At 37.2% G+C, this 72,089-nt stretch overlaps 1 pseudogene; it reads left to right on the top strand.

The window, feature by feature from the left end:
* The first annotated feature begins 26,469 nt into the window (after positions 1–26,469).
* On the top strand, positions 26,470–66,294 carry LOC122734133 (annotated as a pseudogene).
* The last annotated feature ends 5,795 nt before the right edge of the window (positions 66,295–72,089 follow it).

The raw sequence follows: 72,089 nt of genomic DNA, 5'->3' as shown, positions 1-72,089 counted from the left end.
AAGTCTATCACAGTTGATCAACACATAATGTTGATGATACTGTGTACAATGTTCTCCTGGTTCTGCTCATCTCACTCATCATCAGTTCATGCAAGTCCTTCCAGGTTTCTCTGAAATCTGCCTGCTCATCATTTCTTACACCACAATAGAATTCCACTCCATTCATATACCACAACTTGTGTAGCCATTCCCCAATTGATGGGCATCCCCTCAATTTCCAATTCCTTGCCACCACAAAAAGACCAACTATAGGGACAGCTAGGTGGCACAGTGGATAGAGCACTGTTCCTGGATTCAGGAGGACCAGAGTTCAAATCTGGCCTCAGATACTTGACACTTACTAGCTTGTGTGACTCTGGGCAAGTCACTTAACCCCCATTGCCTCAACGAAAAAATTTTAAAAGATCAGCTATAAATATTTTTGTACATGTGGGTCCTTTCCCCTTTTTTATGATCTCTTTGGGGAAAAGACCCAAAAGTGGTATTGCTGGGTCGAAGGGTATGTACCGCTTTATAGCCCTTTGGGCATAATTCCAAATTGCTCTCCAGAATGGTTGGATCAGTTCACAGCTCCAACAACAATGCATTAGTGTTCCAATTTTCCCACAGCTTCTCCAACATTTATTATTTTCCTTTTTTGTCATATTAGCCAATCTGATAGGTGTCAGGTGGTACCTCAGAGTTGTTTTAATTTGCATCTCTCTAATCAGTAGTGATTTAGAGCATTTTTTCCATATGGCAATAGATAGCTTTGATTTCTTCATCATAAAACTGCCTGTTCATATCCTTTGACCATTTCTCATTTGGGGAATGACTTGGATTCTTCTAAATTTGATTTAGTTCCTGATATATTTTAGAGCTGAGGCCTTTATCAGAAGTACTGACTATAAAAATTGTTTCCCAGCTTTCTGCCTCCCTTCTAGTTTTGGATACATTGCTTCTGTTTGTACAAAAACTTTTAAATTTAATGTTATCAAAATCATCCATTTTGCATTTCACAATGTTATCTATCTCTTGTTTTGTCATAAACTGTTCTCCTTTCCAAATATCTGAAAGGTAAACTGTTCCTTCCTCTCCTAATTTACCTATGGTATCACCTAGTTGTTTTTATAATTATAACTGAAATATGTCCTTTTGACAAATAGAAAGTGAGCCTGGACAAAACCAGCCTCTCTCTGGAAATGGGTCTTTTTCTAATGGCACATGTAGGGAGGCACTCCAATATTTGCTCATTGAGGCTAGTTACAAATGGAGATATATCCTTCCACTTCCTTACAAAAGGAAGAGTGAAATGAATCCCTGCCTTTTTGAAATGGATGTCCTACAGGCATATTAAACTCCCCATGTTCACAAGAAGGAATCATCTTTCCCTTCAACCACATGCCTCTTCTGAACTTCTCTATTATTGTCAGGGATACCATAACACTTCAGGCCTCCAAAGCATTTTCTAATATGTGACCTACCATCTTATCTTTCTTGGAACCAAGGCTGAACCTCATTTTTTAATCACCATTGATTTTTTGTCTCTTTACATTTCCAGTTCAGTTTGATAATATATCTACCTTATATTTTCCTCTTGTATTTTTTTTGTCTTTTCACTTTGTTTTAATACTTAATAATTTTAAACCATTGCTTTCTCTGTATCCTTCACCTTGAACATATCTTTGGGATAATCATCTCCCTTCTCAGGGTCCCAGTATATTCAAATTTATTTATTTATTTAAAGTTTTGAATTCCAAATTCTAAAACTCTCTCATTCCTTCCCTCCCTACCCTTCCCAAGTCTGTAAGCATTCAGTATAGGTTATGCATATGCAATTACATAAAACAGTACCCTATTGGTCATTTTACATAAAAAGACTCAGGTAATAAAAAAAAAGAAAGCAAAAAATAGCATGCTTCACTCTGTGTTCAATCAATATCAGTTCTTTCTCTGGAGGTGTCTAGTATGGTTCATCATTAGTCCTTTGGGATTTTCTTGGATCTTTGTATTGCTGAGAGTAGTTAAGTCATTGGCAATTGCTCGTAGAACAATAATGCTGTCATCATGCATAATGTTCTGGTTCACTTCACTATACATCAGTTCATATGAGTCTTTATAGGTTTTTCTGAAATCATATTGCTTGTAATCTCTTAAAGCACAATAATATTTCAATACAATCATATACCACAGTTTGCTCAGCCATTCCTCAATTGATGTACATTCCTTCAATTTCCATTTCTTAGCCACCACAGAGTTGATATAAATATTTTGTTGTACAATTTTTTTCCTTTTGTCTTTTTCAGTTATTTTTGTTAACTGTTCCCCAATTGAGGGTAACATGATATTTATTTTACTTTACTCTTCTTTCACCCTATCCCTCCTCAAAAGGGATTTACTTCTGACTGCCCCCTTCCCCAATCTGCCCTCCCTTCTTTTACCACTCCCTCCTTATCCCCTTCCTCTCCTATTTTTCTAACTATTTAAAAAGAATCCATTTTTACCGTGCTTTCTAGAAGATTTAATAGAAATGAGTATGGGATTTTTTAAAAAGTCTTCTAATAGTCTAATCATAAAATCATATGTCTCTTGTATTTATATTTTAACATAATGTATTATATTAATAGAGTTTCTTATGTTGAATCAATCCTATATTACAAGAATAATCCCAATCTGGTCATAGGGTGTAATATTCTTAAATATGTTGCTGTACCCTACTTCCTAATATTTTATGTAAAAATTTTACATAAATATTCCTAAGGCTTATTTATTTATACTTTTTCTTTCTCTGTGTTTTCTCTCTCTGGTTTAAGTAAGAATACCATATTTATATCATAGAAAGAAATTTGAAAGATACCTACTTTTGTCATTATTGCATACTGCTTATATGATACTGAAATGCCTGGAATGTCCTTATTTTTACCTCTAAGCTTCCTTGGCTTTCTCTAAGTAAGAGGTAAAATCCTGCCTTCTGCAGCTTCCCCAATTCCCATCTAATTAATGCTTCTCCTCTAAGTTTTTCCTTCTATTTTGTATGTATCATTTAAGTACCTCTTTGTTTACATGCTATCATATCCATTTGATTTTAAGCTTTTTGAACATAATGACTTTCTATATGTTTACGAGTTTTGGAGAGTGAGAATTATTCTAAGGAGTATCAGTAAAGATAACTAAGCAATTACCCTACTCAAACTTACTTTATTCCTCAGATGTAAACTTTGGAAGGGAGACCATCATGAAAATATGACCCTGTTTCCCAGGTTCCTTTTCCTTAAAGTATTGGTATGGAAGATTAAAGCATATCCTAACCCAGAATCAACAGGTTTAGTGACATCTGCTTGAACTTGCTTTTGGAAACTTCTGGGCACTGAATTCCAAATGAGAGACATTTTTCCTGTATCTTCACACTGGGCATGAGGAAGTGCCACTAGCAGGGTTGAGCCAGCTCTGACTTTAACACACTGGCTCTGCTATTCTTCTGGGATTCTGGTCGGATGCAGTGGTGGCCCTGTGGAACTCAGAAATAATGGGTCACTGGCTATTGTGACCCTACCATGTTCTCTGAACTCTTTTAGAAGAGGAAGAGAAAGGAGATACAGAAGTCTGTAGCCCCTAGATAGAGTCAAAGGAGTATGTATGCATATTGGCTATTTTCCTTCCATTTATGATCCTTCTCCTCTTAATTGGCCAATGCCTACTTGTATGGTGTGAGTAAAGGTGGTGTGCATCAAGATTTTTGGAGCAAACATTACTAATAAGAGACTACAAAATAAACCCAGAAATCAATAGCATTTCTATTTAACAATTTTATACCTAAATAAATAATTGAAATTGGAGAAGCTTCTAGAACAACAAGGGACATAATGAAAAAGTACAGGGATGAAGGAGGAATCAGAAACAAGGGAATTCAATAACCTATTTTTTTACCCAGTGTTTAATAAATACAAACATATGAATAGCTTTGGAAAGAACTCCCTATTTAATAAAAACTGCTAGGAAAAGTAGAAAGGAACCAGAGAGAAAATAGACTTAGATCAACCATTTCTGTCATCTTCAACAATAAGTTCTAAATAGATATGTGACCTATATAATGAAGATCATACAATAAAAATTACAAGAAGGAAAGATTATATACCTTTCACAGATATGGGTAGGTAGTCTTAACCAAACAAGGAACAGAGGCAATTATAAATGAAAAATAAACAACTTTGGTTACATGAAATTGAAATGCTTCTGTACATACAAAATCAGTGCACCTCAGATAAGAAGGGAAGTGATCACATGGGGAAAAATTCCTTACATCAAATTTCTCAGGGGGTTGGGTTTAAGATATGCAACTAACAGATAGATATAAATATGAATATATATATACACATATACATATATGTATTTGAAAATCCCAACAAGGTTACTAATGAGAATTCCCACTAACACATAAATACTTATAATAGCAAAACCAAATCTTTCCCTATCAATTTTGTAATGGCTAAAGAAATTGTGGGACATGAAGGTCATATTGAATATTGATATGTAGACACAATGACCTTGATTAATACAGAAAAACATGGAAATATTTACAATATAAACTGAAGTCTGAAGTAAGCAAAACAAAGAACATACAGAAAGTGACTCCAATAATGTAAATGGAAAGAACAACCACAAAACAATCAAAAGGGAGTGTTGAAAAATTATATCATCTTGGCATTGTTCCACAGAAGAGATACAAGAAGACACTTCCCCCTTCCTTTTTTGCAGATGTGACAGTCCCATTATTGTGGTACAGTGTATATATTATCAGATATTTTGGAAGTATTGATTCATATTGGGGAGTTTTCTTCCTTTTTATTTTAAAAAGTATTGCTATATGGGATGTCTTCCATGGAGAGGGAAAAAGAAGAGATATTGAGAGAAATTTTGCTCATAAAAAGATATCCGTGGGGCAGCTAGGTGGCACAGTGGATAGAGCACTGGCCCTGGAATCAGGGGGACCTGAGTTCAAATCCGGACTGTGTGACCCTAGGCAAGTCACTTAACCCCAATTGCCTCACCAAAATAAATTTTAAAAAAAAGATATCCGTACAATTAGACTTTGAAAAATGTTATGCCCTGTTCAGATAATGGATTTGTAAAACTCCCTGCAGCTCAAAACTCTTAAACAAAGTGACCAAGTAGCCTCAACCTGCCAGCAGCAAGAATTACAGTGATTGCAGACCTGGGCAAAATTATAAAATTATTGTGACAGTTGAATTGAATAGGAGAATATTACAAAATGACATGTAAAAAACTCACTTTTTTAAAAAGGAAAAAGAAGGAATTAGAATACCATAGTTGAAAGAGTGATGCATGTGGATGTGAGGTCTAAGGAAACATGAGTTCAAATCCCTTCTCTGACACTAATCAGCTTGGGAATCAGGGGTATGTCACTGGACTTTTCTGAGCCTCAGTTTACTTAGCTTTAAAATAGAGATAATAATACATCCCAGGGAGGTTGGGAGAGTCAAGTGAGTTATGCATGAGTAGGCCAGACTTGAAGATGTTAGCCCAATCCTCACTCACACTAGGGTAGTACAGGTCCCACTGGGCATATGCTTATATCTCCCCTTCAGACAATCTTAAGGGCTTGGGGCACTGTCATGACTCATGAGCTACCACCAATGCTTTTCCCACAAGAACATAAGCTGATGTCATTTAGTCTACCTGACCTGCTTAATGTTCAGAAATGTGTATTTAATGCAGTGGTAGAGTTGAAACAAAAGGAACTCCAATCCCCAGAGTCATTTTCTAATACACATAGAGTCCAGGAGAAAGTGGGCTCAAGAGTAGAAAACACAGATGGGAAAAAGTTAACACCTAGTTCCTTGAAGTCCTTTTGCTGGAGTCCTCAAGATATTCCCCTTTTTTAGGGTGTAGCTTTCCTGCTGGGCTCCTTGTAAAGCCTTACCTCTGCTTGTCCTCATTGTGTGAAGTCTGCCCTCAGCTCCTGATGCAGACACTCACTGCTGCCTGCTGGGACACTGCTAGGACATTGTTGAAAAGTCCATATCCTCTTGTCCTATCTAGTTCACAATGTCCTACTTTGCTAAGTGGAGGAGGGAGAGGAAAGGAGAGGAGAGTGAGAGGATATACTTCCTACCCCCTCCCCAAGTGATTCCTTCTGAAGGACTTGGCTGCAGGCTTCCACCAATGAACTGCTAGAAATTGAAATTCCCTCATTCCAAATTGGCTCTGGATTTCTAAGACCTGCCAGGGACTTAGTCACATTCCTCAACCAATCTGCATTGACCTCCTGTCACACTTAATAAAATGCCAGAGATGATGCCTGAGTATGATTCACATCTAGTTCACACTTCTGGATTTCTCATTCAATTTACATGGGTTCTTAGCTGATGGAGGTAAGACCATGGTAGGAATGGTCTGTAGAGGGGAGGGAGATGGATTGATTGACAACTCACAGCCATTGTTACACATAGAGGATGTTTTACTAGCATTAAGGTACAAAGTGTTATTAACTGGTATCCTAGAGTTGTAAGAATTGAGAACTACTTGGCTCACAACAGCCTTGGAAGGAGGGGGGTGCACTTACCTTTAGCCCATTTTACAATTCAGACATTGGAGAGATGACGTGACTTCTGAGGTGTGCTGGTAAATGTCTATCAACTGGCTCTCTGGGGCTGGGGCGAGGGGAGGAATCCAACAAACATGTTTAAGTTTAAGTTTCTTTATTAACATTTTTGCACGACTTTTTTGAATCTATATAATCCAAAAAAACCCCAATAAGGGTATGACAGAATTTTCACATTTCTTCTTGAGTACTTAGGCCACAGAGAAGTATGTAAGGATATCAGGATGTACATCCTAAACTGATTTCTTCCCAGGAAAGATGGCAAGGTGATGGCCTAATTGTCTGCCTGGAGAGGAGGGAAGCATGGCTTGTAAAGGGACTGGCTAAATGTAGTGGGCTAGGTGAATTTGTGATTGCTCACCAAGGAGGCTGGGCATGGATTCCAAAACAGTGAGGAATAAGTCCCTTAAAGCTCCCTCTCTGGAGGTTAGAGGAGTGAATGCTGAGATGGGTGAAGTGAAGCACTTATTCATTGTGTGACTCAACTCTACCCCCATGGTCATCCCCCTAGTGACTCCCTTTCCAAGCAGTTCATTTCCTTTCTTTGGGCTTCTTTTCCTTCATGTCAACAATGGGCATCACAATGCTTATGCTTTCTCCTTTGGAATTAGTGAGAGTTCTTACAGGGGTCTTGTGAAGATCAAAGGGAGTATGTGAAAGGTTCTTTGTAATCCTTAAAGCACATGTGATCTGCAAAGTATTCCTTAACATTCGGAGATTATCATAGGAAATCCAAAATTTCAGGCATGTATTTGACCTAGAGACAGACTTATAGGCACCCGACTAGGAGGTGATCATTCAGTCTTTAATGAAATGATGAATTCCATGTTTGTTCTTTCTCCTGACACAATTCATTTAGCCACAGATAATTTGCATATCCTCTTTTACATCCTTTTCTGCAGTTAGCTCTTTTCCCTCCCCCTCTTCATACTTCCCTCCTTTCTGTCTCTCATCTATCTATCTGTCTATCTATCTATCTATCTATCTATCTATCTATCTATCTATCTATCCATAGACATCTCTATATCTCTACTTATATATCTATATATATCTATATCTCTCTATATATATATCTGCATCTGCATTTGTATATGTATATACACACATATATACACATGCACACACACACACATATATGTATGCATTATAAGAGTTTGGATATGTTTTTTTATCTCCTATTAGACTGTAATGCCTAAGGATTTAGGTCTGTGCTTAATTGGTTTCTCAGAGAAAAGGGGAAAAGAATGGCCCCCTCTTCTCTTGTCTGAGGGATTGTCAAAATGCCAGCCTAATAAGGAGCTATTATCAGAACAGTAACTCAGGATATAAGATTTCCATGGTAACAGACAAGTCACTATGACAACCAGAGGTAGGGCCCCACTGATTCAGCTTTCAACAACACAATTCTTCCTCAGCAGGGCCTCCCAGACTGAATGGGGTGGGGGTGGGGCTGCAGCTTAAAGCCCACATAGCTCATATTGGGATCTTATCTCCATTCAGAGACTTTGCCAGCATCTCCCTGTCCCCCATTCCCACAAGACAAATAAAAGAATAAGGATGTGGTAAAATATACCAAGAAGAGCACATTAATGCTTAAAGTGCTCCCTTGCCACTGCTCTCCCAACAGCCTCCTCATTCCCAGGAGGGAGGGTTATCTAATCTAACCTGTGGATTCTTGACTGAGGACTAGGCTGACTTCCTCCTTGCTGTAGAGACTTTGTCATGTCTCCCTTCAATTAACAGTAGACATAGCTTCTGCACAGTCACCTCAGAAAAAAGAAGGTGGGAGGTGAGCTTTGAAAACATGATAACTTCTGTCTGGAGACATTCCTAGGTTATAGAGCCCCAGGATTGCAGAGACTCTGCTCAGGTTATACTCTAGACCTTCCTCACTCTGAGCCTTCAATGGCCATAAAATATTGGAAATGTAATTCAAACAAGAAAAGAAGGAAAATGGTACTAAATAAGGGCCTGGGTACAAGACCAGGCTTTTTTGCCTCATTGTCCCAGTGATTGGGACAATGCTTGGTACATAATAGGAGTTAAACAAATGTCTAATAATTAATTGATTGATGTCCAAACCAGAGGTCTTTCCTTTGTGTCACAGCAAATGAGTGGAATTTGTGGGGTGAGAGGAGGAGAAACATAGCTTGTTATGGGATTAGCTAGAATGGGCTAAGTGAATTTGTGCTTACTCACCAAGGAGGGGGGACAGCTGAAGGTGATGGGGGTCAGGAATGATTCCCAACCTACAATGATTAAGGCCCCAGCAGCATGGTTTCTGGAGGTCAGGAGGGTGAGCGCTGAGACAGATGTGGAATGAAGGTTCAATCTAAGTCCTGTGGTCATCCTGACACCAACATTCTTTCGAGGCAGGATATCGCCCTTCTCTTGGCCTTTATTCCTTCATCTGGGCAATGAACATCATAATACTTGCACTCTTTATCTCATAATTAGGGTGATAATTGACACAGGAGGCATGATATGTATCAATGTGGCATATGAAAGGTTAATTATAATTATAATCCTCAAAGCACTTGCAATCTGCAGAACATTCTTTAGCATTCAGATATTCTCTTGGAAAATTCAAGATTTCAGAACCATGGACAGACACATGGTTTGGAGGTGATCAGTAGGTCCTGGAATGGAATGATGAAAAGAATAATTCTTCCTCCTGACTCAATTCTTGTAGCCACCACTGGTTTATATGTCTTCGTATACATATTGTTCTGCAGCAAGCATCTATATTAACTTCTCTCTCTCTCTCTCTCTCTCTCTCTCTCTCTCTCTCTCTCTCTCTCTGTCTGCTTTTGTCTGTCCATCTTTCTGTCTCTCTTTTTCTCTCTCCCTCCTCTCCTCCATTAGATTGTGAGATACTTGAGTAAATGGTTTGTTGATCAATAGATTAATGTTGAAATATATTGATTTTAACAGAGAAAAATAGGTGTATTTTTATGATTCTGTGCCTTTCAATAGACCCCAGGGGACTAGCCAGCTTGTAATCAAGGAGAAATAGATGTTCCATTTGCACCAGATGAGCCATTCTAACCCAGTAAAACCTGGGCTTCCCAGAAGAAAAACCAGCTCAGAATGAAAAAGTGAAGCAGGGATTGGGTTGGGAGTTTTGGGGATACTACTTCTCCATTCCTTTAAGATGATGACACCAGGTTTCTATGGTGGTTCTGATAGCCAGCAGCATTTCTGGGACCAAAGTGAAGGGACTTGTTTCTGCTGATGCCAGATATTAGGGGAAATAGAGGTAAGGTGGCTAGGAGGACATGGGGCTGGTCTCACCATGGTTTCTGTTCTGCTTCATGGCCAGATGCCCCAGCAGTGGGGCTGACAATATTCAGTTATGCAACCTCCTATCCTTATTCCTGGTGAAAAGTGATTCAGGCTTTCTTCAGTAGCTGCTATGATGGTCCAATGAACTTTTATTTTGCAAACCTTCTATATAAACTTCTTCATTTACAGTGCCCTCCCAGTGTCTGGTGGGGAGTGGGCAGAAGAGACACAATGTTCTCGAGGCCTCAGAAGGGTGCACCTTCCAGAAGGATCTAGCAAGTCCAAAAGGATTCCAGTGAAGCACCTGTGATGAACTGGGTGTCTTAAGTCTGAGCATTAGTCTATTCACTCTCTAAGAAGATCATAACCATGATCTTCACAATCATCATCCCCCTTCATGGTCTGCAGGGTAATGGCTTCTTTGATCAGAGCAACTTCTGAACACCACAGATAAATCTGTGATCTGAAGAGGTGGAGGTGAATACACACCACCCCCCAGATCAAATACAGATCCTGGGTATATTGGTGCATCTCAAGATTACAAAATGCCCTCTTAGTACCATTGACTTCTTTCCTTATAATAAGAATTTTCCTAGGGTAAAACACAAGACCTTTCTAAGATTTTAAAGAGGAGGCTGCTTGGGTGTTCCAGAAAGAGCACTAGATGAACAACCAGGAGATCTGGCTCTGCCACCCACTAGCTGTGTTACCTTTGACAGGTCTCTTCTCCTGTCTAGGTCTTCCACTCCTCATTTGTCAGATGAGAAGGTGATGTAGGTGTTTGATCTCCATGGAATTTTCCTGCTCTGACATACCAGGAATCTGATTAACCCACACTAGTGACTGTTTAACAGCTGGTACCCAAAAAATAGTATGCTTGACATACTTTAAAGTTTAATGTAAACTATTTTTAATTGTATGTTTAATTTATGGAATAAAACAAGCATTTCTATAATGTAGTACGATAAAAATATGATACATTAAACTGCAAATCTGCTTTGTGCAAATTACTTTCAAATTTATAATAAATTATCACATAAATTACTCTTTTCTTCCTTTCTGCCATTGCTCCTGTCCCAGAGATGGCAAACATTAGACACAAATAGATATGTGAATGTATAAATGTATGCATGTGTGTATGTATGTATATAGAATTATTCTATACATATGCCTATTTGTCAGTTCTTTCTCTGGATGCAGAGAGCATCTTCATTTGTCCTTTATATTTAATTTGTGTATTGATGAGTCAAAATAACTTATTCAGTCAAAGTTGTTCTTTTTTAATTGTAAAAATATTTTATTATTTTATAATTACATGTAAAGATAGTTTTAAGCATATGTTTTTATAAGATTTTTAGTTTCAAATTTTTCTCCCTCTCTCCCTTCAATATGATATAGGGTATATAAGTAGAATCACATTAAACACATTTCTGCATTAGTCATGTGAAGGAAGAATCAGAACAAAATGGAAAAATCCCCCAAAAGAAAAAAGCAACAAAATTGTAAACTATGGTTCAATCTGAATTTGGATTCAACAGTTCTTTTTTTCTGCATATGGAGAGCATTTTCCATCATGAGTCCTTTGGAATTGCCTTGGATCATTGTATTGCTGATAAGGGCTAAGTCTATCACAATTGATCATCATACAACATTGCTGTTACTGTGTACAGTGTTCTCCTGATTCTGCTCATTTCACTCAGCATCAGTCCACTTAAGTCTTTCTAGATTTTTCTGAAATCTTGCCTGCTCATCATTTCTTACAGCACAATAATATTCCATTACATTCATATACCCCAACTTGTTCAGCCCCTCCTCAATTAATGGACATTTCCTTGATGTCCAATGATTTGTCCCCACAAAATGAACTGCAATAAATATTTTTTGTACATTTGGGTCCTTTTCCTTTTTTTCTAATCTCTTTGGGATGCAGACCGAGAAATGGTATTGCTGGGTCAAAGGGTATGCACAGTTTTATAGCCCTTTGGGCATAATTCCAAATTGCTGTCCAGAATGGTTGGATCAGTCCACAGCTCCACCAACAATGCATTAGTGTTGCAATTTTTCCACAGCTTCTCCAACATTAAATATTTTCCTTTTTTCTCATATTAGCCAATCTGATCGGTGTGAGGTGGTAAATTAGAGCTGTTTTAATTTGCATTTCTCTAATCCATAGTGATTTGGAGCATTTTTTCATATGGCAAAAGATAGCTTTGATTTCTTCATCTGAAAACTACCTGTTCATATCTTCTGAGTCTTTCCCAATTGCGGACCGACTTGCATTCTTATAAATTTGATTCAGTTCCCTATTTATTTTAGAAATGAGTCCGTTATCAGAAAAACTGCCTGTAAAAATTGCTTCCCAGCTTTTTTCTTTCCTTCTGATTTTGGTTGTATTGTTTCTCTTGGTACAAAACCTTTTTAATTTAATGTAATCAAAATCATCCATTTTGCATTTTATTATATTCTCTCTCATTTTTAGTCATAAATTCTTCTCCTCCTCAGATATCTGAGAGGTAAACCATTCCTTTCTCTCCTAATTTACCTATGTTATCACCCTTTATGTCTAAATCACGTATGGATTTTGACCTTAGTTTGGAGTACAGTGTAAGATTTTAGTCTATGCCTAGGTTCTGCCATACTATCTTCCACTTTTCCCAACAGATTTTTTGTTAAATACTGAGTTCATACCAGAGAAAGTGAATTCTGTGGGTTTATCAAATAAGAGATTACTATAATCATTTACAAATGTGTCTCCTGTACCTAACCTATTCTATTGATCCACCACTCCATTTCTTATCCAGTACTAAATAGCTTTTGATGACTGCCACTTTAGATTTGGTACTTCTAGCCCACCTTCCTATGTATTTTTTTTCATTAATTCCCTTGGTGTTTTTGACCTTTTGTTCTTCCAAATTAATTTTGTTATTGTTTTTTTCTAGCTGTATAAAATATTTTAGGTATTCTGATTGATATGGCACTGAATAAGAATGTTAATTTAGGTAGAATTTTCATTTTTATTGTATTAGCTTGACCTATCCATGAGCAATTGCTATTGTTCCAATTATTTAGACCTGATTTTATTTGTGTGAAAATATTTTTGTAATCGTGTTCATAAAGTTTCTAGGTGTGTCTTATCAGGTAGACTCCCAAATATATTATATTATCTACAGTTGCTTTAAATGGAATTTCTCTTTCTATATCTTGCTGCTGGAATTTGTTGGTCATGTATAGAAATGCTGATGATTTATGTGGATTAATTTTATATCCTGCAACTTTGCTAAAGTTCTTAATTGTTTCAAGTAGGTTTTAGTTGATTTTCTAGGATTCTCTAAGTACACTATCAAATCTTCTGCAAAAAGTGGTAGTTTTGTTTCCTCTTTGCCTTTTCCAATTCCTATAATTATTTTTCTTCTCTTATTGACAAAGCTGACATTTCTAGTATAATATTAAATAATAGAGATGATAATGTACATCCCTGTTTCATCCCTGATCTTACTGAGAATGTCTCTAACTTACCCCCTTTACATATGATGTTTGGTGATGGTTTTGGATAGATACTGATTATTATTATAAGAAAAGCTCCATTTATTCCTATACTCTCTAGTGTTCTTTTTTTTTTTTTTTTAGTGAGGCAATTGGGGTTAAGTGACTTGCCCAAGGTCACACAGCTAGTAAGTGTTAAGTGTCTGAGGCCGGATTTGAACTCAGGTACTCCTGACTCCAGGGCCGGTGCTCTATCCACTGTGCCACTTAGCTGCCCCTCTAGTGTTCTTAATAGGAATGAGTGCTGTATTTTGTCAAAAGCCTTTTCTGCATCTATTGAGATAATCATATGATTCTGTCTAGTTTTGTTATCAATGTGGCTGATTATGTTGATACTTTTCCTAATGTTGAACCAGCCCTGCATTTCTGGTATAAATCCCACCTGGTCATAGTGTATTATCCTGGTGATCACTTGCTGTAATCTCCTTGCTAATATCTTATTTAAGATTTTAGCATCAATATTCATTAGGGAAATTGGTCTACAATTTTCTTTCTCTGTTTTGGTTCCGTATTTTGTCATAACAGGAATTTATGTCATAAAAGGAATTTGGTAGAACTCCTTCACCTAATTTTGGAAATAATTTGTATAGTATTCAAATTAATTGTTCTTTAAATAATTGGTAGACTTCACTTGTGAACCCATCTGGCCCTGGAGATTTTTTTCTTAGGGAATTCATTGATGGCTTCTTCAATTTCTTTTTCTAAAATGGACTTATTTAAGGATTTTATTTCATCTTCTGTTAATCTGGGTAGTTTATATTTTTGTAAATATTCATCCATTTCATTTAGATTGTCAAATTTATTGACAAACATTTGGGCAAATTAGCTCCTAATTATTGCTTTAATTTCCATTTCATTGGTGGTGAAATCACCACTTTCATTTTTGATATTGATAATTTGGTTTTCTTCTTCATTTTTTAAATCAAAATAACCAAAGGTTTATCTTTTTTATTTATTTTTTTCATAAATCCAGCTCTTAATTTTATTTATTAGTTTTATACTTTTCTTACTTTCATTTTTATTAATCTCTCCTTTGATTTTCAGAATTTCTAATCTAGTATTTAATTGGGGATTTCTATTTGTTTTTTTCTATCTTTTTTAGTTGCATGCCCAATTCATTGATGTCTTCTTTCTCTATTTTATTCATGAAAGCATTTAGAGATATAAAATTTCCCTTAATTACTGCTTTGGCTGCATCCCATACATTTTGGCATGTTGTCTCATTGTTTTCATTGTCTTGGATGAAGTTATTGATTGTTTCTATGATTTGTTGTTTGACCCACTCATTCTTTTTTTTGTTTTGTTTTGTTTTTTGGTTTTTTTAGTGAGGCAATTGGGGTTAAGTGACTTGCCCAGGGTCACACAGCTAGTAAGTGTTAAGTGTCTGAGGCCGGATTGGAACTCAGGTACTCCTGACTCCAGGGCCGGTGCTTTATCCACTGCGCCACCTAGCCACCCCCCACTCATTCTTTAGGATGAGATTATTTAGTTTCCAAGTAATTTTCAGTCTGTCTTTCCATGGCTCTTTATTAGATACAATTTTTATTGCATCATGATTGCATTTATTATTTCTGCCCTTCATCATTTTACTGTGAGGTTTTTGTGTCCTAATAAATAGTCAATTTTTGTGTATGTGCCATGTACATGTGTCAAGATAATGGAATGTGATAGATGAGATTTAGCAGATACTCAGGGGCCCACCTGGAGACTGGTTTAAACTGATTGAATTGGATAAGGTGACTGACTGCTGATTGGATTATTGGCTTACTTCCAGTTTACTAGATTGTAAGCACACCTAGCTGGTACTTAAGGGTACTTAAGAAAGTAATTGTTCTCAGAAGCTAAAAACTCTGAACTTTACATGGAGACCACCTTCAGGTCCAGTGAACCAATGAATTTGAATGACACTAGCCAATCAGCTTGAAGAACCTCCTATTTCTGGGAGGAGAACAAGAAGGAGGAAGCAGATGCCGGCGAGACAGCTCTTCCTCTTTGGCTTCAAAACATCAGCATGGTGGCAGGGAACTTCAGAAGTGGGAGCTTAGGAAGGCTAGGATTGCCAACTTATAGGAAATCTATTCTCAATCTTTCTCTTTCTTTTACTATTTTTCAATAAACCCTTAAAAAACCTAAACTTGTTTATCAGTGATTTTAGTCAGTTTACCCCCCAAAACTCGGGGGACAGATTAGAACCCACATTTAGAATTTTAAATTACACATACAGCTGAGACAATAGTATATTCTTTTCTATCCCCATTCATTTTCTCCAGAAGCCCATCATATTTAATTTTTCTAAAATTCTATTTACCTCTTTAACTTCTTTCTTAGTTATTTTGTGTTTAGATTCATCTAGTTCTGAATGGGGAAGGTTAAGATACTCTATTACTATAGTTTTGCTCTCTACTTCCTCTTGTAACTCATTTAACTTCTGTAAGAATTTGGATGCTATACAAGTTGCTACATATATGTTTAGTATTGATATTACTTCATTTTCTAGGGTACTTTTTAGCAACATATAGTTTCCTTCCTTATCTATTTTAATTGGATCTATTTTTTCTTTTGCTTTGTCTGTGGTAAGGATTGCTCCCCCTGCTTTTTTGACTTCAGCTAGAGAATAATTTATTCTGCTCCATCCTTTTACCTTTGCTCTGTGTGTCTTTACTCTGCTTCAAATGTGTTTCTTTTAAACAACATATTGTAGGATTCTGTTTTTTAATCCACTCTGCTATTTGATTTAGTTTTATGGGATATTTCATCCCATTCACAGTTATGATTGCTAACTGTATATTTTTCTCCATCCTATTTCCCCCTTTTTTGTACTTTTTTCTTCCTTAACCTCATTCCTCTTCACCAGCATTGTGCTTCTCACCACTGCCTCTCTCAATCTCTTTCCTTTTATCAGTCCCCCTCCCTTTTTCCCCTTTCTTCCCCTGCTTCTGCCTTCCCTTCTATCAGTGCCCTCATTTTGCCCTTATCCTTTTACTTCCCAAAATGGTAAGTTAAATTTCTTTATCCAAATGAGTATATATGTAATTCCCTCTTTCAAATAAGTCTGATGAGAGTAAGGTTGAAACAATGCTCACCCCCTCCCTTCTTTATCTCTACTGTAATAGGTTTTCGTGCGTCTTCATATAATGTAATTAACCCTATCCCACCTCCCCTTTCCTCTTCTCACTATACATTCCTTTTTTCCACCTCTTAATTTTCCTTATAACATCACATCAGAGTAAATTTACACATATACCCTCTATCTATATTCCTTCTATCTGCCTAAATAGAGATATAGTTCTCAAGATTTTTTTAGTATTATCTTCCTGTGTAGGGATGTAAACAGTTTAACCTTATTAAATATTTTTTTCCTGTTTACCTTTTTATACTTCTCTTTTGAATTTGAAGATCAAATTTTCTGTTCAGTTCTGGTCTTTTCATCAGGGAATTTTGAAAATCCCCTATTTCATTGAATTTTTCCCCCGAAAGATAATGATCAGTTTTGCTGGGTGGTTGTTTCTTGGTTGCAATACAAGCTCCTTTGCCTTCCGGCATATAATATTCTAAGATTTCTAATCCTTTAATGTTGAAGTAGACAGTTCCTGTGCAATCCTGACTGTGGCTACATGATATTTAAGTTGTTTTTATTCTTTTTTTCTGACTGACTGTTAATTCTTGAATTTGGCAACAAGATTCCTTAGAATTTTCCTCCTCTTTCAGGAAATGATCAGTGGATTCTTTCAATGATGGTTTTATCCTCTGATTCTACAATATAAGGGCAGTTTTCCTTCATAATTTCCTGGAATATGGTGTCTAGGTTATGTTTTTTTTTAATCATGGCTTTTAGTTATTCCAATAATTCTTAAATTATCTCTCCTGGATCTATTTTCCAAATCAGTTCTCTTTCTGATGAGGCATTTCACATTTTCTTCTATTTTTTTCATTTTTTTGATTCTGTTCAACTGATTCTTGGTGTCTCACAGAGTCATTAGCTTACATTTGCCCAATTCTAATTTTTGAGGCATTATTTTCCTCAATAAGATTTTGCACCTCCTTTTCCATTTGACCAATATTTTCCCATTTGGTCAGTTGTATTTTTAAGGAATTATTTTCTTCAGTCAATTTTTCTGCTTCCTTTTACAAGCTGACTCTTATTTTCATAATTTCCTTGTGTAACTCTCATTTGTTCTTATTTATTTTCCCATTTTTTCTTCTACCTTTCCCATTTGATTTTTACCATCGATTTTTGAGCTCTTCCAAGAAGGCTTTATGGTCTTGAGACCAATTCATCTTCCCCTTTGATTCTTCACATGTAGGAATTTTGACAGTGTTGTCCTCATCTGAGTTTGTGATTTGGTCTTCTCTGTCACCATCGAAGCCCTCCATGGTAATGGCCCTTTATGTTTCTTACTCATATTGTAGCCTTTTTTTTTTACTTTTAAAATTGAGGTCTGCTCCTGGGGCACAGGGGCCACTGTTGCAAGATTCTTGTTTTGTGGGATAGGCACCTGGTTGTTGGCTTTATGCTCTGAGGCCTCTGTGGCATATGTATTCCTCACCACCCTACCCTGTGCTTGCTCCCTGCACTGGGATGGCTTAGCCAAGTTGGGCCTATCCTGTGGGTGGTTCTCTAGCTGGCAGTTTGATGTCTCAGCTGGTGCTGGTGGGTCTCACAACTGTCCTGCTTTGTCACCAGCCTGCTGAGCTAGAACCAAGGGGCCTCACCTCCTTTTCTGTGTTGTAGCTTGGTGCCTCCTCCTGACTTGCCCAGACCCCCTCTGAGCTGCACTGTACTGTGCTGGGCTGTACTATGCTGTGCTGAGCTATGCTGTGCTCCCCTTTTACCCAAGTCAGACCAACCTTTCCTGAAGTCTTCTAAATTATCTCAAGTTGGAAGATTGTGTCTCTCTGTGGGTTCTGTGGTTTCACAATCCATTTAGAGACTTGATTTAATGTTGTTTTTGAGTGAAATTTGGGAGGGCTCAGGCATTTTTCCATCTCTTTCTTAAGTCTAGACAATCAACAAAACAATAAATCAAGCCCTGATTGCCAGTTTCTGTGGTGTAAATGCTAACACTAGAAATTTCACAATTAGCTCTCTCCAGCTGGTATGACCTGGCTCCAGCACATCCCTGCACTGATTGTAATAAGGCTTGCCAATGTTTCTAAAAGAAGACACCCAACTGAAAGATTTAAATAATATTTCCCCTTTTGGAACATTTACATTTTGTTTTCTTATGAATTTCACATTCAGAAAAAATAAAGAATATATATACAAAATAGAACAGAAAAAAAATTGGTATAGTTTTTCCTTATGTTAAAATTTATTCAAAGTCCTGTTCCAGAGTGGGTGTTTGGTTTGGTTTTGGTTTGGGGGAAAATATTTATGCAAAATCACTTATAGAAAGAAACCAATGAGATTGTATTGAAGGGTCTCCAAGATTTCCTCCATCTCTGAAATACTAAAATTCTAATCCTTGGCAACTCCTCCTCCCTCTATGCATTTCAGTCAAGGAAAGTTTACTTCATATGGTCTATGAAGGATTCCAGGTTCCCAGGATGGGGAGGACCTGTCTGACAGGAATGCTAGAGGATTTTGTTTGGGATCCTGAGAACCTGAGGAGGTGGCTAACCCGGAATGAGAGCAGGAGGGAACTTAGCAAAGGGGAAATTGCTTTCAGGGCCTGAGCCCTCATAGGCATCTAGTGGTGAAAGGGGAAGAGCCCTGATCTAGAATTTAAGGGACCTGGCTTCTACCTCATGGGCTGGGTGAGCTTGGACACATGAAGTTCCCATCTTCGACCTCCCTTTTCTCCTCTCTACAATGAAAAGGGATTGTCCTAGATGATTTCTGAGTCCTCTCCAGCAGTGGAGCCTGTGGTCTTCATTCCCAAGCTGGACTTTTCAAGTCAATTCAGCAAGCATTTACTAAGTCCCTACTGGGTGCTGACTGGACTAGGAATAATATAAGATGAAGATAGCAGAGTCTGGGATGTGGGAAGGTGGGGGAGTTAGTGGAAGTAACAGATACAAAAAAGGGAGAAAAGTATAAAATAACAAGAAAACAAGAAAAAAAACAAAAGTTCACAAGAGAGAATGGAAACAAATTGGATGATTTGTTCATTACTTCTTTAATATATATATTTAAACCGATATGCAAAAGAAGCTTCTCTTATCACATATGATGCTCTTTTTTCCTTTTGTGTGCTTGAGTTTGTTGATAATTGCTAAATTCATAATCAAAACATAAAACACTGAATTGTTTTTAATTCCCTGCCTTTAATGACTTCAGTCTACTGGGGGCTGGGAGTCACTTAACCCTCATTGCCCAATCAAAAAACAAAACAAATTAAATTAAAATACACAATAATAATCATTATTTTAAAAAAGAATATAGAGTATCAGGACTGGGAATGTGCTTGGATCATAGAATATCAGAGCTGGGAGGGCCCTTAGATCCCAGAACTTAGTGACAGAGATGGAAAGGAACTTGCAGAACTGGAGTTGGGAGGGTCATAGGTCATAGGATGGCAGAGCTGGGATGATCCTCAGGACATAGAAGGTCAAGCCTTGGAGGGCCCTTCAACCAGATACTGGAAGCACTAGAAAGGTCACAGCTTGTGAATGGGCAGAGCTCTGAGGGTCCTCAGAACCCTCAGTGTCAGAGCTGGGAAGAAATTTGGCCAAGTTTGCAGAGCTTGTGACAGGGAAAGCAGCTTCTCTCTGTGGAGGGAATGACCCTCCTGGAAGTGGGACTCAGACCAAGGAGCAAGATATACATTACCTGTGATCTATGATTCTTTGGAGCTAATTAATGCCACCCCCTCACCCCAGCATCTTGCCTGGGGCAGAGATGGATTGTGTTTGCTACAAATACAGTCTGTCTAATCCTCCCAGTGATTTTTAGTAATATATTAATTAATAAAGTAAAACTTAGCCCCCTGCCACAGTATAGCTGATTTCTGTTAGATGGTTTGGTTCAGTAAGTCCCTAAAGATTTAAATCATGCAGTGCATGCAGCAAGGGAAGCCTACCCAGGCCCATTGGCCAGAGAGCTACCACTGACTCGCTGGATTTTTGTCCCTGTGGTAAAAAGCAGGTTTGTTCAGTCACTGTGGAATGAGACATGGCTCTCGGCCTTTGCAGGAAGGAAGGTCCACATAAAGGTAGCTGGCCCAGCTTTGTTGACCAGCCTTTCAATATAACCTCACTAGAAGCTGAGCCAATCCCCAGTTGCCATGGTGACCAGTCTGTCTCCAAGGCTACTCACAAGCATGAGCTGCTGACCAGAATACCAATTCTTTGCAGGGCTTGTGTTATGATCTCTAAGCCAAGAGCAAAGGTGGGCTTCTTTCCCACTGTGCTCTGGACAGCCAGGTTGGCACAGATATGAATTACTTGGTGCTACAAAATAACAGGTGATATGTGTGTGTACACATAGATATTTCATAGACACATTTACACATATGGAGCAGAATGGGCAAAGCCAGGGCTAGAGGCAAAGAGAGAAGCTAACGTCAGAAGCCTATGTCTAAGAAAATATGTAAACCAACTGGGGATACAAGACTTGAGGAAGGAGAAGTAAGAAACATGCCAGTCATGATTCCAGTCACAAATTCAAGGGTCAAGTCCTATCTGGGTGCCAGTAAGTCTGGCCTCAGCCTAAATCCATTAAAGAACTCTTTTCTTTTCCAAGATAGTCACTGAACTGTTAATGGAATGCTATGTAAATCACAAGTGCCTTAATGATTACAAAGCACTTTTCAGAGGTCTCATTTAATCCTAACAAGGGCATTGTTAGACCTCAGTGAAGTAGAAAATGCAAGTATTATTTTCCATTTTCCAAATAAAATCGAGTCATAAAGAAGAATGTTCAAATGCCTCCTATGTGGTAGGTCCAGTGCTAAGCTCTGTTGTTTGTCCTGCATTATCCAAGAGGACCATGACATCAGGGTGATGTCATGACTTTCAGTGAGCAAGGGTTGTGCATGGTCACCAACCTTACTCTTTCCTCTGGAGTCATCAGGATGACTGGATCTGACCAAGATGTTTTTAAAAGCAATTGGGCTTAGGTGACTTGCCCAGGGTCACACAACTAATAAGTGTCTGAGGTCAGATTTGAACTCAGGTCTTCTGAACTTTAGGGCGAGGCCTCTATCCATGGCACCAACTAGCTGCCTCAGTAAGCTCTGAGAATACAAATAGAAGCCAAAAGACAAATAGTCCCTGACCTCCAGGAATTTATATTCCAAAGAGGAAACTCAACTTACAAAAAGGAGTAAAGTGGGGGATGTGAGCATGGGGACGGTCAGGGAGAAGGTGTATGGAGGCAGGGTCAAAAGTAAATCCTAAGAGCCCTTAGAGGAATGAAGGAGTGAAAATGGTTGGCTTGGACCTTTCCTTAAAATGGAAGCTCAGGCAGGAAGTGATCAATCAGAAGAAGGGACTGCAGAGTGGAGGGATGGTTCAGGGTGAGAAGGGTGCTGAATGATGGTGGAGAAAGAAGCTGAGAGAGTCAGCAGCAGGGCCTGGGGCTTTTAACCTCCCCTTTCTCTGTACCCTAGCTTCTTAAACTGAATGTGGTGGTCACTATTTTATATAACTCAGGGTGGTGTGAAATATTTCTCAGACAAAAAGGGGTCTTGAGCAAAAGTTTAAGAAGCCCTGCTCTATACAAAGAGGAAAGGAGACCATACAGACTCAAAAAAAACCCAACCATTTTTATTTGAAATTTTGAATTCTTAATTTTATCCCTACCTCCCTTCCGTCCCACCTCCCTGAGGCAGTTAGCAATGAGATTTAGGTCTATCTGCAATTTTGAATAAGAAGACTCAGAAGAAATAAATAGAAATTGACAAGGAAATGGACAATAGGATGCTTTGGTCTATATTCAATCAATATCAGTTCTTTTCCCTGGAGGATTAGTTTGCTCCATCATTAGTCCTTTAGAATTGTCTTGGATTATTGTATTGCTGAGAATAGCTAAATCATTCACAGTTTTGTATTATTTTTTATTGTTGTTACTGTATACAACATTCTCCTAATTCTGTTCATTTCACTATACATCATTTCACGTTAAGCCTTTCCAGGTTTTTCTGAAATCATCCTGCCTCTCGTTTCTGATAGCACAATACTATTCCATTACAATCACATGCTATACCTTGTTTAGCCATTCCCCCATTGATGGACATTCTCTTGATTTCCAATTCTTAACCACCACAAAAGGAGCTGCTATAAATATTTTTGTACAAATAGATTGTTTCAGAGGGCAGCTGGGTGGCGCAGTGGATAAAGCACTGGCCCCAGATTCAGGAAGACCTGAGTTCAAATATAGCCTCAGACACTTGACACTTACTAGCTGTGTGACCCTGGGCAAGTCACTTACCCTTATTGCCCCACAAAAAAAAAAATTGTTTCCCCATTTTTTTGATGTCTTTGGGATATAAACCTAACAGTAGTATTGCTAGATGAAAGGATATGCACAGTTTTATAGCATAGTTCCAAATTGCTCTCCAGAATGGTTAGATCAGTTCACAACTTCACTAACAGTCAATTAATGTCCCAGTTTTCCTACATCCCCTCCAACATCCAACATTTTCCTTTTTTGTTACATTGCTCATTCTGACAGGTATGAGACGATACCTCAGAGTTGTTTTAATTTGAATTTCTCTGATCAATTGCTATTTAGAACATTTTATCATATGACTATAGATAGCTTTGATTTCTTTGTCTAAAAATTGCCTGTTCTTATTCTTTGACTATCAATTGGGAAATGACTTTTATTTTTATAAGTTTTACTTAGTTCTCTATATATTTGAGAAATAAGGCCTTTATCCAAGATATGTGTTGCCAAAATTCTTTCCCAGTTTTCTGCTTTCCTTATAATTTTTTTGTACAAAAGCTTTTTAAATTTATATAATAAAAACTCTATATTTTACATTTTGTAATGCTCTCTATATCTTCTTTGGTCATAAATTCATCCTCTATCCATAAATCTGACAGATAAACTAATTTTATATTCTCTTAATTTCTTTTTGGTATCACCCTTTATGTGTAAATCACATACCCATTTTGACCTTATTTTAGCTTAGGGTATGAGATGTTGGTCTATACCTAGTTTTTGCCATACTGCTTTCCAGTTTTCCCAGCAGTTTTTTTGTCAAATAATGACATTTTGTTCTAAAAGTTTGGATCTTGAAGCAATGCAGCCAAAATTAGAAGGGAAGCAGAAAGCTGTGAAACAATTTTTGCAGCCATTGTTTCTGACAAAGGCCTCATTTCTAAAATATATAAGGGACTAAATAACATTTATAAGAATGCAAGTTATTCCCCAGTTGAGAAAGGGTCAAAGGATATGAAAAGGCAGTTTTCAGATGAAGAAATCAAAGCTATCTATTGCCATATGAAAAAGTTCTCTAAATCACTATTGATTAGAGAAATGCAAATTAAAACAACTCTGAGGTACCACCTGACACCTATCAGATTGGCTCATATGACAAAAAAGGAAAATAATAAATGTTAGAGAATCTGTGGAAAAATTGGAACACTAATGCATTTTTGGTGGAGCTGTGAACTGATCCAACCATTCTGAAGGGCAATTTGGAACTATGTCCAAAGGGCTATAAAATGTGCATACCCTTTGACCCAGCAATACCATTTTTAGGTCTGTATCCCAAGGAGATCATAAAAAAGGGAAAGGGGCTCACATGTACAAAAATATTTATAACAGCTCTTTTTGTGGTGGCAAAGAATTAAAAATTAAGGGGATGCCCATCGATTGGGGAATGGTTGAACAATTTGTGGTATGGGAATACTATTGTGCTATAAGAAATGATGAGTAGGATGCTTTCAGAAAAAGCTGGAAAGACACAAATTTATGGAAAGTGAAGTGAGCAGTACCAGCAGAACATTTTACTCAGAAACAGCAACATTTTGCAGTGATCAACTATGAGCGACTTACCTCTTCTTAGCAGTACAGTGATCCAAGAAAAATAGAGAAGACTCATGATGGAAAATTTTATCTATCTCCAGAGAAAGAAGTGCTGGAAAGAAAAAGAACTGTGGAATTTGAATACAGATTTTACCACACCATTTTTACTTTTTTTTTTTCTGTAGGTTTTCCCTTTTGTTCTGATTCTTTTTTTCACAATATGACTAATGTGGAAATATGTTTTACATGATTGTGCATATATAACCTATATAAAATTCCTTGCTGTCTTAGGGGGAGGGTAAGGGAGAGAGAAAATTTAGAACTCATAATTTCATAAAAATTACTGTCTTTACATTGAAAAAAGAAAATACTATTAAAGCAGTATTTATCTAATATTAAATAGAGTAGCTATTGCTATAATTATGTTTTTTCATATTAATGTGGCTTATTAGAGGTATAAATTTTCTTAATATTGAACCAGACCAGTGAAATGCTATTTTTCAATTTTCTTTCATTGTTTTCTTTTATCTGTCTTCTTATACAAAATGACTAATATGGAAATGTTTTGCATAATTGTACATGTATAACCTATATCTGATTGCTTACCACCTTAGGGAGGAGGGAAGGAAGGGAGGGACAAAGGAATACAATTTGTAATTCAAAACTTTAATCGAAAATGTTTATTAAAGTTAAAAAATAAAATAAATTTTAAAAAGAAATAAGAATAGGAGCATGACAGAAATGTCTGGTAAATTTATTGCACATATTCATCTCTAAGTTTTAAGGCTTAAATTTCTGGAAAAAATGAAATTTTGAAGTGAACTAGAAGTAATTTTATTACCAAAAATAAATAAATTAAAGTGTGACTTAAATTTAAAAAAATATTAAACCATACCAGCATTCCTAGTATAAACACAATCTGGCCACAGTAATATCTTTGTAATATGGGTCTGGTAGCTTATTTGCCCATATTTTATTCAGTATTTTTGTGTTGATATTTATCCAAGAGAATGGTCTATCATATTTCTTTGGCTTTTCTTGCCCTGGTTTTTGGTATTTAAAATTATTTTTTTTCTCATAGGAGTTTCCCTATTTTAAGAGACAATTTATGTAAAACAAGTTTTTTTTTAATTAAAGATTTGCTAGAATTTACTAGAAAATCCATCTGCTCCTTGTGTTACTTTTCTCTCTCCTGCAATCTTTGAAAGTTCATTTATGGTTTGAACAATTGCTTTTTTTGTTCTGTTAATCTGGGTACTTTATATTTGTGTAAATATTCATTCATATGTCAGTACTGTTGGCATCAAATTGGGCAGAAGAGTTTCTTCTATTACTTTCCTTTATTTCATCTGCCTCAGGTCTCTCCCCACTCCATTCTGCCACCAAAGTGATGATCCTAAAGCACAGATATGACTACAGCACCCCATATCTCCTTACGCCCTCCCCCACAGACTCCAGTGGCTCCCTATTACCTCCAGAATCAAACACAAAATCCTCTGTTTGGCATTGAAAGCCATTCCTAGTCTAACCCTCTCAGTCTTCTTACACCTTAGTCCCTGCCATATGGGTTTCAGTTCAGTGACACAGGCCTCCTGGCTGTTCCACCCCAAAGACACTCCGTCACTGCCTTTGGGCAGCTTCTCTGACTGCCCTCACTACCTGGAATGCTCTCCCTCCCCATCTCTGCTTCTTGACTCCCTACTAATGTCCCATCTTTCACAGGAAGCTTTCCGAACCCTTCTGAATTCTAATGCTTTCCCTCTGTTCATTATTTCCTATTTATTCTGTAGGTAGTTCGTTTGTACATTTTCGTTTGCTTATTATCTCCCCATTAGGTTGTGAACAAGGACTATCTTTTTTGCCTTTTTTTCTATTCCCAGTGCTTAGCACAGTACCTGGCACGTAGTAGGTACTTAATAAATGTTAATTGACTGAACGTCATCCCTTTTTCCATTAAGGAAAAAAAAAATCCTGGCAATTTGGTTGTCCTTTAAAAAGGAATAAAAAAAAAATAAAACAAAAAAAGGCAATCTTTAGCTGGGTTTTTTTTTTTTTTTTTGCACAAATTTTATTCATTTCTTTATTCCATTGGCTGAATTTAAGCCCCGTCTCCCAACATGACGTCACAAGTCTCCACCTTTCTGCGGTTTTCTGTTAGACTGGGGTGTAGCGCCTTGTGAGAAAGGGGCTGCCAGCAGCTGCCTCGCGCTCGCGTACCCCCGGACCGCCCGATCCCCCGTGCGAGCGAGTGCTCTGTGTGTGGGAGGTAAGTAAGACCCCCGGGGCGTCCCTGTTATTCCCTTCCTGTGTTCCCCCATACCCTTTGGGGCATGGAAGGATGAACACCACCACCCCCCCACCCCCCCACCCCCGCCCCAGACCTCTGCCCAGGGCCTTTGGGATTTTATCACAGATAGATCTGCCCTTGGAAGTCCCCAGGTCACTGTCTGTCCGTGAAGAGGGATGGAGGTCCTCCGGGAAGGCATGCGATGATTCCCCCCCCATTCCCCCCCACCTTAAGGGGCCCCTTCCCCCACCGCCGCTTTACTGCGTCCGCCCTCTCCCCCCCTTCCCCGCCCCCGCCCCTCTGCGGAAGGTGGGATGGCTGGGTGGCAGTGGGCAAAGCAGAGCCAATCTGCGAAATACGTCTTATTTTTATGCCTTTCCATTTTCATTCGTACCTTTCTTATCATTCTGGATTCAATAAACGCCTGATCAGATAAACATCTCCATACATATCATACAATAGAAAAAATGGATTGTCGGTGCACCTGTTGATCTCTCTATTCTATAGCTTAGATTTTATTTTTATATTTAGTAAATTCTATCTGTATTTTTTCAGAGCTGCCAATGTTTTTTTTTCTGTCCTTCTCTCTGTTCTGTTTATTTTTTTTAAGATGCCTTAGTGACCATCTTTTGTTTTATTTTTCCCTCCCCCCTCCCCTATCTCTGGTTTTACTATCTCCCACACCCCATCTTTTAGAGAGAGAGAGAGAGAGAGAGAGAGAGAGAGAGAGAGAGAGAGAGAGAGAGAAATAGTCTTTGTAACAAATATGCATGGTCAAGGAAAACAAATCCCCTACTATGGCTGTATCTGAAAATGTGTCGTATTCTGCATCTCAGCAGTCAAGATGTCGGTTTCATGCGTCATCGTCCTTCTTCTAGGATCTTTATTGGTCATTGCATTGATCAGCGTTCTGAAGCGTTTCTATGGGCAAACCCCACCCCCTTTAGGCTCGCCGAACTGGATGCAGAGCTAATCCAGCTTTATGAAACCAGCAATTTATGTACAATTCCTTATCTTAAATACTTAAAAATGGACAAAAGGATGGTTCTTATATAGGACATCTAACCGATTTAATTGAACTGGGAAGATTAATCTTCTTATTTCAAAGGTTTTTAAAAATATTTTTACAAGCATTTATTATCACTTTTTCCCACTGGCACCCTCTTTCCAACAACAACGACAAAACCCCTCACAATAATTACGTATATTCTAGCAAAACCAGTTCCCCTCCTGATCATGCCCAAATAGGCAGGTGTCATTCTGGATTTTCAATCCATCATCTCTCTGGTAGGAGGTGGGTAGCCTGATTCATACGCAGACCTCTGGACAGCATTATTTAGAGTTCTACAAGGATTTTTGGTTTTGGGGTTTTTTTTGGTTTTTGTTTGTTTTCTCTCTCTCTCTCTCTCTCTCTCTACAATGGTGTCTTTGTGTAAGTTGTTCTAGTTCTGCTCTCTTCAATCTGTACCAAATCTTAAGAGCTCTTCCCAGCTTCCTCTGAAACTGTCCATTTCTTATGGCACAATAAAATATTATACTGTGATTACATTCGTTTTTTGGCTACTTCAAAAAGCACTTCCTATAAATATTTTTCTATGGATGGGTCCTTTTCCTTTTCCTTTGCTCCCTATGTGGTATAAATTTAGTGCTTGTACAGTCGGGCTACAATTTAGAAACTCTATGGGCACAATTATAAATTGTTTCCCCGTATTTCTGTACTAATTTGCATCCCTACTAGCAATGCTTTCAGTGTGCTTATTTTCCTGCATCCTCTGCACTCTGCAGCATTTGTCATTTTGTTCATTAATAGTGAATAGACAGTTATTAAACACCTACTATATGCCAACCACTGTGCTAAGCTCTGGGGATACAAATACCAAAAAGAAAGACAGCCCCTGTGTCAAAAAGTTCGCAATCTAATGGAGGAAGATGATACACAAAAGAAAGCTGGGAAGTGCCTGTGTGTGTGATTTTGTTTTTCATCCTTGCCAGCCAGTCTGATGTGTAGGAGGTGGAACCTAAAAGTTGCTTTAATTTGCATTTCTCTAATTAGGAACCTGGAGGATTTTATCATATGGTTGTTGATTGCTGGGATTTCTTCTTTCCAAGATTTAACTAATTATTGGTGAATGGTTCTTAGTCTGATAAAATTCAATTAATGATATATATATATATATATTTATATATGCATACACATGTATACATGTTATATGAAGCCTTTAATAGAGAAATTTGCTGCAAAATTTCCCCATTAACCTGTTTCCCTTCTAATTTTAATGGCATTAGATTTGTTTCTGCAAAAGCGTTTTCAAATTTATACAGTCAAAACTGTTCATTTTATTTCCTGTGATCATATGTATAAGCTTCTTTGATCACAAACTCTTCACTTATCTATAAAAGTGAAAGGTATTTTTTTTGAAAGGTACTTTCCCCCTCTTGTTCCTCTAATTACTCCATAGCCTATAATGTGTGCTTTTGGCCATAGTGTATGACACCTTAGACTCTACGCATAGTAAGCAATGCTGCCATATGGACAGGGCTATATATATATATATATATATATATATATATATATATATTTTAGGCAATGGGGATTAAGTGACTTGCCCACGGTCACACAACTAGTAAGTATCAAGTGTCTGAGGCTGGATTTGAACTCAGGTACTCCTGAATTCAGGGCCGGTGCTTTAACCACTGCACCATCTAGCTGCCCCCCCCACAGGGCTATATTTTAATGAGACAAAATGCATATAATTATTGATAGCCAACAAAAAGAAGGTACTCCCTATTCAGTTACAGCATCAAAAATCTCAAGATTTCTGTAATGACAAAGTAGGACATTTACTTAGACCTCTGAAAGCCCTATGGGCTTCCATACCATAAATTCATCCCAGGATGAAATAATTATAGCATCATATTTGTACCTAGTGGTCAGGGCGAATCTAGGAATCTGGTAGAAATTAGATGAAGTAATTACTTCTATTGTGCCCTGTGTTTTTTGTTTGGTTTGGTTTTGGTTGTTGTTGTATAAGAATGATGTAATCAGGGCTGCTAGGTGGCGCAGTGGATAGAGCACCAGTCCTGGAGTCAAGAGGACCTGAGTTCAAATTCGGCCTCAGACACTTGACATTTACTAGCTGTGTGACCTTGGGCAAGTCTCTTAACCCCCATTGCATCACCAAATTGTTTTTTTTATTTAAAAAAAATGATATAATCAACAACAACAAAACAAACAAAAACCGAATGATATAATCCTGGAGCAGCTAGGTGGTGCAGTGAATTCAGGAATTCAAATACAGCCTCAGGTACTTGATCTGAGTTCAAATCTGGCCTCAGCCACTTGACATTTACTAGCTGTGCAAGTCACTTAACCCCCATTGCCCTGCAAAAAAAAAAAAATATATATATATATATATATATATATATATATATATATATATATATATATATATATATATATATAGTTCCTAAGAATACACTCAGTCTCTTGGATAGAACAGTTGAAAAGAATAGTAAAAGATAGTTGTACCTACTTCAAAAAGGCAGCCTGCCTGATAATTATTGGTAATATACAGAAATGCTGAAAATTTTTCTGGGTTCATTTTATATTGTGCTACATTACTGAAGTTCATTGTTTTGATGAGTTTTTAAAATTGATTTCTTAAATAAAAACCATCAAATCATCCACATAAAGTGATAGTTTGGATTTTTCTTTGCCAATGCTTATTTCTTCAAAATGTTTTTATTGTCTTATTTCTATGTCTTGAATTTGTAGTTAAATATTGAATAGCAATGGTTATAATGGATATCCTTGATTCACCCCGATCTTATTGGAAAGACTTCTAGCTAATCCTTAATTAAAGATATTGCTTGCTTTTTGTTTTAGATATAATTCTTTTTTTTTTTTGGAAGGCAATTGGGGTTAAGTGACTTGCCCAGGGTCACACAGCTAGTAAGTGTTAAGTGTCTGAGGCCGGATTTGAACTCAGGTACTCCTGACTCCAGGGCCGGTGCTCTATCCACTGCGCCACCTAGCTGCCCCTTTAGATATAATTCTTATCATTTGAAGGAAATCTATTATTCCTATGCTTTTTTAAAACAGAAATTGGTATTAAATTTTATCAAATTATTGGCATCTTTTGGAATAATCATATGATTTTGTCAGTTTTGGTATTAATATTGTCAATTATGTTTAAAGTTTTCCTTATGTAGAACTAGACCTTTATTCCTGGCATAAATGCAGCCTAATCGTAGTATATATTAATGTAGCCCCCTTGCTAATATTTTATTTAAAGTGGTCATCAATAATCATTATTAAAATTGGTCTTTAGTTTTCTGTCTCTTTTTGAATCATTGTATTTTGGTACTACGGCCATATTTGTGTTATAGAAGAGATTTTGTAAGATCCCATCTTTACCCCTCTTTATTTTCAAACAGTTTATGTAGTTTTGGAATTAATTATTGTTTAAATGTTTGGGAGAATTCAGGTGTTTTTCTGAATTAACATTTTTAACATTCACAATTAGCATTATTTTAACAATTTTAGCATTTATTTTTAAAATTTTGAATTCCAAATACTCTCCCTCCTTACTCATTGAGAATGGAAGGGTTGTCATATTTACTATACATAGCATTTTTTCATATTAGCCATATTGCAAAATAAAAAGAAAGAAAAATAAAGAAAATGAGAAAATATGCTTCAAACTATACTCAGAGTTGATTGGTTCTCTCTCTGAAAGTGATCAAGAGTGATTTAGGTAATTTTTTCATATGTCTCTTGCTAGCTTTGATTTCTTCTTCTGAATGCTATTTATTTATATCAGTTGGGGAATGATTTATATTTTTATAAATTTGTCTCATTTTCCATATGCAAAAGTCTGACAGGTAAATTTTTCTATGTTCCTCTAATTTGTCTAAATCCTTTACCCATTCTGATATTATCTTGTTATAAAGAATGAGATACTAGTCTCTGCCTAGTTTCTGCCAAACTGCTTTCCAGTTTTCCCAGCAATTTTTATCAGATACTGTTTTTTGCCCCCCCAAAGCTTAGATTGTTGGGTTTCTCAAACATTAGATTACTATGGTCATTTACTACTATGTATTGTGTATTTATTCTATTCTGCTGATCCATACTAGTTCCAGATTGTTTCGATGATTACTGCTTTGTATTTTTGAAATTTGACATTTATTCATTGTTTTCCTTGATATTCTTGACCTCTTGTTTTTCCACATGAATTTTTAAAATAATTTTTCTACCTGTATAAAATAATACTTTGGAAGTTGGATTGATATGTCACTGAATAAATTAATTTAGGCAGAATTGGCATTTTTATTATATTGGCTTAGCCTACCCTTGAGCAATTGATATAAATCCAGTTGTTTAGATCTTTATTTATTTGAAAACTGCTTTGTAATTGTCTCCATATAGTTCTTACATTTGTCCTGCAGATAGACTCCCAAATATTTTACACTGAATTGTTATTTTAAATGGAATTTAAAAACTTTAAGTCTCTTCCTACTAATTTTTTGCCAGTAAAATATAGAAATGTTGGTGATTTGTGTGGTTTTATTCTAAAACCTTGCTCAAGTTGTTCATTGTTTAAGTTAGCTTTTGAGTTGATTGATTCTCTAGAGTTCTCTAAGTCTACCATCATATTTTTTACAAAGAATGATATTTTCTCATTGCCTAAAGCTATTCTATTTCTTTTTTCTTGTCTTTTTGCTATAGATAGCATTTCTAATACAATATTGAATGACAGTAGTGATAATGGATATCTTTGCTTCAACCCTGATCTTACTGGGAAAGTTTCTAATTTTTAGAGATAATGCTTGCTCTAGCTTTTAGATTAAAAATTCATTTTAAGAGAGTATGCACTTATTTATATACTTATAAAAATTTTTTAATAAGAATGGGTATTTTATTTTGTCAAAGGCTTTTTCTGTACCTATTAATATAATCATGTTTTTATTGATTTGGTCAATTTTATATATTTACATATATATTTTCCCAATAATTAATCAGCTCTACATTCCTGTTATAAATAATACCATGCTAGTATATGATCTTTGTGACATATTGCTGTAATATCCTTGCTAATATTTTGTTTAAATTTTTTGCATCCAATATTCATTAGGGAAATTAGTCTATAATTTTCTTTCCCTAATTTTGCTCTCCCTGGTTTAGGCATCAAAATCATATTTATGTCATATAAAGAATTTGGTAGGACTCCTTTGTCTATTTTGTCAAATAGATAAATGTTTGGTAGAATTCATTTGTAAATTCATCTGGTAATGGAGATTTTTCGTAGGCAGCTAATTTGTTGCTTGTTCAATTTTGTTTTTCTAAGATAGGGTTTTTCAAGGATTGTATTTCCTAGTCTGTTAATCTGGGCAATTTATATTTTTTTGTAAATTTGTATCCACTTCACTTAGATGGACAGTTTGATTGGAATATAATTGGACAAAATATCTCCTAAAATTGATTTAATTTTATCTTCATTGTGATACATTTACCTTTTTCATTTTTGATTCTGGTAATTTGGTTTTCCTCTTTTATTTTTCATTGAATTAACCAAAGATTTGTTTTATTTTTTTTTATAAAATCAGCTTCTAGTTTTATTTATTAGTTTAAAATTTTAAAAAATCACTTTTATTAATTTCTCCTTTAATTTTTAAGGTTTTTTATTTTGGTGTTTAATTAGACATTGTTCATTTTTTTTCTAGTTGAATGCCCCATTCATTGATCTGCTCTTTCTCTTTTTTATTCATTTGAGTTTTCAGAGAGATAAAAATTCCCCTAAGCACTGCTTTGGCTGCATCTCACAAATTTTGGTGTGTTGTCTTATTGTTGTTATATCTTCCTCCCTTCTGCCCTCCCCCATTTTGAAAGGTATTTATTGGGCCAGACAAACCTTTACCCTTTACAGCATTTGGCTGCCAATTTCTTATCTCTTTCTTCAAAAATGGTGATAATGATGAAAAATAAAGAAAAGAAGGACAAAATAATGAGCATAACTGATAAATACATTGAAAACATTTGAAAATATGTTGAAACATTTGTAGACCATATTTAAGCATATTTAATACCACTTCTTTCAACACATTACTTTATAATTTTTCAATATATGCAATATATTGCACAATTTTTTAATATATATATCACAATGAAAACATTAGAAGAGAACAGATCATATCCCTCTCACTGGTATGGGTAGGGGAGGTATTTTGAACCAAACAAAGGCCAGAGGCAATAGCAAAAGATAAAACAAATACCTTAGATTCCATAAAAAGGGAAAGCTTCTGCATATACAAGATAATGTACTTTGGATAAGCAAGGAAGTGTCAATTAAGAGAAGAAAATGGAGGCAGCTAGGTGGCGCAGTGGATAGAGCACTGGCCCTGGATTCAGGAGGACCTGAGTTCAAATCCAACCTCAGACACTTGACACTTACTAGGTGTGTGACCCTGGGCAACTCACTTAGCCTGAATTGCCTCACCACCCCCCCTCAAAAAGTATCAAATTATTGTATCAAATTTAACTTTTGCATGTGTGGTTGCTCATTCCATTTACATTGTTTATATATATATATATATATATATATATATATATACACACACACATATACACACACACACACAATTTCCTTTCCTGGCTCTCTTTACCTGACTTGGCATCAGTTGGTATGAATCTTTTTATTCATGTTCATATTTTCTTATATTATGGTAGTATTTCATTATATACATACACCACAATTTGTGGGAATATACTTTCCCCCTAATTTTTTGCTAATTCTGCAAGAGATGTTAAAAATATCCTTTTTTCTGCATGGAATTATCTTCTTGTAAGTGGCCTCCTTGAGGAATAAACTCAGTAATGGGCTTTCTGGGTCAAAGAGTATGAGCATTTCTTGGTTTTGTTTTTATTTTTTTGGTGGGGCAATGAGGGTTAAGTGACTTTCCCAAGGTCATAAGCTAGTAACTGTTAAGTGTCTGAGGTTGGATTTGAACTCAGGTCTTCCTGAATCCAGGGCCAGTGCTTTATCCACTGCGCCACCTAGCTGCCCTGGCATTTCTTTGCATATTTCCAAATTCCTTTATAAAACTGTTATACCAATTCATAGCTCCACTAGCAATTCATTGGTGAACCTAACTTCCCACAAACCCTTCAAAACTAATTATTTCCATCTTTTGTCATTTTCCCAGTTTTCAAGGTCTGAGGTAGAACCTCAGAGTTGTTTTGATTTGTATTTCTCAATAGTGATTTGGAGCATTTTTTTTCATGTGGTTATAATTACTTTGCATTTCCTCTTTTGAGACTATTTTGTTCATATTCTTTTACTACTTATCTAAGGGTGAATCTCTTTTGTTCTTTTATGTATCTATTAATTGTTTATATATTTTAGATACTAACACCCTGTAAAAGCAATTTGATACAAAGATTTTTTTCCCTATTCAACCACTTGCTTGCTCATCAAACATGCATTCATTTTGTTTATGCAGAAGCTTTTCTGTTTTGTGTAATCTAAGGTATTTGTTTCATCTTTTGTAATTGCCTGTATCCCTTGTTTGGTTAAGAATACCTCTCCTGGGACAGCTATGTGGCACAGTGGATAGAGCACTGGCCCTGGAGTCAGGAGGACCTGAGTTCAAATACAGCCTCAGACACTTAACACTTACTAGCTGTGTAACTCTGGGCAAATCACTTAACCCCAATTGCCCCACCAAAAAAAAAAAAGAAAGAAAAAAGAATACCTCTCCTACCCATAACTGTGAGAGGAATATGAACTGTTTCTTTTCTAATATTTTCATTTTACAAGCTATAATATCAAACATGCCCTGCCACATTGGTAAGGCATGCATTTTGATAAAGGTTATGCATATGCAACCATATGAAACATATTTCCATATTAGTCATGTTGTGAAAGAAAACACAGACCAAAAAAAAACCCATCAAGAACCCAAGAAAAATAAAGATAGAAAAAAAATATGCTTTGAGCTGCATTCAGACTCCATCAGTTCTTTCTCTGGAGGTGGATGGCATTTTTCACCATAGGTTCTTCAGAATTGTCATTCACAGTTGATTGCTGCACGATATTGCTTTTACTGTGTATACTCTTCTGATTCTTCTCACTTCACTTTGCATCAGTTCATGTATGTCTTTTCAAGTTTTTCTGAAAGCATCCTGCTCATCACTTCTAACAGCACAATAGAATTTCATCTCCATTATGTGCCACAATTTGCTCATCCATTCCCCAATTGATGGGCATTCCCTCAGTTTCCAATTCTTTGCCACAAAAAGAGCTACTATAAATATTTTTTATGTGTAGGTCCTGTTCCTTTTTTTTTTTTTTTTTTTTGGTAAGGCAATTGGGGTTAAGTGACTTGCCCAGGGTCACACAGCTAGCAAGTGTCAAGTGTCTGAGGTCGGATTTGAACTCAGGTACTCCTGAATCCAGGGCCCGTGCTCTATCCACTGTGCCATCTAGTTGCCCCCCCCTTTTTTTAATCTCTGGAACAGACCTAGTAGTAGTATTGCTAGGTCAAAGGGTACACACATTTTTATAGCCCTTTGGGCATAGTTCCAGATTGCTCTCCAGAATATTTGAATCAGTTCCCATTTCCACCAACAGTACATTCATGTGTCCCAAATTTCCCACATCCCATCCAACATTGATCATGTTCCCTTTCTGTCATATTAGCCAATCTGATAGGTGGGAGGTGATACCTCAGGTTTGTTTTAATTTGCATTTCTTTAGCCAGTAGTGATTTAAAGAATTTTTTTTTCATATGACTAGAGATAGCTTTGATTTCTGCACCTAAAATCTGTCTAGTCATATCTTTTGACTAGTTTTCTATTGTGAAATGAGTCATATTATTATTAATTTGACTCAGTTCTTTCTATATTTGGAAGATGAAGACTTTATCAGAGAAATTTGATGTAAAAATTTTCCCCAGTTTTCTACATTCTTTCTAATCTTGGCCACATTGGTTTTGGTTGTGGCAAAACCTTTTAATCTGATGTAATAAAAATTATTCATTTTACGTCCCATAATGCTTTCTCTTACTTGGTAATAAATTCTGTTATCTATATATCTGAGGGGTAAACTATTCCATACTCACCTAATTTGTTTATGGTATCACCCTTTATGTCTAAATGCCCTAATAAATGGTCAGTTTTTTGTAGGTTTCATGTATTTCTTTTTTCTTTTTCTTTCTTTTTCTTTTAGTGAGGCAATTGGGGTTAAGTGACTTGCCCAGGGTCACACAGCTAGTAAGTGTTAAGTGTCTGAGGCCGGATTTGAACTCAGGTACTCCTGACTCCAGGGTCGGTGCTCTATCCACTGCGCCACCTAGCTGCCCAGTGTCATGTATTTCTAAGAAAAAAAGGTATATTCCTTTCATTTCTTATTCAGTTTTCACCAAATGTCTATCATATATAACTTTTCTAAAATTCTATTCATTTTCCATTCATCTTATTTTTTTTTGTTAGATTTATCTAGTTCTGAGAGGGGAAAGTGGATATTCCCCACTAATTTCATTTTATTGTCTCTTTCTTCCTGTTACATTTCCTTTAGAAAATTTGGATGCTATACTATTTAGTGCCTTTATGTTTAGTATTGATATTACTTCATTGTATATGGCACCTTTTCACAAGATGTTTCCTTGCTTATCTCTTTTTATTAGGTTTATTTTTTCTTTTGTTTTGTCTGAGATCATGATTGCTACTCCTGATTTTTTTTTTTAACTTTAGCTGAAGCATAATAGATCCTGCTCTAGCTTCTTACATTTAGACTGGGTGTGTCTCTCTGCTTCAGGTGTGTTTCTTTTAAACAATAGGATTCTGGTTTTTAATCCACTGTGCTATCTACTTCTATTTTATGGGTGAGTTCCACCCATTCACATTCAAGTGTATGATTATTATTTTTCTTTTTTTTTTTTTTAACAGGGCCATTTTCTTCTTTCTTTCTTTCTTTCTTTCTTTTTTTACAGGCAGGTTATGATTATTAATCATGTATTTCTTTCCATTATGTTTTTCTCTTCTTTATCCTTCTTTTACTCTCTCCTTTCACCCCATTCCCTTCAAAAGTGTTTTGGTTCTCACTACTTCCTCTCCCAATCTGCCCTCCTTTCTATCACACACAGCCTTCTCTTATCTCCCTCCTTTCCTCCTTCCCAGTAGAATAAGATAGATTTCTATACCAACTGAATGTTTAAGTTATTCCCTCTTTGAAACAATTCTGATCAAAGGAAGTTCAAGCATTTTCTGCCTCCCCCATATTCAACTTAATTGTAAAAGTTCTTTCACACATCTTATATATGAGATAATTTGCTTCAATCTACCTCTACCTTCCTCCTACTCCCAGGGCATCTCTCTTTCTCACCCCTTTATTTTTTTTAATACCATACCATCATAGTGACTTCATACTGTTCCCCTCTGTCTATGTATTTTCTTTCTGACTGCCCTAATTATAATATTCTTAAGAGTTACAAGTATTATCTTCCTTTGTAGGAATGTAAATATTTTAACCTTATTGAATCCCGAGTTTTATACTTGAAAGTCAAATTTTCTATTCAGTTCTAGTCTTTTCCTCAGCTTGCTTAAAAATCATTTATTTCATTAAATGTCCATTCCCCCCCCCCAAGGTATCATAATTAGTTTTTCCAAGTAGGTGATTCTTGGTTTTCATATTAGCTCCTTTGTCCTTTAGAATGTCACATGCGGAAGCTGCTAAATCTTGTATTACCCTGACTGTGGCTCCACAATATTTGAGTAGTTTCTTTCTGGCCACTTGCAGTATTTTTTCTTTGATCTGGAAGCTCTGGAATTGGGCTATAATATTCATGGGAGTTTTCATTTTGGAATCTCTTTCAGGAGGTATTTTACCTTCTGGTTCTGAGATAACAGAGCTTTCAGGTAGTCCAATAATTTTAAAATTATATCACTCAATCTATTTTCCAAGTCAATTTTATTTTTCCAAAGACATGTTTAATATTTTTCATTTTTTAAATTTCCTTTATTGTTCCTTAATATCTCATGCAATTATTAGGTTCCACTTGTCCAATTCTCATTTTTAAGTAATTATTTTCTTCATTGAGCTGTTGTACCTCCTTTTCCATTTGGCCAATACTACTTTCTAAGGAGCTGTTTTCTTTAGTGCTTTTTATGTGTATTTTTTTCCATTTCACCAATTTTGTTTTTTATAAAGTTCTTCTCTTTAGTATATTTTGGTGCCTCTTTTATCATTTGATCTAGTTCCTATTAGACAGTACCAGCCTTTTAGTCCCTTTGACCTAATCCTCTTGGAGAAGTTATATTCCCAGATTTGATGAGGACTCTAGAGTAGTGATAGATCACTTTCAAGAAATACGTAACAGTTACAAACCTACTTGAGAAGATTTAATGTTGTCTTTACTCCCCATGAGAGAGACAAATTGTCATGGAAGAAACAGTTTGGCTTATTTTGGTGTACAGTGTGAGAGTTTGTTCTATACTTAGGTTCTGTCAGGATATTTGCTTGCCAGTTTTCCCAGAAGTTTTTATCAAATATTAAATTCTTGCCCCGATACCTAGTATCTTTGGCATGGTCAAACACTAGGATATTGTACTCATTTCTTTTTGCATATTCTGTACATATTGTGTGCCTCATCTGTTCCATTGATCAATCACTTGTATTTTGAATCCAGTACCAACTCATTCCATTGATATGTTTTGTGGTCTGTTACAGCAGTAACATAAATGAAGGCCTCCTTCATTCACACTTTTATTCATTGATTCCCTTGATCTTCTTGAGCTTTTATTCCTCCAGGTGAAGTTGGTTGTTATTTTTTCCAGCTCTGGAAGGAAATTCTTTGGTAGTTTTGTTGGTATGACAAAGAGTTAATAATTTGTTTTTTGTAGGTTTGTCATTTCTTTATATTGGCTTGGTTTACTCAGTAGCAATTAATTTTACCCCAACTACTTCGATCTGTATTTCTGTAAATAGTGTTTTGTAATTGTATTCTTATGGTTCCTGTGCATCTCTTGCCAGGTAGACTCCCACATCTTTTATATGTTCTGTAGTTAGTTTGAATTGCCTTTCTTTTCTTGCCTCTTTTTCTTCTTGCTGTGTTTTGTTGGTAATGTGGGAAATTGCTGAGAATTTCTGTGGATTTATTTTATATCCTGCAACTTTGCTGAAGTTAATTATTTCCACTAATTTAGTAGTTGACTGTAAGTAAACAGTCATAGACTCTTCAAAAAGTGGTATTTTGGGGCAGCTAGGTGGCGCAGTGGATAGAGCACCGGCCCTCGAGTCAGGAGTACCTGAGTTCAAATCCGGCCTCAGACACTTAACACTTACTAGCTGTGTGACCCTGGGCAAGTCACTTAACCCCAATTGCCTCACTAAAAAAAGAAAAAAAAATTAAAAAAAAAAGTGGTATTTTGTTTCCTCAGTTCCTGATGCTTAATTCCTTCAATTTCTTCATCTTCCTTATTGCTATAGCTAGCATTTGTAGTACATTATTGAGCAATAATGGTGAAAAAGGATATCTTTGCTTTGGCCCTAATCTTACTAGACAGGCTTCTAGTTTTTCTTCATTGCAGATAATGCTTGCTCACACTTTTTAGCTAGACATGAATGAGATCCTACTTGTCAATTTAAGAGCAGTTCCATTTCTTCCTGTGCTTTCTATTGTTTTAATAGGAATAAATGTCATCCAAAACTTTCTCTGCATCTATTAAAATAATCATGTGATTGTTGCCAGTGGTCAATTCTGATTATAGTGTTCCTAATAATGAACCCACCTTCAACATGACTCCATTCTGGTATCAATATGTCATGTAAATTCCTGGGTTAAATACTACCAGGTCTTACTGGATGACCTTTATGACCTTATGACCTTTATTGTACTCTTCTTGCTAGTGTTTGATTTACATTTTTTCCATCAGTATTCATTAGGGAAGCTTGTCAATAGTTTTCCTTGTTTTCTAGAGTTTTCTTTTGCTCTTTTCAAATTTCCCACTCTCACTGTACCCACAATTTCTCTTGTTGGGTTCCACTTTAGGAATATCATTCTTCTTTGCAAATACCCTCCTCACCATAAATCTTATTATCATGTGGATTTTGTCTTCAACAATTCATAAGTGCCCTAGGTTGCCTCTTTCTTTCCAGGGTAGTCCTATATAATAGATCCAAAACCCTCTTTCTGTTTCCTCATTTCATAGAGGACTCAATATTTCCTACTTTTCATTTCCTACCAGCATCGTGGAATAATTTCAGTATAACATACTAAAACTCTGTTCTTGAAGGACCAATAGATACATTAGTGATTTCATTACTGTATAATAGAGGGCATTTTTTTCTGTTTCCATATTTCAGAAAAATGTAGAATGTCTCCCAAAAGATAGGGTTGAAAAGAGCAGCACTACCAAGTCAATCTTTAGCAAATGACTTACTGAAGGCAGTGGAGTCTATAATTTGAAGTTCTGACAATTAATGACCCATGGAAAACTTTTAGAATTCTGTAGGATTCCATTTATAACAATAATTACACATCGAATTGTATTTTATTAGTACTAAATATAATATTTAATTCTTATTTAAAATGAGATGTTTTGTTTTTCTCTTTGAGCAGTTGTGATATTTGGACCTCTATAATGTGTAATTTAAAATTCTAAATGTGGGTTCTAATCTGTCCCCCCAGTTTTGGGGGGAAACTGACCAAAATCACTGATAAACAAGTTATATTTTTTAAGGGTTTATTGAAAGATAGTAAAAGAAAGAGATAGATTGAGAACAGATGTCCTATAACCTGGCAATCCTAGCTTTCCTAAACCTCCCACTTCTGAAGTTCTCTGCCACCAGGCTGATCTCTTGAACCAAAAGAGGAAGAAGACTCTCCCCAGAGTCCGCTTTCTGCTTCATGTTCCCCTCCCAGAAATGGGAAGTTCTTCAAGTTGATTGGCTAGTGTCATTCAAATTCATTGGTTCACTGGACCCGAAGGTGTTCTCAATGTAAAGTTCAAAGTTTTTAGCTTCTTAAGTACCATGCCTTCTTAAGTACCCTTAAGTACCAGCCAGATGTGCTTACAATCTAGTAATCCCCAGGTGGGCCGCTGAGTATCTGCTAAATCTCATCTATCACATTCCATTATCTTGACACAATAAGTAAAATAGATCTTGATAAAAACAACCCTTAAAATTTGTTACTATTGAAAAATGATTGTAGACTACAAAAATGAAAACTGTAAATGAAAGCTTTCTTTTAAAATTAAATCATATCGATATCTCTGGGGATGGCTGACATGCTGAATACCTCAAACTTAGAAGAAGCATTTTTTAAGATTTCTACTGTCTTTTGATTAGTGAATTGGAAAAATTACTATTCACAATATGGTTGACCTATGCTTTGAATGGTAATCTTTTTTATCCTTTTGTATAGCTCTAAAGGGGGCAGCTAGGCGGTTCAGTGGATAGAGGTCCAGGCCTGGAGATAGAAAGACCTGATTTCAAATTTGGCTTCAGACACTTTGAAGCTGTGTGACCCTGAACAAGCCACTTAACCTTCTTTACCTCAGTTTCCTTCTCAGTAAAGCAAGCTGGAGAAGGAAATGACAAAATACTCTGTTATATTTGCCAAGAAAACCATAAATAAGTTCACAAAGATTTCAACTGAAAAGATGACTAAACAACTGAAGTGTTATTGGATCATTGTTATTCTGTTCTGGTTTCTGAATGCAATTATAATAGAATGTCTGAATTGATAGATGAATGAAATAGTTTTATTTGTAAAGTAATTCAGAGCGACATTCTCCTCAATTAACATCATTTCACTGGCCATGAATTTTGTTTTTTGAGTCTATGTTTTAAATCTAGATATTATTTTTAGTATTATGTTTGTAATTCCTCATATTGTGATCTTGGGAAACTATCATATTAGACATGCTATTAATTTGAAATAAGATACTTAGAGAGGAATACATTTTTTGGAGGTTATCTCATCTTTTGATTTGAACACTCTCAATTTATAACTTTTAATTGTTCCTTATTAGAAAGTTGTGTTTTAAGGTTGTTTTTAATATTTAACTATTTAATATTAATTTAATTTAAATATTTAAATATAAAATATACTATTTTAATATTTAAATGGGTAGATTTGTCAAAGTTGATCTAGGTGTAATTGAATTTATTCTGGTCTTATTTTAAGTGAAATGTTTCTTTCCTAATATGATGTTTTTGATACATCAGAATTTATCATACTATTGGGCATTCAGAAAATAGGAAAAATGCATGGATCTGAAATTTTGTTAATGGGGTGATCTTTAGTAAGTTATCTCACATCTTTCTTACCTCAATTTACTAATCTGTAAGGAATAATAATGCCACCTACTTCCCAGGGTTGTCAGGATCACAAGATTGGAAAGCACTTAATACAATGCCTGTCATAGGGCAGGCACTATATGAATATTTTTATTTCTTTAATTAGATGTAATTGTTTCATACATGATGACTTTATACAGGTTTTAGATGTGATCAGCATACAATGCCAATGGTGATGAAATGATTTTCTATATAAGGCAATTTGGAAATGCATTCAACCAAATTGAGGTCACCTAATGGTTAATGTGTGATTTTTTTCAAGTCTCAAATATATACTATTCTTTATGGTGTTGTTATGTTTCTAAATTTTCTTATATTGTGAAATTCATAATTTTTGTATCAATTATTTAATTCAAAGAACAAATTTCATAACTTCGATGTTATTAGAGTATGAACCGAACAACTAAAAAAAGGTGGGGAAATTGTTTGAAAACATCTTATTTTATTAGCTCTGCTAATAATGTTTTGTCTTCTCAAGTTACCCTCCAAGGGGGAGAGGGGGGCTGTGGTAATATTAAGTTTTAGAGGAGTGTAGTAATATTAAGTTTTAGAGAATGTTTCCATTTTTGTTTTATTATATGTTTCATGTGTAACAACTAAGATTCTGAATTCCCTTAGACATGTTTTTAATAACTTTCATTGTTTGATTTGATTATTGACAAAGCTATTTTTAAGTTGTGCTAAGCTCAGTTGTGTAGGAAAGTTTCCTGCCTGATGACCAGCATCCACACATCAACCCCTGAAAAGACTTCCATTCCATGACTACACCCAGAGGACATCCCAAGAATCATCTGAGAAAAGACTTTCAAAGACTTTAAATGAACAGTTTTGTTTTGTTGACTTTTATTCCCTTCTGTTGTTATGTACACCATTTGTGATACGTATTCTCTGCAGAGGCCCTCCCTCTGCAGGCCAGTGTCAAAGCACTGGTTTGTGAGGGACTGCCCCTCTGGACAAAATTTCCCCTTTCTCCCTTTTCTGTATTGTAATTAGCATATTGTTTGTTAGCATAGGGTATTATATTCTGTTATTTTTGACTGTTTCATCAAGGAAACACTGTGTGTTCCTCAAAGAAACAAAGGGGGGACTGTAACGATTGTAGTGATGCCACCTGCTGGAGAGTTACTGTAGGGAAGCTCTGCCATGAGGAGAAGGCATCTGAGGGCAAACCATGCAGTCAGGTCCTTGTCGTCAGGAAGTGATGTTTGCTTGTTGGTGCTTTCTATCAAAGCTGCCAGCCAATTAGCTTGGAGCTGTGTGTGCATGTGGGGGGGGGGAAATCTTCCCAGCTTCACAGGAGGCTTTGGGTACTTTTTGGTTCCCGACCTCACCATGGGAGGTCAGATGCTGGGGTCTCTTAGAAATAGTTAGATTTTTACCTTTCTCTCTGATTATTAGATCCTAATATTCTTTAATAAATACTTAAATACTCTTGCTAAAGCTTATAATTGATTGGCAACCACTCATTAGATATTTTAGACAAACTATCTAGGATTTTAGCCCCTTAAAAGGGGCAGCTAGGTGGCACAGTGGATAAAGCACTGAACTCAGGAGGACCCTAGTTCAAATCCAGCCTCAGACATTTGACACTTACCAGCTGTGTGACCCTGGACAAGTCACTTAACCCTCATTGCCCCCCACACACACACACACACAAAACCCAACAACATGCAAAAATGTTTTGTTACTACAATTTAGGAAACTGTAAATTTCCATCTTTGCCTATTGTTAAGAGGAAGTTAAAGGTAGAAGTATTTATCACTTATGAAAATTGCAAGATTGTTAACTAAGTGATTTCAGACTATTTTCATAATGTTAAAGCCTTTTAAATATTCATGTAGGTGTTTTAAAAGGAAAAATTGGTAATTGATTATTGTGTTAGAAAACGTACAAAGAAAATACCTTGTAGATGCCCCTTATTTTGTAAAGTTGCCAGATTCTTAGAAATCAGCTGTGTGGGCAAGGTCATCAGCCATGGGAAGAGATTGTTATGGGTTATAGAGTTCCTAAAAATGTAATTGGCTGGGGCAGCTAGATGGCGCAGTGGATAGAGCACCGGCCCTGGAGTCAGGAGTACCTGAGTTCAAATCCGGCCTCAGACACTTAACACTTACTAGCTGTGTGGCCCTGGGCAAGTCACTTAACCCCAATTGCCTCACTAAAAAAAAAAATGTAATTGGCTTATTGAAAATTGACAAGTTTGTGTATAATATAGAAGTGATTTCTAATGATTGATCTTTACACCAAGATGAGTCTAATCTCAAGGAGAAAAAATGAAAAAAAGTGAAGAATGTTAAGTGAAATTTCTTGTGTATATGAGGGTCCTGGTAATCTTTTACTGCTTATGGCACATTTTAGAGTAAAAATAATGGGATCTATCCCCAAGCTGTGATTAGTGAAATTTGCCATTCAAGGTAAAAGCTTTTGGGACTGTAGCTGATATTGTTTTGAGTTTTCAGCTATAATCGTCTGATGGATCATTAAGTCAGTAACCCACCATTCCAGAGAAATGCCATAAGCTACTCAGAGGGAATGTGATCCTGCACTATTACAGGTGGAGGTTTGTATCTAGGAAAAGGTCGAGTAGGAACTTGGCATAGCCTAAGGTAGGATCGTTCTGGCTCAGTTTCCCCATTGTGTAACTTCCTTTTGAACACCAAACACAGGAATGTTTCCAACCTGGCTATTCCTGAATCTGGCTATGAGGTGAATTTGTTACTGCTTGATTGGTTGTCATCTCTGAATGTTACCTGAAGTCCAACAGAGCTAAGGATGTTTTTATCCTGCCATATATGTATTGAGTCATTAAGGACCAGGTTTGATGCTGTTAGAATTATGTCCTTGCTTTTTCCTTTTATAGCAAATTTTTCTTTCAGACCGAGTTTTCATTAGAAGATAGGAGCATGATGCAAGTATGTAAGATCTCGCTGTTTTCAGTCTAAATGTGTAGTCATTCCATATCACAACTATCTAAGTAACTTAGTGCTTGGGCTTTTCACTTGCCTCTTGTTTAAGATTAAGTCCCTGGCATAGCTCATTCTTTCTGAATGGTATCGCAATAATTAGACAAAGTTAAAAGAAGCTTGTGAAACAAAGATTAAAAACACAATGTTATATCATTATCCTTAAGTCTCAACATGTTTGAGTTAATATAAGAAAATGCATGTGTGTAAAATCTGAGCTATTCAGCCTAGAATTATAATCCTTTCTATATGCTGAATAACAGTAAATGAGCATTTGGCCTAGTTGTATGCCTATTACAAGATATATATTTCTGTATAAAATAAGGTGCCTCAGTATTTCCAAAACATGTAAGAATAACTTGGTGTTCATGTAACTGTTTATGGGACCAAGCTGGTGTTATTCTATTAATAATTTAAACAAAATCAGAAACATTTTACTTTGGTTTGAAGAAATGAGTTTTAGTGTAATCAGTTCTCTTAGAAAATAGCTTATGGAATAATTTGTGTTACGCCAGTGGAAAAGTCAATTTTATGATATACATTATTCCCTGTGGTGCAAACATATTTTTATTATTAAAAATTTCTTTGTTATGCACTGTTTTGCAATCATTTACTTATGTCTACATCCCAAGGTCTTTTTCTATAATTGTAGTTAACTTGCTATTTTTTATAGAAATACATTTTTGTATCATGGGTCATCTTATAAAAAGTGTTTTGTAATATATGTTGTTTTTTTTAAGTGAGGCAATTGGGGTTAAGTGACTTGCCTAGGGTCACACAGCTAGTAAGTGTTAAGTGTCTGAGGCTGGATTTGAACTCAGGTACTCCTGATTCCAGGGCCAGTGCTCTATCTATCCACTGTGCCACCTAGCTGCCCCAGTAATATATGTTTTAAAATAAGGATTGAATCTTTATGTGTCTCTGCTCCTTGTAAGGGGGAAATTGAATAATTGAATTGAATTGGAATTAAATTAAATTAAGTGGTATTTAATTTTGGAATTCTACATACTTAACAATTAAAATAAAAATTGACATTTTTAAAATGAGTAAAAATGTTGAGGAAACAAGATCAAATGAATTATGTGTGTAATTTGGAAGGTTTTATAAAGTCCTGCCTTTTGTAGTATTTTAAATATTTACTTTGTATTTGAGTGTCCATGTAACAGTTATCCTTTAGCTTGTTGTTAACAATGTTTATGTAAGGTACAGAGTTTAGATAAAGATAGAAACAGTATGGGATATTTATAACTTAAATTTTCTGACATTTCAGGTGAACTAATGAGCTCCTAATTTGATGTTCCCCCTATGGTTTTGTTATTGCTGAGCTGTTAGAGAAGTAAATTTTGTGACTAGTGTTAAAATCTTGTATTGAGATCTGTTTTCTAGATGATTTTAGCAGAAAAACCTAAGGACGTGGTATTTTTCAAACTTCCTTAAGTAGAGATGTTCCAGGGACTGGAGGATCACATGGGATGTCTGAGATTCAAGATGAAATGTGTTGATTGAATGGATATTTGCAAAAGTTACTAAATTGCAGGAAGACTTGATGTTTGTTAATATTGATGTCCATTATTGTATCCCTTTGGCTTTTATTTTCTTTGTCTCTATAATAAGTTCTCTCAGTTTTCTTGAGGTTGTGTGATTTCCCCCACTAGATTAATCACTGATTTTGAACATTCTTACTATGTGCTTTGTTTATGGTTCTGTTTCTGATTTCACTTTGTAATTGGAACTATCTTGTATCAAGCTTCAAAAGGTAAAATTGCCCAAGGTTTGTTGTTAGCATTCTGTCTGTTGATCTTTATCCTTTTGAAGTGTTTCTTTCTCTTGCCTTCAGAGAGCCTTCCTTGGTAGTATCCATGGGAATGTTTAATAAGTGCATGCTCTGTGGTTATCAGTGTACCCAGGGTTGCCTTTGACTAAGAGGGAAGTGTAGATTTTAAGGGGTTCTCTGAATTTATCCTTTTGAGTTTGTGGAAACAATGGACCTGGAGTATGCAAGGGTTCTTAAACCTGTCAAGGATGTAACCTTCACCTGAGCTGACAAGATTTGTTGTTTGCATCACAAGGTGGATTCCCTGTATATCCTTGTTTCCAGTCAGTCTGCACAAGATGTGGAAACTGTTTCAGCATCTAGGACCCTTATAGATAAGCAGACCATGCTATGTTAATTGTCTAGCAATTCCCAAGGGAAAGGAATGCCATTTTTGTCATTTTGTCATTTTACTTATTTGTGATTTCTCCTCCCTTTTGGAAAGGGATTGGTCCTTTTCCTCTCCCCAGTGAATTCCCCTTTTCTCTGTAACTTAAAAGCAAGGCTTTTCCTGTATTGTTAAGCTCTTTAGTATAGGAAATTACCATAGGCATGGGATTTTCTCTTGTAATAACTCTAGCTAAAATGCATGTCTCATGGACTTTTGATACTGTTTTTGGTTAACACTGTACATATATTTTTTTCTTCCGGTTCTGTTGATATTTCACTTTGTTCATTTGCTATTTTAATAATTAGATTTTTCTCTCCTCTTCTTTTTAATCAGATTACCTAAAGGTTTATCAGTTTCATTAGTCTTTTCAGAGAACTGGCCTTTAGTTTTAGATTTAATTTCCTTAGAGTATTTTTGTTTTTACTCTCTATTTTATATGTTTGTGCTTATTTTAAGCTTCTTCATTTGTTGACTTTCTAATTTTACAATGAATATTCAGTTTATTATTCCTCTTATTGTCTGCGTTGTTTATGTATGTTTGTAAGATCTATATATATATATATATATGTATTTATAGATATGGATATAGATGTGTGTATACACATACACAGGCACACACATATTCCTTATTAGGACTGCTTTATCTTCATCATTGAAATTGTTACATGTTTTTCTTCTTCATCATCATCATCATTCTCCTCATTATTTTTTAACAAAATTTATTTTTGAAATTCTCATTATTTAGAATTTCATTCTTAAGCTGTCATTTGGTTGTTTGTCTTATGTTTGTGCTGTCTGAACCAATTACTGTTTTTATTATGTTATCATCTGGGCAGAGAGGTGGGGGGTAGGGAGCTAACAGCACTATTTTTTCTCCCCTTTCTGTTCCCCAGTTTCCCTTTCCAGGGACCAGCAAACAAACATCACAGCTACAGCTCTTTGACTGACGAATCCCAATCCTGCCGTGATGGCCACTGACAGCGCTGTCCACAGCCCACCGTACCGGGTCCTGGTTCGGGTGTCTGAGACCTGCTCTGGAATAGAGAAGAAGCTGCAAAAGTATTTCCAGAACACGTCAAAGTCAGGGGGAGGCAGGTGCAAGGTCAAAGGTGGCCCCAGCAAAGGCACTTTCTGGGTAGAGTTTCTTAAAAAACAAGGCAAAGATGGCATGTTAGCAAAGAAAGATCACTCTGTGGCAATCAGTCCTACATTACATGTGAACATCTTCATTGAAAAAGATGAAAATCCAGAAGAGAACAAAACTATGGAGATAAGCCAGCTTTCCTCTAAAGCTCAGTCACTCCCAAAGGCATTGCCAGATAAGAAGCGCCCAGATGAAGGATGTGCTCCTAGCTCCTCTAACTCCTTCATTCAAAAGGTATTTCTCCATGTGGAGGCCAAACTGACCTTCAAGCTCTCCAAAGATCAAAGGGAGATCATTGTTAACATCTGCCCAAGTATCAAAATAGAGGGAGATGATGATGGACCTGAGAAAGTCATTGGTGAATACGAAGATGTTGAAAGAATTTATCAATTCTTAAATGAGGTAATTCGGAGAAATGCCCAGAAAGAAGATTCCCACTCAGCCTCTGATGAAGAAATCGAAGAAGTTATGCCAAATGAATATAACCGTCTTGTTCTTTACACAAATCCCAAACCCAGAACGGAAGATGAATTTGACCTTATCTCAGTTCCTTCACATTTGTATGAATATTTCAAATACTTTGTGGATGAAATTCTGGAAAAAATTGAAAGTGAGGAGCAAGTACACATCAAAAGTACTTTGACATATCCTACAGGAAGTGTCTGTTTAGACTTCGAGGCAAGTTATTCAAGAGAAAGAAGAGTGACTCAAGGAGCTTTAACCAGTTCATTTCAGAGCGAAAGACAGGAGATACCTGAGAAAGATGCTCATTTCAAGGAAACCAATCTGGCACATGACATCGAAAAAACACTCTCAGACATGTTCGAAAACCTCCATGTTAAAGCTGATGAAAAAGACTTAATTCTCTGGGGAAGCCCACAGGATATGTTGGAAGCTCAACATTTCATTGAAGAAAACTTCGCTGACAACCAACCTATGGAAATAATGGTTTCTCAAAACATGAAGAATGGAATTGAGGTTGATACCACTCACTGGCGTCTTCTGGGCCAGGAAGTCAGAGAAATCGAGAAAACATATTACACTGTAATGGAACTGGTAAACAAACCCAAAACTCAGAAGACCCTCATTGTCTTCAAACCAAGAGACAAGGACTTAGACCTCTCTGCACATGCCTATGAAGATTTCATTGATATCTTTCAGATGCTCATACCTCAGATTGTCAAGGAGGTACTGATCCTGAAACCATTAGACCAGAAGAGAAAGGGTTGGCTTGAGAAGACCTTCTTTGAGTACTTGGAGAGGAAGCACCCCCATGTACACTTTGAGGGGAACGACCGAGCGCTGACACTGACCGGTTTGCCCAAGTACCTTGCAAAAGCCAAGAAATATATCAAGAGATATTTCAGCATTGAAAGTCCTGCTCAGCAGAAGAAAGATTCTGCTCTCTCCACCCATGGAGAGAACTAAAATGAAACTCTGAATCCCCCATGGACAGAAATGGTGATGATTTCAAGATGGCTTTACCTTCCTCCAAGTGATTACCTAGCTGTGGGAACTTAGAAAAAGAGAAAAAGAAGGAAGAGGAGGAGAATGCACCATCTGTTTGGAAATCATTCACCACAAAGAAGTCCTCCCAACGTGCAAGCATGGGTTCTCTGGCTCTTGTAACAGAGAGACCATGAAACATAAACCAGTATACCCTGTATGCCAGTCTTTCTATCATATCATGAAAGGGAATCAGCCAGATGGAACAATGACAGCTTCTTACAGAACTTCTTCATTTCCAGGTTATAATTCATGTGGCATTATTGTGATTCATTATGACGTGCAGGGAGGCATATAGATGGAAGATCATCCCAACCCCAGAAAATACTATGAAAGAACAAGACGGGTGGCATATTTGCCAAATAATGAAGAAGAATGACAGGTTTTGAATTTCCTCATACAAGCTTTTGACCAAAGGTTGATTTTTCACAGTAGGACATTCTCAGACATCGGGAGTCAAAGGTGTTCAGTGCGCCAGAAAACTTTGGTAACCCTGATCCCAGCTATCTGCAATGAGTCAAGATGGAACTGAAGGCAAAAGGAATTGAGTAAGAGTGCTGACTTCAAGGATGCCTTGAGAGCTGGGCTTGCAAAAGCTGCAGCTGTGGACAGTAATCAAAGCAACCATTAAAATATTTGTATGTCCTGGCATCATTTACAGAAAAAGAAAATAATTTGAGAAGAACCTAGTTTGTTTAAGGGGTGAGTGGGATGAACTGCTACCTGCTAACCTGTCTAATTTCTTGGAGTGTTTGATCTCTTATTCCTGTAGGAATGTAAATGTTGATCTAGTGAAAACCCAAAGTGTATCTATCTATCTCTCAGTGCTTTCCTGCCTGTCTCCATTTTGCTGTCACCAGGGATGCTGGAGTTAAGGAATCCTTCATTGTACAAAATCATGACTGACCCTGAGGTCTATTCACATTATTTGTGGTCAGCTGTTGGCCTCAGAACTCACCAGAGCTAGCTCCCTACTAGCTGGCATGGTAGCCAGGAACATTAACAAGATTGAAATACATCTTGAAGAAGATTTGTCTCCAAATACTTACATGAGTCCTTCATTTCAGAAAGAAACTCTCCATCCTTGGGACTCTGGCAAATTTAATGTAAATTGAAGAGTGAGAAAAGATATTTGTCTTCAATCGAGTCCGGTGACTTCTAATCACTTTCAGCAACAAATAGAAAACTTTCAATTTGGCATTCAAAGTCCTTCATAACCTTGCCCCTTCCTTTACTGCTTCACCATGTACTCTGTGATTCAGTGATACTGGCCTCTGTGACATTCCTTGTACAAGAAAGTCCATGTTTCCAGATTGTGCATTTTCAACAGATATTCCCCATACCCAGAATTCTTTTCCTCCTCATTTCTATCTACTGGCTTCCCTAACTTCTTTCAAGTCCTACCTAAAATGCCATACATGAAGCCTTTCCCCAACCCCCTTTATTACTAGTGCTTTTTCTGTGTAGATTATCTCCCATTTGTCCTGTATATAGCTTGTTTGTACATAGTTGTTTGCATATTGTCTTCCCCTTTAGACTATGAGCTACTTGAGAGCAGAGACTGTCTTTTGCCTTCTTTTGTATCCCCAGCACTTAGCACAGTGCCTAGAATATAGTAGGTACTTGATACTTGTTGACTGACGATGGGCAGGCATTGACCTGCAATCAGAGTTTCTGGATTAATAGGCAACTGGCATTGGCTTGTTTGCTGCCCTGCTTCTCTTCATTCTTAGCTCACCTTTTGGGGTACACCTTGTGGCAATTGTTCTGTTTGTCTAGTATTAGTGAGACCACATTTCTGCCCAAATATGTTCTGACTTTTAACCTCCACAAAATTGTCTGTTCAATTTGCCATTGTTCTAGGTACCCCCTCAAAAGTGTAGTTGTAAGGGCAACATTCATCTCTGAATGAGTCCACCTTTTGTATTTGCTACAAAAACTAAACAGAAATATTCATTAGCAGCTTACATAGTGGATCCTGTGGCATTGCTTGGAGAATGAAAGAACCTGTGATACAGAGAGGCTTATTTCCCAGGTAGAAACAGCTTATTGGTGATAATGCCACACTCATATTGCTCCATGCATAAGCTTGAGTATTGTAGCTCCAATGATATCTAGTTTGTTTCTTCTCTAAGTAATAAAATGATATAGCTCTCCCTCTATGCTTATGTTAGGGGAGACATGATTTAATGGCTGTGTCAGATGCTTCTAATAAAGTCAAAACTGTGTCATAATCAATAAAATGTGTCATGGTCTGTGAAGTATTTATTAACTATTTCTGTGTTTCCCCATTTGTTCGTAATATCTCTGTTCCCTAAATTGACCTGATCAATTTTTTTAGAAGTTCCATGTGCTAGTGTGAAAATCTGTATATTCTTTTGCAGTCCAATTTAGGAGATGCCAGATGTCTTTGTGGTCTATTTTCTCCAGCAATTTGTTCAATTCCTTATTTTTCTTTTTGTTTTTATTATTATTATTATTATTATTATCACTGAAAACTGAGGGGCACGTTAATGATTTAGGATGTAAACAAATTCATATATACTCTTATCTTTTTATGAGGTACAAAACAGCCATTCACTCACGTGAGCCAGGAGGATGCTTGAGTCTCAAGTATGGACAATGCAGGAGCCAAAATTATTGGGTACCCAAGCACAGGATGAAGGCTGGGAAGGCATAATGAATTAAGGTGGACCATTTGGTGGAATAAACAACTTATAATTTCCTGCAAATGTCTCAAAAAGATAGTAGGTGAATCAAAGGAATGCTTAAGTTCGGATCAATCTGATACACAGGTAACCTTCATCTAATTTTGTTTCTTTTCTTACCAGTAAAATCAGGTACTTCATGGGCACTGCATCTTTTTGGTAAGTCCTTATTTCTCTCACTCTTCAGTTATTGACTATGTTCCTTCAATTTGAACTTTAGACAAAGGGTATTGCTTAATGCATGGCCATGGCTTATCCTTGGAATAACTGATTATAGTGGGTTCAATTCCTTTATCAAACTAGATTTATTACTAGTCTGAGTCCCCAATACAGACTAAGTTTCCTTCATTTTGGAGTACTTTTCCAGAATGGGGCGAAATTGTCACTTTCCCATATCCTGAATCTGAAGCCACGTAGTACCTAAATCAGCATTTTCCTACTAAAGATCCAAAAAACATTCCCTCTGGAATTCAAAGTATATGGAATACATATCATAATTTAGACAGATCAACAGATGAATCAAGCAATACCAAAAAAATTGTGATTTTCAATTAAAGGTCCTATTTGAACAGAGGGTTTGGAGAGAGTTTTTTAATTGTCTTACCTCTTCTTCCATTTTCTTCCATTTTTCCTTCTTTCTGACTATCCAAATCACTTTTACATTTGTTGGAGACATAATACCCACCCAAAACATACTAGAAATCCATTTGCTTTGGATAAAGTATTTCTCAAAATCCCATTGAGTGAACTTGTCTCCTTCAAATGAACTTTCCTCTAGCAGATGCAAATCTGACTTTTCAGAAATAGAAATATTTTGCACATGAGAGAAACATATTAACCACTTGAGATAGAGACCTGCCAGCAATATACACATTTCCCATATTTCTCCACCATTTTAGCCAGTGGAGATCCAGACAAGATTTTTTCAGAGCATACACGGCCTATTTTCTAATTGACAATACCTAGTCTCCTTGCTTCCCAAGACATTGGTTGGTAAAGTCCTGGAATGGAATCCCATTAGAAAGTTAAGGTCACTTACCTGCTAAAAAGTGGCCATGAATACTCACAGGGAGTTCACTCACCACTCCTTCAATGCTTGAAAGACTAGCCTGGTCAGCTAAATGGTTGTAATGAACCTATGTGAAGACTATTCTTGAAAGAAAATATAATGTTTGAAAAGAGGAGGTAGACAGTGCCTTGTGCGAGTACAGATGGAAGACTCCTGACCTAGTCACTTGTCACCTTCCCTCAAAGGACACTATGAGCACTGTATTTAATTTTCCTCCAACTTGTTTTTCTTTTTTCTTTGTGCCTTCTTATTTCCCTCATTTTTTCATATGTTGAAAGTAAGGAGGAAAGATAGACATTAGGATGTTCTAGGTCCAGGTTGGAGTCAAGGGTCAGCCAGGGAATCAATTTCTCTATCTCCTTTCCTGTGAATCCCTTAAGGTTAATATTATGCCTCCACTTCTTCATTCCTAGGAGTGCTCCTAGGAAGAGCTTAGTTGTCCTATCTTTCCTGCACAAATACCCTATCACAGCTGGCACTGTTACGTCTGAAAAGTGAGTTTCCTTCAGGTTCTCCATCTTTTTGCCTGTGAATCCCTTAAAGTTAACATGATTTTCCATTTATGGGTCCTAGGACTATTCCAGTGAAGAATTGCTCAATCTCTCTCTTCTGGACAAATTTCATTTTGAAAAATTCACTGTTATTTCAAAAAGGTGAGTTTCCAGAATTTCATTTGCTTAAGGAATTTATAGAGGTTGGGGGGTGGGAGCATCAGTCAGGGCAGCCCTGGGATGGTGTCTCCTGATGGACCAATTAAATAGTTCCATTGCACTCCTCACCCACCTTTCTTTGCAAATACTCCTACACATCTGTAACAGTAAAAAGAATAACTCACTCATAAAAAGAAAGCTGTACAATTTGTGTCACTTTTGAGACTCTGAGCAAACTGTGAGATTAGTAATTTTCTTATCCGGATGTTGCAGGGGAGAGACCAGCAGATAACACAGGTTAAGTAACTTGGTCACCTTGACAGGTCTGGTAAGTAGATGAGTTGGGAGGTAAAGTCCAGGCTTTTGGATCCTACAGGTCAGGTTGTGACACCAAGCGATTTGGAACACCACTTGTTAACCATTGTTTTTCCTCCCCTGCCCCATATGTATTCATTCTTGCCATCCTTGACTTCCCTAAAAATTCATGGTCCCCATAGCTAGAACTACAGCCCTTTTCAAAGGTCCACTATTTGAAATCCCTTTATCAGACAACTGAGAAAACTGGGTCCCTTGAGAGTTTCCAAGGCCTAATGGAAAAATTGTGTATGACATAGGCCTTAGGTCCCCTGCTTGGCTGACCCCAAATGGACCTCACTGGACCATACCTTGAGTGTGCCTCAACCTTGGTGAGATTTGATTCTTCCTTCTCATTTCCCTTCTCTTGACCCCATCAAGTTTAGGCAGTAGGAAAATAAATTGGAAATAGTTAGGATGTCATAGAGTTGGGATAATATGAATAGGATCATCTACACAGTCAGTATTGCCATATCTTTTCTTCAGATCTCTGGAGGTTTCACTTAATTTCTGGACTTAACATTTTAGGACTGTGATTTACTGAAGGATTTCTGAAGTTGCCCTCATGTTCACTATTGTCTTTGAAAGGTAAGTCTCTTCAATTCATTTGTCTTTGGGGGAAATGGACGATGATTGCCTTTAGGGCTGGAATTTGGCCCAGGCAATGAGAGCTGCCCTAATGTGATAAACAAATACCATTCTTGCCCTCTAGGCATATCAGGTCTCTAGTGTACATTTCCAGGGGCAAAACTTCTTACAGGCTGGCATCAGATTCTGGGGCTTCCCTTAAACATCACATTCTCCTTTTTTTGGCCTCTCAGTGCCTTAAGGTTAACCTCATTTCTCGAATGATTGGTTCTAGGATGATTTCCAGGAAGAGCTGAGCCGTCTTCCTCCGGTGGCCAAATTTCTTTTTGACAAACTCACTGTTTCTTTTCAAAGGTGAGTTTCTAGATTTGCATTTGTTTCAGAAATTTGAATTAGTTAGGTCTATGGTACCTAAGCCAGGGAAAGACAGGGAGTTTACCTTCTGATGGACCTTTGAAGTAGTTGCCCTGCACTCCTGACACATCTTGCTTTGGAAGTGCTCTTGCACATTTTTGTTGTAGTTGTTTGTCCTTCAGTCTCCAAGAAGAAAGGTGATGTCTGGACTTGCAAATGAATTAGATTTAATTGAGGCAAGGCTGGGCAAAGTCACCAGCCTCATTCTCTCCTATCGAGCCATATGGGTTAAGTGGCAAGATCAGGATGACTGGTGATGCCCTAGAATGTAGTGAGAGATCTTGGCCCTTTTAAGCTAAGTTCTTGCCCAGATCTTGGTTTGCCTGAGGTGAGACCCATTCAGTGAATAAGGCTAGGTAAGAAATGAGGCAAAAGATGGCCTAGTTTGCCTACCAAAAAAATCAATCTGGGTGTGTGTGGAACTCCCTCAGGGTTTCTGACCAAAACTAAAACAATTGCTATCTTCTTGCACTCTGAGCCATCAGAACTAAACAATGTCCAAGAGAGGCTTGGTCTGGGACCTGCCTTGGGCATCATTAATAAGAAAAGAAAAGCACTCTTTTGTATGCAACTAGCTCTACATTTTGTGTGCCTTTTGGGCCTAAATTATGGAATTGGTGATGTTCTTGCTCTGATTTTGCAGGTCACTGAGATGAAGAGGAGTGAGATAATGCACCTTGGCCCTCTTGACATGTCTCATAAATGGATGAGTTGAGATGTGAAGCCCAGGTTTCCTGACCCTGCAGGTCAGGATAGGGGCTCTTAGCGATTGGGGCCCCTACTTGTCAGCCATTCATTTTTTCCTACCCTACCACAAACGTTTCAATTCTTGCCATCCTTCATTTTCCTAAAAATTCAGGGTCCACATCAGCAAATACAAAGGCCTTTTCATGTGCCATTTGCCTGAAAATTCATTATCAAGCAGGTGAGGGAAGTGAGAATCTAAGGGTTTTCAAAGGCCTAATCAATAGAATGTGTCTGAGGAAGGCTTCAGATCTTCTGTTTGGCTGACTCCAGATTCTGGCCACTGAACAGTGCCCTGAGTATGCCTCTACCTGGGTCATATTTTTTTTTCCTTTTCATTCCTGTTCACCTGCCTCCATCCAATGGAATCAGCAAGACAAATTATTGGAAGTAGTTGGCATGCCAGATACCTGGGATGATGTGCAGGGCCTCCCACATAGTCAGTCTTGCCATTTCTTTTCCTCTAAGATGCTGAGTCTTTATGTCATTTCTGATCTTTCCTTTCTAGAAGGTAGATACCCTGGAAGATTTCAGAAGGGTCCCTCTTGCCCACAAATGTCCTCAGGCAACCTTCCCTCTTCCCTTCTAAATATGTCTCTTCAATTCCTCTTTTTTTTTGGGGGGGGGAATCTAATGCCACCCTTGGGGGTGGCATTTGGCCTTGCCCAAGGGGTATATCATAATGTGATGGACAAATTCCATTCTTCTTTTACTGAAACCTGCCAGATTTTTTCCTTCAGGATTAATCACAAGAGGGTTGCTAGGTGGTACAGTGGATAAAGCACTGGCCCTGGATTCAGGAGGACCTGAGTTCAAATCCAGCCTCAGACACTTGGCACTTACTAGCTGTGTGACCCTGGGCAAGTCACTTAACCCTCATTGCCCTGACCCCCCCAAAAAAAGAATTAATCACAATAAGAACAATACAACAACAAAAAAGCCATAATGATCATTTCATCTCTTAAATTAGCAAAAAGCACAGCAAATATCATTGAAAGAGTACAGTTTTTCTATGTTATTTCCTTTAGCCCAGCAGCAGACTTCTCATTCTGATCATCTTTGTTAGTCCAATCAGTAGAGGAATTAAATGATGTTAAGACATGGCAAGTTACTCCACCCAAGAGCACACACCTCCTGTGTGAATGAGGTGTCTAGTCAGAACTTCCTGGCTCCAAGTCTAAGGCTCTAAGACAGCTCTCTGCCATTATTTTTTCCCCATAATTCATTTCCTTTCATTATGCCCTCATCCTTTGCTTGCTTGGGTGTTCATCTTGCCCAGCACCACACATCTTGAACTGTTGAAACAAAGGTGATGGACATAGGCTTATATTTCTCCCCTCTTTTGGTATTTCCCTGCTGCCATTATATTTTCATTCATCATACTTGTATTAAAAGGTTGCAAAATAAGTGCACATTGTCAGGGGCAAAAGTACTTTCAGTCTGGGATCAAATTCTGGGGCCTTCCCACAAAGTCAATTTCTCTTTCTTTTGGCTTTTCAATGACTTAAAGTTATTTATTTCTCTGACGATTGGTTCTAGGATCATTTCCAGAAAGAGCTGATCAATCTTCCCCCTGTGGACAAATTTCATTTTGACAAGCTCACTGTTTCTTTTTGAAGGTGAGTTTCCAGATTTGTATTTGTTTCAGAAATTTGAATGGCTTAGGTCTGGGGGCCTGAATGAGGGAAAGCCAGTTGATTTACTACCTCCTGAGAGATCTTTGAAATGGTTCCCCTGCACTCCTGATACATGTTTCCTTGGAAGCACTCATGAGCATCAATAATAAGAAAAAGAAGCCCTCCTTTGTATGCAATAAGCTCTACATTTTGTGTGCCTTTGGAGCCTCAACTCGTAGAGCTTGTAGAGCAAACTACGAGATTGGTGGTTTTGTTGCTCTGATTTTGCAGGTCAGAGAGCTGAGGAGGAGTGAGGTCATCTGACTTGGCCTTTTTGACATGTCTTGTAAGTGGATGAGTTGAGATGGGAAGTGTAGCCTTCCTAATCCTGTAGGTTTGTATGGGACCTTTTAGCAATTTGGGCCCCTGCTTTTCAGCCATTCAATTCCCCCCCCCACACACACACACACAAACACAGCATATATATATTCATTCTTGCCATCCTTCACTTTTCTAAAAATTCCAGGCCTGTGTAGATAGAACAATAGAATTTTTCAGTGGCCCTTTACTTGATAGCCCCTTAGCAGAGATTTGAGGAAGAGTGAGGGTCTCTGGATTTGTCAAGCCCTAATTGTATGAATGGGAGTGACATGGGCATTAGACCCTCTGCTTGGCCAAGCCCAGATGGAGGTCACCAGAGAGAGTATTCCTCCACATTAGGTCACATTTTCTTCTTCCTTGTAATTTTTGTTTCCTTGGTTCTATCAAATGGAGTCAACAGGAAAAGAAATTGCAAGTAGTTGGGGAGAAGATATGCAGGGCCACAGATGCAGTCAGTCTTTCCTAGTCTTTTCCTCTTAGTCCCAGTCAGTCTTGCCATATAAATATATATTTCTTCTATCTCCCAGTGACACCACATCCTTCTGCACTTCTTCAAAGATTTGAGAAGTCACCCTCTTGTTGACAGATTTCTTCAGGTAGCCCTCCCTCTTCCTTTTGAAAGGTAAGTCTCTTCAATACCTGTTTTCTTTTGGGAGAAATAGGTGAAGGTTGCTATTGGGGGTGGGCTTTACCTTTGCCTAAATGTTCTGCCATAATGTAATGGACAGATTCCATTCTTGTGCTGCTGATGTTCTGGGACTTTTCCTTTGTGTTCAAGATTTATCACAAGAACAGCAGCAATAGAAACCACAATAATAACTTCAAGTCCAAAAACGGAAACAACTACAACAAATATCACTTATGGAGTACATTGTATGTATGTTATCTTCTTTGACCCAGCAGGAGACATCTGATCTTGATGATCTCTGTAGTCCAATTGGCAAAAGAATTAAGTGATGCTAAGATATGAAATGGAACTTTGCTAGGATGACACATCTCATAAATGGTAGGATTCTTGGTTGGGCTTTTCTGTTTTTATGTCCAAGTCTCTAACAGTTTTACTGTTAACCATAACTTTTCCTCCTTTGGTTCATTTTGTTCTTGTTTTTCTTTTTTTCATTTATTATTCATTTAATTTGCACTTTTTAAAAGTTTGAGTTCTCAATTCTTTCTTTCCTACTTTTCCCCATCCATTGTGATCAAAATTATACCATTATACATGCAAAATCTTGCAAAACATATTTCTGTATTAGTCAGTGTAAAAATAAAACAAGAAAAATAGTCAAAATATTATGCTTCATTCTGCATTTTTCATTATGTCTGTCATAATTTTCTTGGATTATGAGTCCTTTGGAATTATATTGTATAATTGTATTGCTGTTTTTGCAATATTGGTTTTGCTCTGTTCACTATGCATCAGTTCATGTAAGTCTTTCCAGGTTTTTCTAAAGGCATCCTAATTTAGATTTCTTATGGCACAGTGGTATTCCATTATAATCATATACCACAACTTGTTCAGTCTTACCTAGCTGATGGACATCCCCTCAAATTCCAATTATTTGCCACCATGAAAAGAACTGCTATTAATATTTTTGTCACATAGTTTTTACTCCTTTTTGTATCTCTTTGGGATACATATCTAGAAGTAGTATTCCTGTGTCAAAGGCTATGCACAGTTGGTCATAGTTCCAAATTTCTCTCTAGAATAGTTCACTAAGGGGAAGCTAGGTGGTGCTGACCCTGGAGTCAGGAGGACCTGAGTTCAAATCCAGCCTCAGACACTTAACACTTACTAGCTGTGTGACCCTGGGCAAGTCACTTAACCCCAATTGCCTCACCAAAAAACCAAAAACCAAAAAACACAAAAAACACAAGCAGAATAGTTCACTCAGTTTACAGCTCCACCAACAGTATTTTAGTGTTCCTATTTTCCCACATCCCTTCCAACAGTTGTCATTTTTCCTTTTCTGTCATATCAGCCAATCTGATAAGTGTGAGGTGATACTTCAGAGTTGTTTTAATTTGCATTTCCCTAATCAATAAAAATTTAGAACAGGTTTTCATATGACTAATCCTGCTTGTCAGTCACTGTTGGGAAGGCTCTTTTAATGAAAGCTCTGTTGGCAGAAGCATTACCCAATCTGTAGGTTTGGTATATCCTGCCATCCCTCGCATATCAGGTCACTTACTACCTTTTAGCTAGTACCTCCTGGCAATTGGGAAGGAGCTGAGATGCAATGTCCTACCCTCATTTCATTGATAAGGACATATTTGAATTGTTTTTATCCACTTATGAGTTTTATTTGTTTTTATCTAATCATGAGAGATTTATTTAGAAATGCTGGCTCCAACTCTATGAATCAGCTGGTTGATGTCTTGCTACCTTGATGTACTCTTTTTTTTTTTTTTTTTTTACGGGGCAATGGGGTTAAGTGACTTGCCCAGGGTCACATAGCTAGTAAGTGTTAAGTGTCTGAGGCCGGATTTGAACTCAGGAACTCCTGAATCCAGGGCTGGTGCTTTATCCACTGCACCACCTAGCCGCCCCACCTTGATGTACTCTTAATAAACTCCTATTAATATGGGGTGGGGTAGTCCAAACTATGAGTTTTCCTTCTAAGAAATGGAGAACAACCAGGAGATATAGAGGGCTTTCACCTCTGGCTATCATTGTGAGTGGGCCTGTTCCACCCCTGCAACCAATAATCAGGTACTTCCTGATAGCTGGCCCACCTCTGTAGTTAGTTAAGCTGTGAAGTGGCAGAGATTTTAGCTCCCCAAAACTCAGGATGGAAAAAAAAGAAATAGGTTCCCAAATACAAATTTTGTTTTTGTTTTCTTTGTTTGTGCACAAAGAAGAGAAGGCAGAAGGAAAGGCAAAAGGCTCACCAAGAACCTTCAGGTAAGTAAATGGTCTTGCCTGGATTTGCTGGAAAAACAGTATTCATAAAGGGAGTGGGAGGAGTGAGACTTTAGGGAATCCAGGGTTGACATGTTGTAATTGTTTGGGAAATATCCTGCCAGATATGAACACAACTGAGCAATGAGGCTACTAAGTAGGGACTCAGAACATTATGGGGTAAAAAAAAAGAAAAAAAATATTTTGGGCAGACAAAAGAACCCCGTCAGATGTGCATTCTAAATGTGATTTGAAGATCTCTAGGCTAGGCAAACCAGGGATTTTCAGTGCTGTTAAGAGAGGCTTTGAAACAGAAATTGGGGGAGATGACTAGGTACTAGGAATACCTTTTGGGAAGACTGAAATAGAACTTTTTAGCTTTTAAACAGAAACATAAAAAAGGGCAGTCTCTCTCTCCCCCTTTCTGACTGTGGCCAATTTGGAGGTGCAGATACGAGCAAGAGGAGGGAAAAAATAATCAGTAAAGATTTCCATAGATAGCCTGGAATATGATTGGCAAGGGAAGGAAGCATCTGATCAGAATATGGAAAACAAGACAGGTGCAGTAGTGAAAGATTTTAATCTTAGCTTGAATGAAAGGAGGAGATAAAGTTTGGGCAGATTATGGAGAAGAGGAAATGGGTAGGAAGTTAAGAAAAGTTGTAATCTCTTTTGCAGTGATAGCATGAATGAAAGACTTGAAAGTAAAGGGTTGTATAAATTTGGAAGGAGAAGTGAGAAAGGGTTTGATCTCATTCAGATAAGAAGGACATGAGAATCTTTATTTGGTTATTCTTCATAATATGGAAAATGCAGAAATGGATTTTTAGCATTGAATTACTTGGGGATAGCATAGTGTTAGTAGGGTCTATTTTAGTCCTTATGTGAGGAATATGCCTTGATAATTTCATTACCACATAACAGAGATTATGTTATAATTTCTATGTTTCAGAAAAGTTTCATGGATCCTAAAAGAAGGGCAAAAACACAAGACCGTCGCTTTAAATCCTTGGCAATAGCCTAACTGAAAGTAGCTGGCCCTAGAATTTGAAGGGCTAGCGGTAAATGGCCCTTGGATGAATTGAGTCTTACACATTGCCATTAGTGATTATAAATCCAGATTTGATTTGGTCCTTGAATTATATCATCATGTGGTCGCATTTAAAGTGAAGTATGTTCTCCCATTAGGGTAATTGTGGTGTATCAGAACTTAATACAAAAATGCATTTCTTTGGCATGAAGGCAGAAGAAAAAAAGCTAGAAAATGCATGGCTCTGGAAAACCTGTCTCAGAAATTTATTGACTCTGTGACTTCAATTCTGTTTACCTCAGTTTCCCCATAGGTAAATCAAGAAATCAAATAATAGCATTGGCCTCCCAGGGTTGTTGTAAGGATCACATGATTGTGAAATGTTTTTCATAGTGCCCAATAACTGTTGTTAATATTAACATTTCTTTAATTATATGTGACTGATCCATTCTTGACAACTTTATACCAGGTTTTAGATGTAATCAGCATAAAATGCTAAAAGCTATAAAATGAAGTGATTTCTATTTAAAGGATTCAGAGATGCATTCAAATACATTGATATTATTTGGCATCCAGTTAAATGTATCTCCAAATTCTCTTTTGTTTTAAAAATCCATAATATTGTTTATGTTGTTATTGTGTTTTTAAATTTCCTTGTATTTTAGGTGCTGGGAAACCATTGTATGAGACATGCTGAAAATTTCTTTTGATCTGGTTATTGTGAAATTATTGTCATTAACAGTTATTGTTATAATGTAAAAACCTATCAAATATTTAATGGGGTATATTTTGAAAAGGAAAATTGATAGTTACTGTATGGGAAAAGGTACAAAGAAAAAATCTTGTAAAATCTACTTATTTGTAAACTTCTAAGTTTTCTTGAGACATTTTGCTTAGGCAAGCTCATAAGATCTCTTCAGCCCCATGAAAGAACTTGCTAGTGTTGTGAAATTTCTAAAGAATGAACTGAGAAATTCTGAGAAAATGGGATCCCCTCTTCCACTCCTTTCAAAAATGGGGGAGAAATGTTCAAGCTTGCTTATAATAAAGCATGAGTTTCACCTAGGGTTATTTTCCCATCACTTGGGAAAATTATGAAATTATGGTTACATATTTAGCCAACTTGCTCTCAACAAACTCTAATCTTAAAGATTTATTTTTGCCTCAAGGGGTGAATATAGAATACCTTGAGAGATGGATACCTATTAGTCTGGAGGTTTACAGCAATTGGCCTGTGTTTTTCTAGGTTTTTGAGTAAACTCTCATATATTCACTGCCTCTCTGAAATTCCTGAATGTAATTATTTTCTTGATTCCTAAAGACTGATTTTTATACGAATATGAGTTCAAACTGAAAAAGGATGAAAAGAAAAAGAAGGAAAGGATGTTGAATAAAATTTTAAAGGCCTGGTAAATGTTTTATTCTTGTAACACAATGAGAGAAATAAAAACTATCTAGCCCTGAGATGTGATAACTGAAACTTCCTATTTGAGATTAAAATATCATGGGACTATATATTATCATGGGACTGATATTCTCCTAAATGTGAATTTCAGGCATGGTTGTCTGCACTGTCAAGGGGTCATTAGTTCACCAGTCAAAAGAGATTTCATGTGCTGCCCAAAGGGAGAGCAGTCTGGGAAATGCTATAGGTGGAAATCTGGGCCTGAGAAAGGTTGAGGGAATGTCCTTGGCATGGCATAAGGGAGGATTCTCTTGACTCAGTTTCCCCATGGGTATGCATCGAATAGCTACGTTTCCTACTTGTTTAATCCTGAGCCTGACTGACCCTCTGAATTAGGTTTAATTCTGCAGTTTGATTAGCTGGTCTTAAAACTTAACTATTACTTACCAGAATTATCAAAATTATCAAACAGATAGGGGCAGCTAGGTGGTGCAGTGAATAAAGCATCGGCCCTGGATTCAGGAGGACCTGAGTTCAAATCTAGCCTCAGACACTTGACACTTACCATCTTTGTGACCCTGAGCAAGTCACTTAATCCTCATTGCCCTAAAAAATAATTATCGAACAGATACAAATGCAAAAATCAAAATTATCAAATAGAGTCTGATTACTGACAGATTTGAGTAGAATTACCTAGGAATCTCTTCAAGTGCCCTGGAACCAGAAAAGCAAATCCACTGAAAAGAGTCTACTTCAGAGCTACCCTGTGAATGAGGTCCAAGGGAAGATGTTGCCAGGGACCAGACAACTACATGGGAAAACTGGGACTCAAGATAAAATGGGCTGATTGATTATCATTGATGTTGATGATCATTATTGCATTACTTTGGTTATTTGTTTCATGCTTTATCTTTACTGAGTTTTCTTGGTGACATTGCTAATATGTAAATCTCCTCTCTAACATCAGTACATGGTGAGCCCTATAAATGGCTTAATGTATAACCTGCCTTATAAACTCTATATAGAGTTTATTTAACAAGGTTTGGCTCTTTGGAGGATTCATGAGATTATGATTCTGTACCCATAAGTTTATTCAACTTTATGACATTGATGGAAATATGGGATTATGATTTGTAATACCCATGGAAATAGTCAACTTGTTTCCTGCTGTAAGTTTATGTCCCCCCAGCTTATAACCACTGATAGTTGTTCAAATGGAAAGCAGAGATTAGAATGATGCTGTTGAGGATAAAGGGGGGGATATGAAACCAGCTGTGGTGCTGTACCATATATATGGTTAGAACCAAATGGAGGGATTACAGAAAGTTATGCTGACTTAGTGACTGTTGGGGGCTTTTGCCCTTTAACCTGCTATCCCTCACACATCAGGTTACCTACTACCCATTAGACTTCATGTATTGGTAATTGGGGAGGAGTTGAGATGCAGTGTCCTATCCCCCTTTGCTAATGTGGACCTATCTGAAATGTCTTTATCTTGTTATGAAAGTTGTCAATAAAAACTGGTTCCATCATGTTTTTAGCTGTTATCTTAATGATTAGTTAGTCAATATGTTACTACTTAATGTACTTTTAATAAACTCCTTTTAATTCTCTTTTTCCTGAATTTTGCCTCATTAATTAGGGTGAAAGCCTGAACAAAATTTTTTTCCTTTTAATAGGACACTGTTTTATCTGTAACCTGCAGGAATTGGTATTGTTCTGAGAGTGAGACAAATTGCAAAATGAGAATCTTACAGGCAGGCTCTATAGGGCAGTGGCAGAAACTATCTTGGGGGCAGAGCCTAGATTGGACACCTCAGAAATATTCATTCCATGAGGAATACAGAGAATAGAAACAGACCAGATAATTATAGGGTTCCTTAACTGAAAAATGGAGGATTAGAATAGAGAAAAAATGAATAAGAGAGTGAGAAAAATCTTCTCAGGAAATGGGTACAAAAACTAATGAACAGGAGTAGCTGAAGGAGAAGAGAGGAAAGGGCTATCAGCTTCACTAAGAGGAGAAAAAGAAGAAGAATTAAATAATTAGACAAAAGCAAGAAAGACAGTGGAATTTATAATAAAACAAAGGGAAAGGGTTAACAATGGGAGAGTGAGGGGGAAACTGCCATTTTGAAGAGAGACACCTTAAAAAAAAGATTAAGCTAAAATAACTGAAGAAATGTTCCTTCATTCTGGAAGAGAAATGTTATGGGGAAAATGGGGTAGGGGATTTGGGGTCCTTAGGAATTCCTCTTTGAAGAATTACACCCTCTTGCACACAAAAGCAGTTAGAATAAGATAGTGGTTTATTTAGAGGAAGGGGAAGGGAAGGGAAACCATGAAAGAAATCCTTAGACTTCTCATGGGGAGAAAGGCATGGCACAGAGAGAGTGGCTCTGAGATACCAATCTCCTCAAGCAGGAGACAAACAGGTACTTTTATAGAGGACTGATGGGGGTGAACATCTGACTGGAAAGTCCCCTTGGTGAGGCAGTGACTGGAGGAATTGGGTGAGGGGTGGCTGCAGATCTCTCAAGCCATCTCCTCAGGACACAAAGGAAGCAGCCACACCTAATCTTATCGCCCCAGGGTTGAGGGAGACTAGAATGAAGGGTGGGGGTCCAGGAGCTTGCTCAGTCAGATCTGGTTCTGTTTATCTCTCTAGGTGTGTCTGTCCTCTGGATTAGTTTCTCAAGGAGAAGGTTTTTTGATGTGCCCCAGAGAACTTCTCAGGTGCTACAGGCCCATAACAGAACCATGACTTGGGAAGGTGAGGTCATGACACACTTGTTCAGGGGACTTTTGACCTGGATTGGGGGGCTAGGTCACCCAAAGAATTGGAGGCTCATCACAAATCTTGTAAAATAGAAAGAGATTTATTATAGGAGAGAAATATATGGCTGGGGGCCTGATCACTATGGAGAACTGTCCCACTAGAATAAGATACCTGGCCTTTTATATCTTTACAAAACAAAGGGGAGGGAAGGGCAAGATAATTGTTGAGGGGATCTTTGAATAATGGGGTATAAATAGGATATTCAGCATCCATCCATATCCGGAAGACTTTGATATTGCTTATCAGCTTACCAGGGTCTTGCCACACCTTATTCCTGAGGTGGGACACAGCTGTTTTTCCCTTGGCCTTGGGGGTTGGGATCTTAGGTTTCTTGGGGTTCCACTGCATTCCCACATCCCCCCACCTTATTTCTGAGGCAAGAGGTGTTAAGTTCTGTATTCTGTAGCTTCTTCAAGGCTGAAAAATGGGTCATAGAGATATCATTGTCGATTAAGTAGAGAGGGAGTGAAAACTGGCGGGTGAAGTCCTAGTGTCCCAAGGTCATTGATGTAGCTTCAGTAAAGGCTTTAATCCTAGAAGTGACTAGAGAAGTGACAGTATTACAAATACAAATAGGTTCACATAGAAGGCTATACTATTGTCCATTACTACATTGGCCAAAGAATCTAGGGACTCTTGGAGGTCTTCAAGGCTCAAAACAGTTTTGTTAGAAATATTTTCAATTGCTAATGTCCAATTAGTCAGGATCATGTCATGTTCTAGGTAGCCAAGCAAAGGAATGGCAAGTACTGCAGTTTTACAGATCCACCACAGGAAATTGTCCCAAGACCCCCTTTTGCCTATGCCTTTCCTCAGGAGGGAGAAAGCTCAGAGGGTTCTGATATAGATCTGTAAAACCTGAGGATCTGTAAAACCCATGGTGCACTGACAATAGCTGATGTAGGGGCTGAGGCAGGAAGTGGAAAAGCTTTCTCAGGAGACCATCCTGGCACAAAGAATAGTATCTCTGCCCAAAATGTCAGGGGTGTCATATAATGACCACAAATAAACCTGTATCCTGGAGGAGGAGATAGATAGATCACTTGGTTGACCTTAACAATCAAGTAACATCAGCCCCCCATTCAGAAGAACTGTAGCAGGAAACAATCATACCAGGTCTGAGGCCTGCTTGCAATAGGGTGTTTACCTGAAAGTACAGGCATGGGATATGGCCCAGAGGCATTAAGGCCATGAGCTAGGGGCTGAGAATTCTCTTCCATATGTGGGTGTCTCTTACATATCCAGCAGTCAAAAGGTCCTGCCTTAGTTACTGCTTCTCCAAATTGAATCAGGGCATTATCACTCCAGGTATCAGAGAGTTCATAATTCTAAAGGTCTGGGAAAACCCAGAGGATGCTGAGGGGAGTGGCCATAGGTGGAATGGTTCAGTCCCTGAGGCAGCAGACAGTAAAGAACTATAGGTTGGGGGAGGGGGTGGAGGGCAGCTAGGTGGTTCGGTAGATAAAACACCAGCCCTGGATTCAGGAAGACCTGAGTTCAAATCCAGTCTCAGACACTTGACACTTACTAGTGTGAGCCTAGGCAAGTCATTTAACCCTCATTGCCCTGGGGGTGAAAAAAAAACTATAGGCACAAGGAGCAGAAGAGTCAAGAGTTAAAATATGTAGGGTACAAAGAAGAGAGAAGGAATATTCATTCTAGGGTATCTGTCACAGAAGAGAAACTTGAGATCCTCTACCAATTCATAGGAATATATGTCCTTGTTTTTCCCACTGTTTGATTCTGAGGGGACCAAGGGTTTAATGGAAGAAATATGAGTCCATGTATTCTGCCCCTTGAGCTTGACAGCTGTGAGTGTTGATAGGATGACTCAATCCCATTGACTCACTAGTTAGTTCTGTCCCTCTTTTTTCCAAATTCTCACAAACACTAGGTCCCCTGGCTAGGTTGGGTGTTGAGGTTCCTGCCAATCTTCCAGATTAGGAAGGGTTTGATTTGCATAATTCCCAAAGGCTTGGTTAATAGGCCCAAATTGTTTAGAAAACTGAGTAAGGAAATGTGTTTCTGGGTCTAGGAGACAGTTCAAAGGGACTTAGTCTCAGAAGCCATTTTAATTTGGGTGTGTGCAATGGAGAGTGCAAGGACCCAATCAATCTTTGCTTCCTCTCAAAGTTTGGTAAGGGTCAATCAATTTTCTAAATAATCTGAGAAATAAAGGCAGGACCATTATCACTTTGGAGTGATTTGGGAAGGCCAAACCTAGGAATTATTACTTGAGAAGGGCTTTTTTTACATCCCGCTCTTTTTCTGTTCTGCTGGGAAAGGCTTCTACCCATCTAGTCAAGGTATCTACAAAGGCTAACAAAACCCTGTACCTTTTGCAAAGAGATAGGTGAGTAAAATCTATCTGTCAATCTTCCCATGTTAGTTCCCCTCATCTTTGAATTGGCTTATGTAGAGGGAGGTTTGAAGGCTACAGTGGTATTAGTTTGGGTGAAGAGGGCACAGGAATCCTCAGATGGTCTTAGAGATTCCCTTGCCCATAAAGAGAGACTTTACTAAAGTGGTTAGAACTTCCCTGCACAGGGGAGTGGAATTGTGGAGGCCCACTGCAAATTTCCACATTATGTTCCTGGAGGGAAAGCAGCAAACCAAAAGGAGAGTGCCACCATCCTGTATCCTCAGGAACAAAACCTTGAATTTTGCCTATTTAGTCTCCTCCTTGGTATAGGAAGGGGCACAGTAGGGTACAAAGGGGCCAGGGCTACGGCAGACAGGTGAATGGAACTGGCAGCAGATTTAGCAACAAGGTCTGCCCTATGATTCCCTTGTGCTATGGATGAATTGATAGCTGGCTCCCTTGATAGTGTATAACAGAGACCTGACTGGGCAAGTTTATGACCTTAAGCAGGTTCATAATGTCCTTTCCATGCTTCACAGGAGAATTCTTTGAGGCCAATAGTCCTTTCTTTCCAAACGGAAAACATGAGATGCATAACTCTTTATAACATAAATAAATCCTCCTAGTTACCATCCTCCCTTTCATCCAAATGTGTTTGCAATGGAGAGGAATTTCAGGGTTTTTTTTTTTTTTCCTAAACCCAAAAGAAAGATGCCCAGTTAATTTAGCCTTAATCATAATACCATGTAAGCATTACCAGGCAGATGGCAACCCTGAGTATTAATGTACCTAGTTGTTTGGCATATTAAGTAATCACACATTTTGACTGAAAACAGTAAGATCTTACATACTTGCATTGTGATCATATATTCTATTACGTGCTCTTATTATAGAAATTTGCTAAAAAAGAAAAAGCATGGATATGATTATAACAGCCAGGATAAAGTATCCTTAGTTCTATTTGATTTCAGGTAAGAGTCACAAGTGACAACCAGTCATAGCCAGACTTCAGTAATAGACAAGTTGGAAATATTTCCTGTTTAGTAGGAACACAATGGGGAAACTGAGCCAGAAGGATTGTACTTTAGATGAGACCAAGGTCATCCTCTCTGCTTTTTCCCAGATACTTGTGGCACTCTCTCGAGTGATGAATTACTGACTTAATGATCCATTAGACAACTAGACCTGAATTCAAAACTCAAAACAATATCAATTACAGTCCTGAAATATTGTATCTTTATAGAAAATTTGTACTCTCATTAAGTTTACCAGGAGACATACACACACGTAAGAGGTTTCATGTAACATCTTTCACTTGTTTTTCGCCTTTACTTCTCTTTTTTTTTTAATCCTTTACTTCTTAAGTTTAAACTTATCATGGTGTAGAGATCATTAGAAATTGCTTCTACATAATAAAAAACCTTATAAATTCTCAGTAAGACGATTCCTTGTCTAGGAATTTCACAACCCATAAAAAGTTCTTTTCTGGCAAGTTTACAAATTAAGGCGAGTCTAGAGGTCTCTTTTTCTCTGTCTTTTCCCATACAATAATTTACTAACTTTCCTCTTATTTCCAAAATTCTTCCAGTGCTTTCCTCTTTGTCTTAGAGGAAATAAAACAATTAACATAGTCTATAACAAAAATGGGTAGGTAAGCACTTCAAGTGACAGTATGCTCTTTTTTTCCTTCAAAAGTTTCCAAACTTTACTTTCAGATTCTCGGTTCATACTGTCAGTGCAAACAGGGTACAACTTGCTTTCAACTTGCTTTTACAAATCATATAAAATTCTCTGGACTGATTATCTCAGGGAGGGAAGGAGGGAGAGAAAGAAAAAGACTCCTGTTTCCCTTTTAAAAAACATATCTATGTAACTACAAATAGCTTGGTTAACAGTATATGTAAATATTTCAGAACAGGTCGTCTGTAGACCAACAGCTTCTTAACCCATTCATTATCTTTTTAACAGTAACCAAATTAGACATTATAAGCAAACTTAGAAACATCATACCTTAAAACAATGTTAGGAAATTTTAATATTTGAAACAAAACCAATTGATTACCAATTAGGTGTTCTTAGTTTAGTTGCATGGGCTTTTGCTCTATACTTTACACAGAAAATCATTCCTATAACTTTTGTCCTACGCAAGGACCCAAAACTGTGGGGAGTAGGTTCTATCATTATGCCTTATGAGACAGTAAATGGAAAATTTTCATTT

Source organism: Dromiciops gliroides, chromosome X, assembly GCF_019393635.1.
Source record: "Dromiciops gliroides isolate mDroGli1 chromosome X, mDroGli1.pri, whole genome shotgun sequence".
Lineage (NCBI taxonomy): Eukaryota > Metazoa > Chordata > Mammalia > Microbiotheria > Microbiotheriidae > Dromiciops > Dromiciops gliroides.
The sequence above is the reverse complement of the archived record's forward strand: the minus strand, read 5'-3'. Positions and strand labels throughout refer to the sequence as shown.